The sequence below is a fragment of the Pongo abelii genome, chromosome 16 (genome assembly GCF_028885655.2).
Source record: "Pongo abelii isolate AG06213 chromosome 16, NHGRI_mPonAbe1-v2.0_pri, whole genome shotgun sequence".
Lineage (NCBI taxonomy): Eukaryota > Metazoa > Chordata > Mammalia > Primates > Hominidae > Pongo > Pongo abelii.
The window spans coordinates 54,963,135-55,014,409 of record NC_072001.2 but is presented as its reverse complement, the minus strand read 5'-3'; the positions used below and the strand labels follow the sequence as shown (position 1 = coordinate 55,014,409).

At 42.2% G+C, this 51,275-nt stretch overlaps 1 protein-coding gene across 9 annotated transcripts; it reads right to left on the bottom strand.

The window, feature by feature from the left end:
- Positions 1-1,977: 1,977 nt before the first annotated feature.
- On the bottom strand, positions 1,978-49,069 carry MAPK6 (mitogen-activated protein kinase 6). Of its 9 annotated transcripts, none has more exons than XM_024232169.3 (7): positions 48,926-49,048; positions 25,811-25,934; positions 20,946-22,131; positions 17,945-18,089; positions 9,347-9,511; positions 6,652-6,853; positions 1,978-4,319 (listed from the first exon to the last, which is right to left on the bottom strand). In XM_024232169.3, the coding sequence occupies exons 3-7, from the start codon at positions 21,498-21,500 to the stop codon at positions 3,221-3,223; spliced, it is 2,166 nt and encodes a 721-aa protein (XP_024087937.1). In that variant the 5' UTR covers positions 21,501-22,131; positions 25,811-25,934; positions 48,926-49,048; the 3' UTR covers positions 1,978-3,220.
- Between the last annotated feature and the right edge of the window lie 2,206 nt (positions 49,070-51,275).

Sequence of the window (51,275 nt, the reverse complement as noted above, 5' to 3'; positions counted from 1 at the left end):
AGTCATGATTTCCAGCCATGCAGTTGTTTGGAATTAGAAATCTTGGTTCCTACTGTAAACTGAACATTGCAAAGCTGGTAGGATTAATTCAGTGGAAGAAACTTGGTTTCTTGCTTGGAGGCATGTGGATGAATAGGAACTCTTGTGCATTGCTGGCAGGAATGTGAGTCAGTACAATCAGTTTTTGGACAGGGATATGGCATCTTCATAGACTTGAAGATATGTAGCAACTCTACTCCTAGGTATCTGCCCTAAAGACACTCTTACACATGTTCACAAGAATTCTCACTGCAAAGATGTTGGTAGAAGCAAAATTTTGGAAGATGTCATTTAAAAAATATGTTGTGGTGTAGCAATTAAAACTAAAGCTATCAGGCAAATGATAAAATAAAGCAGGGGTGGCCATACTCATGTCAGAAAAAAAATGTTTTACAGTCAGGCACAATGGCTCACACCTGTAATTCCAGCACATTGGGAGGCTGTGGAAGATTGCTTGAGCCCAGGGGTTCAAGACCAGCCTGGGTGACATGGGGGAGACCTTGTCTCTATAAACAAATTTTAAAAGTACTATAAAAAAATTTAAAAACTAGCTGGGCATGTTGGCTCATGCCTGTGGCTCCAACTACTCAGGAGGCTGAGGCAGGATTGCCTGAGCCTGGGAAGTCAAGGTTGCAGTGAGCTATGATCATGTCACTGCACTCCAACCTGGGCCACAGAGTAAGACCCTGTCTCAAAGGAAAAAAACAGTCAAAAACTGTCACAAGAGACAGAGTAGAGAACCCAGAAATAAATTCTCATCTATATGGTCAAATGATCTTTGACAAAGGTGCCAGCTACTCCTAGGTACTCAAGAGGTTGAGGTGGGAGGATCACTTGAGCCTAGGTTCAAGGTTGCGGTGAGCTGTGATCACACCACTGCACTTCAGCCTGGGTGGCAGAGAAAGACTTTGCCTCTTTGAGTATTTCATCTTCATTACCCTATAAAGATACTTTGATTGCAAGTGGGGACAAAGTAAATGGCACATAAAATTTTTATTGGAAATTGACTTTACAACTTAGTACTCAGCCTGGGTCACCCTAAAGCAAGCATATTTTATATAAGGGGTTTCAGTTTTACTTTCTTCTTTCTTTGATGACTATGTTTTGCACTTTTTAATGCCAACAAGTCAGATCATTGTGTAGATGGCCACTAAACTGCCAAGGTGACAGTAACGACTGTGGATTAAGTCCAGGAGCCAAGTTTCCCAGTAAGAAAAATCCTAGGCCTCCTTCAGGGAAGACAGCATTTTAGAGTCAAAGCTAATTCTTCTCAAAATGAACATACGTTTGCAAAAAAATGGTTATAGTGGAGGATCAGGGACCAATGTCTGCTGCCCGTAGCTTCCTTTACATCCTGTCTGATGCTCTCATGACACTCAAAGCCTCCGCACTTGTCACCCCACCCAGCTCCAACTAAAAGTGTCCCATTTTTTTTTTCCCCACAAATCAATTCTCATGACTGCACTTCAGAACTTGTCCTCTTAAGCTAATTTGTTTAAATTCATAACGTGACAGTATTCAACCAGAAAATAAATATATGTATATATATACACATGTATATATGGCTTTGTGAATCCAGATGAAGTCAGTTGTTGAGAAGGTAGGTGGGCAGATATTAATAGAATTGGTGTTGCACAAAATAAGGATAAAAGACAAAAAAGAGGCGAAGAGGAGGATGGTTTTATAGCTGGATAGGTAAAAGGGTAAGTTCTTAAGCAAAGATGTATTACAGAGCAAATACTTCTCAAGTTTTCTGACTGCACAGTTCAAAGTTTCAACTACACATTTTACCTTTCTAATATGTGATGGTTTAAGTCAAAAGACTTGAACCTTCTCAGCCTTTCAGACTAGCAATTTATAGCCATAATTCAAAGTGATTCTGGTAGTAATTTTCATTCTAGCAGAAAATTTTCATTAACCCAAGAGTGAAACAGGAGCTGTATTTGCTGGCCATGTTTTATTTGTCCTTTTTCTTCAAACAGGATAACCGAAGATACAGACAGTATTCAATAAAATAAAACAGATGAAACAAATTCTAAGAGACTGCGATGCCACATGCTACGTTTAACCTAATTTTATTCATGCTTGCCTTGGGATGGGGAATAGATCATTCAGTAAAAACATACAGTAAAAACAAAATGTCTTATCATGTACAACTTTTAAACTACAATAATGATGTACCTTAATTACTTCCATGCACACAAGTCTAACATTTGTTTTTTTAAAAAATAAACACAATTAAGACTTCTAGGAGCATTTTATAATAAAGTAATTCCTAATTAATTTTTCTTTGTAGATAGATCAAGCACCTCCAAAATACAAATTCCTATACACAGTGAGCACGTTACTTAAAATGAACACTTAAGTAAATTAAGTACGTGGACAGCCTTAGGATAAGCTGACATTATAGATTCAGCTAGGTAGGCAACAAACCATAGTGCCAAATGGAAAAAGTATATTTGCAAATAAATTTTAAAAACTAAGTTAATTTTTATAATTAAATACAGAAAATATACTGATTTGCTAAAATAAATGTGATGTATTAACACTTCACTATAAAGAATGCATACCAGAACATTTATAAACAGTGAATGAGTTTTATTAAGAATAGTTTACTACAATAAACGCTGGCTAAATAGAAGTGCATTTTGTGAAGCACTATGGGTGGTATATGTTTTGCCACATACTCTTGTTACCTTGAGGTAGATAACACATGTGTACCAAATTCGGCATTCATTTTCAGTTGCTGCTGGTATCATGTGTTTTAAGAAATGTGTACAGTATGAAAAACTTGAAAATACTCATGAATGAAAAATGTCTTAGGAAAAAAATAGCTATTTTCATGCAATTATGTACAGTCTCACTGTGTAAATTTCAAGGCAAGGTTTGTTTCCTGTAAAACAGATCAATGTTCTATGAGAGAATGTTCTTAGTGCATTTCTTTTCTCCTCCTGCATTGCATTATTTTGCTCTAGTCTTTTTGTGTGCAAATGACATGCCAGTTAAAATGAAAACTATCTCACATGTAGAAAGAAAGTCTGGATTTTAAAAAACAAGAACTCATAAAATCCTTACTAAATGACACCATCTGATTCAAGTAAAAAATGACTTAAACACTAGTAATAAAAAAAGACAAAACACATTTCATGAAGAATACAAAGATAAATGTCTGCTGAGTGTTTTAGTTCAGATGTTTCAGAATGCTGCTGTATGTTTGATGAGGAATTTGAGGGGAAGATTTCATAGCAGAAGGTGTTAATGTGGCCTGTATTGACTTAAGTGGTGACCCAACTGGACTGTGAAACTGCGGGATGCCTATGGACTCGAGCTGCTTGTTAAAGAGGAACTCCCCACTGTTGTTCAGAAATCCTTCCTCATGTCCTCTCTCCCCAAGCTTCCCATCCTCTACTGGCTCAGTTTCTAGCATTTCAGTATCTTCTTTCCTGCTAAAGAACTTGTCCAAGTAACTAGTGTAAGTGTTTTCCTTCTCAACTTGTTCATCCTTCCTTACCTCACAAAACTGATTTATGAAAAAACAGTCCTCCCCACCATTCACAAACTGGCTGTCCCAAGAAGACTGGTACAAGGCTTCTAATTGAGCCAGATTTGCCATTCCTTTTTCCTGTTTTTCTTGGCTTACTGACTTTGATATCAAACTTTTCAATTCTAGTTGGGACACTGAGCTATTCAAGTCATTTAATTTATCAACAACATCAGTAGGCTCATGCTGGGAACTAAGCTGAATAGTTCCTGCAATAAAGGAATCAAAATCAAATCCCTGATTCTTCTCCCTTTCTTTTCCAGCCAGTTGCTGTGATGCTTCCTCTAGCGCTATCTGAGCTTTAACCAATCCATTCCTTTCACATTTTGATTTGCCTTTCTTATCAGATTTTTCTTTGCTTTGTTCTTTCCAATTGGAAAGATCTATAATAAGCTTGGGTTCATAGTAATGGTTAACTTCACTCTCTCTCCAAACTAAGTTATCTAAATATGATGATGACCTCGTTTTGTAGTTACAAGTATGGCCACACTCCAGATCACAATATTTGTTTTCATGATGATCTGAGTACTGCCAACAAGGCTCAGTAGAGTAATTGGTATCAAAAGCAGGATCCTCCAGATACTTTTCCCGATCTCCATCCAAATATTTTCGGGGATCAACTTGTACTTCTTCTTCATCAGTGACATCGGACAGAGCTCTTGGATCAAGCTGAACTTCATCAATATCAAAGTTGTTATGTACAGGCCAATCATGCTCTGAAAACTGACAATCATGATACCTGAAAAAAATCAATACACTAGTGTTATTCTATGTATATGATTTCATTTTCAAATTCACCGAGTACCTTTTATGTGACAGCACTGTGCTAGGTCTATGAGGGGATAATTATAGAAGAGTAAATATGCCTGCCTTGCCCTACCAGAACTCAGTCTTGATAGGAAAGCTCTGTTAATATATTTGGTAATTGCCAATGAAGTATGTAACTTCATTTCCAATTTGTTTTTTGTCCACCAGTTCCATGCAAACAAAAGACTTCATAGCCACAAAATGCAGATCTCGAATCTCAATCAGGTACCTTACAAATTTTTACTCTACAGTAAGGGCAACTAGAAGAGAAGGAGGTTTGCTGGAAAACTCATCACCATGAATAGCAAAAATCTCCCTGTGTATACGTGTTGCTGAATGTGCTATCCTATTAACTGACATGCACAATCACTGAGGGAAAAGAAAAGAGATTAGATGACTTAGCTAGGTATAATAGAAAATGCAGGTCAGGTGCAGTGGCTCACGCCTGCAATGCTAGCACTTCAGAAGGTCAAGGTGGATGGATCACTTGAGGTCAGGAGTTTGAAACCAGCCTGGCCAACATGGTGAAACCCCCTCTACTAAAAATACAAAAATTAGCTGAACATGGTGGCGGGCGCCTATAGTCCCAGCTAGTAGGGAGGCTGAGGCAGGAGAACTGCTTGAACTCAGGAGGTTGCAGTGAGCAGAGAGATGGCGCCATTGCACTCCAGCCTGGCAACAGAGTGAGACTCTGTCTCAAAAAAGAAAAGAACCATATTTAGGGGGTAGAAATGGACACATGGAGAAAAAAAGTAGTTTGCAGATTTGTGTAAACATACCATACCAATACATCACTATTTGAGGAGGGAGAAAAAAAAATTTCTTCTTAAAATCTTAAGATTAAAAAGATTGTCATTAGTGGTTCCCAAACTTGGCCATACATCAAAATCACCTGATGACTCTATAAGCTACCATCCTACTCTGAAGCAGAATTATATCTAAACTTCCCCAGAAATGTATGTATTTATTTATTTATTTGAAACGGAGTCTCACTCTGTCGCCCAGGCTGGAATGCAGTGGTGCAATCTCGGCTTACTGCAACTGCTGCCTCCCAGGTTCAAGTGATTCTCCTGCCTCAGCCTCCTGAGTAGCTGGGACTACAAGCGCCTGCCATCAAGGCTGGCTTATGTTTGTATTTTTAGTAGAGATGGGGTTTCACCATGTTAGCCAGCTGGTCTCGAACTCCTGACCACAGGTAATTGGCCTGCCTCGGCCTCGCAAAGTGCTAGGATTACAGGCATGAGACACCTCGCCCAGCCAAACTTCCTAGAAATCCAATTATTTCACTTCATGAAACATCAAAATATGGATAACATTATACACTAATGTTTAGACTTTAAAAAGTCTCTTTTACTGAACCTATGTTAAGTGTCCCCAGATTAATTTTGTCATTAGGAAAACATTCAAATACTGGCTGAGTACGGTGATTCATGCCTATAATTTCAGCACTGTGGGAGGCCAAGGCAGGCAGATCACCTGAGGTCAGGAGTTCGAGACCAGCCTGGCCAACATAAAACCCCACCTCTATTAAAAATTAGCCGGGTGCCTGTAATCCCAGCTACTCGGGAGGCTGAGGCAGGACAGTGAGCTGAGATTGCATCACTGCACTCCAGCCTGGGTAACAGAGTGAGATTCCATCTCAAAAAAAAAAAAACACACAAACCTGCATCTAACATGAGTCAAATAATTTTTAATGAGTCAAATAATTTTTATCTTAAGATATAACTACCACTGAGACACTGGAGATACTTTATTGGATATGACTGAGTCTTGTCATCTAACATCTTAAATTTTTGACATTCATAAAATGATTCATTTCCAACCTTCAGTTAAAGGACTTTATAAATATGCCTTAATGACTTTGAAAATGTTTCAAAGTAGCATTTAACTTTTCCCATATATCATCTAACCAGTAATTACTTTATTAAATGTTTTAATTAATGGCTATTTATAGATATAAATATTAGGGATCATTACTAAATTTTTCTTTGAGATGGAGTCTTGCTCTATTGCCCAGACTGGAATGCAGTGGCATAATCTCGGCAGCCTCGGCCACCTGGGTTCAAGTGATTTTCCTGCCTCAGCCTCCCAAGTAGTTAGGACTACAGGCGCCTGCCACCACACCTGACTAATTTTTGTATCTTTCCATTACTAAATTTTTAAGACTTCTACATTGTCTTATACATAATTTTTAAAAAACTCACTACATATGGTCCACTGGAAAGTTCAGTAAATATTATTTTTCTAATTTAGGATCAATTTACCTTTCCCAGTTATAAATGTGACTGTGAGTTTCATCCATAAGCAAAATATCATCAACTTCATCTTCAATATGAAAAGGATGGCTTGAAATTGGCTCATCCATTGGAAAAGAATATATGCTCATGTAAGGATGGGAGAGTGCTTCTTCTGCTGTTAACCGATCCATGGGGCTAAATGTCAAAATTTGTTCCAGGAAATCCAGTGCTGCAGAAGAAAAGGTAAAAGTTTTTGAGAAAATAATTGCTTACCTTTAGAAAAACAGTAAATGTTGATCTCATTTATTTCAATGACTAGCTAAGTGATTACCTTAGCACTACATACTACACAACAGGAAATGAGCATCTTAATTGTACTAACAGGTCCCCATCTTATAAAGGGGAAAAATGGACTACACAATTAAAAAGTTAATTTGTCAGAAATAAAACTTACCTGATTTACAACTTAAAAACGATTTTCTAGCTGAGTGTGGTGGCTCACGCCTGTAATCCCGGCCTAATACATAGGTTTTAATCCTAGCTCTGCAAGTCACTGGCTTAACTCAATTACTAGCACTGTAGTGCTGGATAGGCTACTAAAACTTGATGAACATCAGTTTCTTCATGCATAAAGTAGACATAGATATTTCATAAGGTACAAAAATGAGATGTAATCATAGTGTCTGGTATGTAATAAAAGCCCTTTCCCATCCTTCACTGATGAGCTGTTGTACTAATTTCTTGATCTCTGATTCACATCACACTCCAGCATAGTTCACACACTGCCCTTGCGCATCTTAGGACTCTGGTTAACCACAAATCCAGTTCTTCCCATAAAATAGTCTAGTAGGCCTTCCTTAGCTCCTCACGCAGCCTGAAAGCTGTATTTACACCAGCCACACACTTCTATGCCTTATGATATCAACCTTCAACCCTGGATCACCACCACCATCTACTCTCTCTGCTCCCTGGCACACAAAACTGATGAAAACTAGCTGCAATATCCCATACGTGGCTCATTACAAATTCATACTAAACAATTTCATTGTGACCTTTGCTCTCTGGCCTTCTCTTTATGCTCTCGGTCTTCTTTATCACTCTCAATAGACAAACCCACTTCACATTTGTCTCAATCCCTACCTCTTCACTATGGTCACTCACACATCCTCTTATCCTTGCCTTCTAAGTGAGAAAGATGGCCTTTCTCTCTCAAGCCAACCTGTACTCTAGAAAGAACCCTATTCTTTTCTTTAGAAAGATAATTTTAAGACACAGCATCTTTGCTGTTGCCCAGGCTGGAGTGCAATAGCATGATCATAGCTCATTGTATCCTTGAACTCCTGGGCTCAAGGAATCTTCCTGCCTCAGCCTCCTGAACAGCTAGGACTACAGGAATGCTACAATGGTGCTGAACACCATGCTAAGATAGAGAAATATATGGTATACTACAGAAAGGATGAGAGGTAAATATCAAGGGAAATTAACCAGAGTAGGGCTCCTAGGAGTCTTATACGTTCACTCAGACGCACTTAACCCTGTTTGTTTTTTTCCTTCAAAGATCATAAAGAGACTGTGGGGTGAGAACATGTATTCTTTTTACCAAGTTGCCACTGCCTCAGAATGTGCTCTGTCCCAAAATAAAACTCCACTGTTAAGAAGAAAGTAGTATGGAGCATATAATTGATAAATCTTCAGTCTCAGAAACTCCATCCACTCTGCATTCACTTGCTTGCAAGCACAGTGCTGCCACATGTGACTACCAAGGATCTTTGCTCAATGGTTAATAAATCCCAGTCACTGGCCAAATATTCAGTTTAGTTCAAAGATTAAAACATGGTCCCCACCCTAATGAGGGTATGAAAAAGATTCAAATAGCATTATACAGCAAGGTTACAAATGCTTCAACAGCACCGTCCTCTTGATTAGTGACAACCACTCTGAAGTGGATCCAGGTTATCACTGTGCACAGTGTCTCCACCTGGCTGAGCAGAGCCACACCTTATAGAGGGTATGCAGACACCCACCCTGTTCCCCACTCCACCTCCCAATTCAGAATTACTAGTTTGCATTTTAAAAGTGCTCTTTGGCCAGGTGTGGTGGCTTACACCTGTAATACTACCACTGTGGGAGGCTGAGGCGGAAAGGCTGCATGAGCTCAGGAGTTCAAGACCAGCCCGGGGGACACAGTAAGACTGTGTCTCTATTTTTCAATAAAAAATAAAAATAAAGTGTTCCCACAGAGGACTCATTTAGTTATGAACAGGGATGTTGTGACAGTGGCTACAGGGTTACCAGCAAGGGAGCTAGCAATGGAATTTGTGAAGACAGACTCAAAGACTGATTAAGAATGTGGAACTACTGAAAAGCCTGCAAAACCTGCTGAAACTAAATACAGCAGCTTTCTTTTTATCCAGGCACTTAAAGGAGTTCCAAGTATATCTGAGAGAAAAAATGCCATCATGATTTTGCCCCCAGTGCCTATATTCAAAATACTTGCTACTTGCTCTGAAAAGTGATTCAGAAGAACCAAAAAACAGATCGTAGCCCAAGTACCAGGACAAAAAAAGGGGAAATGAGAGTTGAAGTTTTATGTACACCTTAAGTGTATAAAGACTATTTCAGAGAAAGCCCCATATCTAAGGATAAAAAGCTCCGGCTTCCCTACACAGATTCTGCCTCACACACAGGCATTAACGTGAGGGTTACTCTCAAGTCACAATACCTTCTCGACTAATTCCTGGAAGCAGCTGAGTTAAAGGTTTGTGTGGCTCAGTCATGTCATTTCTAATGTAAACTGGAATTACGCTGAGAAGCTCCTGACGATCTTCCTCATGTACAACAGGAATAGATTCTAAAATCAGCTGCATCTGTTCAAGTTCATGTGCACCTGAGGTTAAAAAAAAAAAAAAATTCCTCAATGTTTACTTATTTCACAATAAACATACTAAACTAATTTAAATATTATAATGACCAGTGAGGGGGAAAAGTTTGAATTGTATCATCAGCGGGTTTCATTGCTTTGACTATCACCAATCTACTTATCTGTTTCAATTTCTGCTTACTGATGTATTTAGTTTTAGCTGCTTTGTTTCCACAGGGAACTGACTCTTTAAGTTTGGTCTCATATTAAGGTTATCACAAACTAGTGAAAAAAAAAAAGCAACTGAGATTCAAGAGATCTGGATTCTGGTCTTAACTGTACCACTAATTAACTGGCTATAACTTCAGAGACAATAGCTAACATCTCTTAAGACTTTATTTCAACATCAATGAAATGAAGGGTTGGACTAGACTTGTAAAACGGGAAGTTTTATAGTTCTATGTTAGGGCTCAGTTAGCATTTCTAGGCTGTTAGGCAATTAAAGAAATAAAGGGGGAAACTTTAGGCTAAATAGGTGACTTTTAAAAATTCTATTTGCTGTACTCCAGCATGGATGACAGTGAGACCCTGTCTCAAAAACAAAAAATAAAAATTCCACTTGCCTTTCCTTTAATGTCTATAAATTCATTGAACATTCAAAATTCTTTTTAGTTCCTTGAGAATAGTTATGAAACAAAACAGACCAAGTGCCTGCCTTCATGGATCTTACAATTTTGTGGATAAGGACAGATAATTCTGTAAAGTAGGTCTTATGGTGACATATGCTATAAAGAAAAAGAGAGTAAGCTAAGGGTGATAGCACTGTCGGGAAAAATAGGGTTGTTAATACCTTTTTAAAGTCAAGAGTTCGAGACCAGCCTGGCCAACATGGTAAAACCTCATCTCTACTAAAAATACAAAAATTAGCCAGGCAAGCTTGGCACATGCCTGTAGTCCCAGCTACTCGGGAGGCTGAAGCACAAGAATTGCTTGAACCCTGGAGGAGAAGGTTGCAGTAAGCCAAGATCTTGTCACTGCACTCTAGCCTGGGCAACAATGAGACTTTTTTTTTTTTTTTTTTTTGAGACAAAGGAAGGCCTCACTAAAGTGGAAAATTAAGGAAGTGAGGAATACAACAAATATTCATATGGAAGAAAGAAAGGAGTTCTAGGAAGATAGAGAGAAGCCCAGAGGAGAGAGGCGGGTTGGTATGTCCAAGAAACAACAATTAGACAAGTGTAGCAAAAGCAGAGTACCTTGGGGCAGATAGTGAGAGATAAGTCAGAGTGGTACTAGAACAAAGGGTTTGCTTTACCCTGAGTTTGATGGAAAGCCATCACACAGTTTGAGCAGAGATGACATGATCTACCTTATCTTTCAACAGGACCACTCTGGCTGCGATGTGGTAACTAAAGACAGCAAATACTGAAGCAGGAAAGAGAAGGTCCTTCTAACAGGAGAGACATAATGGCTGACTGGACTTGGGGAGGGATAGTAAGAGCGACAGTAACAAGCTGTTAAGAGTCTGGATATAGTTTGAAGAAAGAGCCCACAGGGTCTGTGCTAACAGAAATGAAGGACAATGACAAGATTTTTGTCTAAGCAACTGAAAAATGGAGGTACTGGTTTGCTAACATGAGTGAAAACGAAGTATGAGGAAGAAATATCGGGGGCCCAGTTCTGGGTAGGTTAACTTTGTTATTAGACATCTGAGTGGAGATACTGAGTTAAGGAACCTGGAATTCAGACGAGAGGTCAGGGCTGATCATCAGATATAGATAATTGTTAAAGGAATGAAAAAGAATGAGACTGCCCAGGGACTAAGTGAAGCCAGCGAAGCAGGGAGTCCAAGGACTGAATGTGGGATACTCCCAACATGAGGAGAAAAGAGAACCGGCAAGGGTGACTGGAAAGAGTAGCGTGCCCAAAGACAGCTGAAAAAGCACCTGAAGAGGTGAAGATCAATTGCAACAAATGCTGGAGATGGCTCAAAATGACGACTTAGAATTCATAAGGGATTTAGCATTATGGAGATCACTGGTGACCTGTGGAGAGTGGTTTCTGGTGGAGGACCAAGCCTGACTGGACAGGGTGAAAGACAGAATGTAAGCAGAGGAATTAAGAGCAGCAAGGATGCATGCATCTTTTGAGAAGTTTTACATCCAAAGAGTACAGTAGTATGTGGCAGTAGCTGAGGGACTGTGGGGTCAGGACAGATTATTTTGTAAGACTGGAAAAATTCTATCAATGTTTGAATGAATACTGATAAAAGTGATCTAGCAGAAGAGGTAAAGTGAAGATGCAAGAGATAAAAGTGCTACAGCAGGAAAGAGGGAAAATACTGCCCAAGTACAAGTGTTAACCTGGGACAGGAACACCTACAGAGAGACAATCTGGACACACAAGAGAAATGCACCAAAAAATAAGACTATATAACACTTTCTACAGGCTAAAAATACACTGATTTCCAATGAATGCTTGGTCCTTACCTTTTGTTGCTCTGTTCATTTGCAGCTTATACCTAATAACCACTCAGATTTCCCTTCATGTTTTTACTGAATGGTTCACTGACAAAAATCAATAAAGCACCTGGCAACTAAAAACAAACTACAACCTAGATCTTTCCAATCATTTCACAAACTATTCCTATTAAATGTGAAACTATGCTACTTAAGAGTTTTAAAACAAATCCAATTATTTTTATTCCTATATTTAATGTCTGAATGTGCACTGAACATTTAAAAACAAACATTTAAAAATACACAAATATAGCTGACAGCAGTGGCTCACACCTGTAATCCCAGCACTTTGGAAGGCTAAGGCAGGTAATCACCTGAGGTCAGGAGTTCAACACCAACCTGACCAATACGGTGAAATCCTGTCTCTACTAAAATTTCAAAAATTAGCCGGGCATGGGGGCATGCACCTATAGTCCCAGCTACTCGGGAGGCTGAGGCAGGAGAATCGCTTGAACCCAGGAGGAGGAGGTTTCAGTTAGCTGAGCTCACGCAACTGCACTCCAGCCTAGGCGACAGAGCAAGACTCCTCAAAAAACAAAACCTTTGTATAATCCATGCAGCAGCAGTAGGTACTGAACTCATTTCTATGACTTGGAGCAAGACCAAATGATTTTTCATTATATAGACTTAAATTTGTTTTTGTTCTAAGACAAAGTCTTACTCTGCTGCTCAGGCTGGAGTAAGTGGCATGATCACAGCTCACTGTAGCCTTGACCTGCCAGGCTCAAGCAATTCTCCCACCTGAGCCCCTTGAATAGCTGGGACCACAGGTGTGTGCCACCACACCCAGCTACATTTTTGTTTTTTGTCAAGACAGGGTCTCACTATGTTGCCCAGGCTGGTCTCGAACTCCTGGGCTCAAGTGATCCTCTGGTCTCAGCCTCCAAAAGTGCTGGGATTACATGTATGAGCCACCACACCTGGCTTGTTTTTCTGACTCGTTACAGTGGTGGCTTTAAAATGTGTCCACTTGGCTGGACACGGTGGCTCCTGCCTGTAATCCCAGCACTGTGGGAGGCCAAGGCAAACAGATCACCTGAGGTCAGGAGTTTGAGACTGGCCTGGCCAAAAGGGTGAAACTACTAAAAATACAAAAGTTAGCTGGGTGTGGTGGCAGACGCCTGTAATCTCAGCTACTTGAGAGGCTGAGGCAGGAGAGTCGCTTGAACCCGGGAGGCGGAGGTTGCAGTGAGCCAAGATTGCACCATTGTACAATTGTTGCCTAGGAAACAAAAGCAAGACTCCATCTCGGGAAAAAAAAATAATTATATATATATGTGTATATATATATGTGTGTGTATATATATGTGTGTGTATATATATATAGTGTGTGTATATATATGTGTGTATATATAGTGTGTATATATATGTGTATATATATATATATATACACACATATATATATACACTTTACCCTTGTTCATTCAAGAAGGTAAAAAATGAAAAAAAAAAAAAGGTCTAAAAATTCTTTTGATACTCCTCCCTTTAAAGGGTGGAACTGAACTCCGCTCCCATTGACCATGAAGTGTACTTAGTGACTCACTTCTAACACATAAAGCTAAAGTTGACAGTATGTAACTTTTGAGACTTGGTCACAAAAAGATATTTTACATGTGTGGTCAACTGATTTTTTATGAAAGTGTCAAGATAATTCAATGGAGAAAGAATCTTTTCAACAAATGGTGCCAGGACAAGAGGATGTCCACATGCAAAAGAACGTGTAAAAGTTAATCCCTTCCCCTCCCACCCATCCCCAATACAGAGTCTCGCTCTCTTGGCCAGGATGGAGTGCAGTGGCAAGATCTCGGCTCACTGCAACCTCCATCTCCCAGGTTCAAGCGATTCTCCTGCCTCAGCCTCCCGAGTAGCTGGGATTGTAGGTGCACGCCACCACGCCCAGCTAATTTTTGTATTTTTAGTAGAGACAGGGTTTCACCATGTTGGCCAGGCTGTTCTCAAACTCCTGACCTCAGGTGATCCACTTGCCTCCGCATCCCAAAGTGTTGGGATTACAGGTGTGAGCCACTGTGCCCAGCTGTAAAAGTTAATCCTATAAAACTCTCAGAAGACAACACAGGAGAAAACATCCATGACCTTGGGTCAGGCAATTATTCCTCAGACATGACACCAAAAACAAAAGAGACAGAAGAAAAAGGTAACTGGACTTCAGAATTAAAATCTTCTTTCAGGCCTGGCGTAGTGGCTCACACCTGTAATCCCAGGACTTTGGGAGGCTGAGGCGAGTGGATCATGAGGTCAGGAGTTCGAGATCAGCCTGACCAACGTGGTGAACCCCGTCTCTACTAAAAATACAAAAATCAGCTGGGCATGGTGGTGTGTGCCTGTAATCCCAGCTACTCAGGAGGCTGAGGGAGGAGAATCACTTGAACCCAGGAGGGAGAAGTTGCAGTGAGCCGAGATCATGCCACTGTACTCCAGCCTAGGCGAGAGAGCAAGACTCTGTCTCAAAAAATCAATCAATCAATCAATCAATCTTGTTTCAAAAGACACTATAAAGAAAGGAAAAAAAACCTACAGAATAGGAGAAAATACATGTAAATCACAGAAGATTTGTATTCAGAATTATGTAAAGAATTCTTACAACTCAATAATAAAAAGACAACCCAATTTAAAAAATGGGCAATAGATCTGGACAGACATTCAATCATCCATTAGTTATTAGGGAAATGCAAATCAAAACCACAATGAGGCCGGGTGCAATGGCTCCCGCCTGTAATCCCTGCACTTTGGGAGGCCAAGGCGACAGATCACTTGAGGTTAGGAGTTCGAGACCAGCCTGGCCAACATGGTGAAACCCCGTCTCTACTAAAAACACAAAAATTAGCTGGGCGTGGTGGCGCATGCCTTTGTAATCCCAGCTACTCGGGAGGCTGAGGGCAGGAGAACTGCTTGAACCTGGGAGGCAGCGGTTGCAGTGAGCCAAGATCACACCACTGCATTCCAGCCTGGATGACAAAGCGAGACTCCGTCTCGAAGAAAAAAAAAACCACAATGAGATACTACTTCATACCCGATAGGATGGCTATACTCAAAAAGACAAAATTTAACTCTAATGCATTGGTGGTGGGAATGTAAAATGGTACAGCTGCACTGGGAAACTGTTCTTCAAAAAGTTAAACAGTTACCACACGACCCAGCAATTCCACTCCTAGGTATATACACCCAAGAGAACTGAAAACATATTTTCACACAAAAACTTGTACACAAATATTTACAGCAGCATAATTCATAACCAAGAAGTAGAAACCCAAATGTCCATCAACTGAGGAATGGATAAAAAGCATGTGGTATATCCATATAGCAGAATACTATTTGCCCATAAAAAGGAAAAAAGTACTAACATATGCCACAACATGGGTAAACCTCCCAAATATTGCTACATCAAAGAAGCCTGTCACAAAGTCCAAATGTTATCTGAAACAACCAGAGCAGGCAAATCCATAGAGACATAAAGTAGATTAGTGGATGCCAGGGGCTGGGGGAAAGAGGAAATGAGAAGTGACTGATAATTGTTTGCAGGATCTTTCAGGAGCCAAGACAGTCTTCCAAAATTAGATAGTGGTAATGGTTACACAACTCTGTAAATATACTAAAAAATATGGAACTATATAATTTAAATAAATTGTATGATATGTGAATTATATAACAATACAACTTTTAAAAAAAAGATACACTGGCTTTCTCCTTGCTGTCTTTTGGATCACTGGTTCTAGAGGAGGCCAGCCACCATATTATGAAGACACTCAAGCAGTCCTATGGAGAAGCCCACATGGTGAGGAACCGAAGCCTCTTGGTAACTGTCATGTAAGTAAGCTATCTAGAAGTGGATCCTCCTGCCTTGGTCAAGCCTTCAGCGTAACTGCTGCCCTTACCAACATCTTGACTGAGAAAACATGAGCTAGAACCACCCAGCTAAACCACTCCCATATTTTGACACACAGAAACTGTAAAACGTTAATAAATGTTTGTTGTTTAAGCTACTAAGTTTTGGAGTAATTTGTCACACTGCAACAAACAGAATTGTTTATATATGCTGGAAGGCACTTGATATCAGGAACATAACCTCCAATCACAGTATTGTTCCTAAGCAAAAATCAATCCATTTAATAATTTAGTTTCCAGGAATCCCTCTGAATTTCAATTTAGAAAACTATCATACATCTTAGAAATTTTTTTTTTTTTTTTTTTTTTTTGAGACAGAGTCTCTGTCGCCCAGGCTGGATTGCAATGGCGCGATCCCAGCTCACTGCAACCTCTGCCTCCCAGGTTCAAGCAATTATCGTGCCTCAGCCTCCCCAGTAGCTGGGATTACAGGTGTGCGCCACCATGCCCAGCTAATTTTTGTATTTTTAGTAGAGACGGAGTTTCACCATGTTGGCCAGGCTGGTCTCAAACTCCTGACCTCAAGTGATCTGCCCACCTTGGCCTCCCAAAGTACTGGGATTACAGGCGTGAGCCACTGGGCCCAGACAGAAATTTTAGATAAATATTAGAAAAAATTGTAAAGAGCTGGCTGGCTGTTATATAAACTAAGTACTGGCATTAACATACTTAAAAGACATTTATGCACGCTGTCCTTTCTTCACCAGTGCTCTCCTATGTACACTAATATTTCTTATGTAAATAGACTCTGGCCTATTTCTTTCCTTCTGCTCTTAGCACAGTCTGGGGGTCTGGGGGAACCACTCTAAAAATGGGTATACAGGGCTGGGTGCGGTGGCTCACACCTGTAATCCCAGTACTTTGGGAGGCCGAGGCGGGTGGATCACGAGGTCAGGAGATCGAGACCATCCTGGCTAACATGGTGAAACCCCATCTCTACTAAAAATACAAAAAATTAGCCGGGCGAGGGGGCGGGCGCCTGTTGTCCCAGCTACTCGGTAGGCTGAGGCAGGAGAATGGTGTGAACCTGGGAGGCGGAGCTTGCAGTGAGCAGAGATCGCACCACTGTACTCCAGCCTGGGTGACAGAGCGAGACTCCGTCTCAGAAAAAAAAAATGGGTATAGAGGGGAAAAAGGTTATGTCAAAAGACAGAAAAAGGCCTTAATCACTATCACACCACTTTCCCAACTAAAAAATCTTCAGTACTCCTACTATTCCTTACTTTTCCATATGGAAAGTCCTCTGCCTACTTTCTAAATACTTTCTAGTATTCTGACCCCATCTTAACTAGTCATAAATATGTTTATTATTTGACAACTTGCATGAATCTCAGATTCATGAATGCACCAGGCTTATACTTTTATTTATATGGGTACCCTTAAGTAACACATTTTCTCTCTTCCCCAATTAAAATTCTTCACTATTTCTAAATCGTGAAAAATCTGTTTGACTCCATAATGCCTTCCATTCCAGCAATCACTGATGCATAGCTTCTCTAAGTTTATAGCTCTAGTCTATACTAAATAATTTTATACAGACGTATGCTTTGCTTTATGACACAAGACATTTTTCATGGATTACTCACCTCATCTTGACAAAGTCCTCTCTCACACACTTCTTTAGACTTCTAAATAGCACCAAACTTAACAAAAAATTACTTGTTTGGTTGTTTATAGGGGGAGGGGACCAAGAAAAATTTGTTGGATTTTCAACAATGGCTTAAAATTTTCACCAGGAAGTGATGATACTGACAGAATTAGGCAACTCAAATATCAACACAAATTACCAACAAGTATTATGGGTCCACAAAATATGAAATTATATTTAAACAGGAGTTCTGATAATTTATGAAGTGACCAATTTAGTGAGTATGTGAATAAGTTTTCTCAATTTTTTTATTAAAAACGCCAATTTATCTGTTCATTTTAGTATTCCAGATCATAACAAATTATTTTAAATCTTACATGAATCTTGCTTCAGAGATAAAATGCAAAATTACTTCTCTTTGGGAAAATTTTTCCCCCACAAAATACTAACCTGCAAAAAGGGTTTTACCAGTCAGCATTTCAGCAAAGATGCAGCCTGCAGCCCACATGTCAATGGCTTTAGTATAATTATTAGGAGAAAGTAAAAGACGTGGAGATCTGTACCATTTAGTAACCAATCCTTCAGAAAGATGACCCTATAAAAGAAACAAAAAACATACTTTTTTTACTTTAGCTAAAGAACAGTACTTACAACTTGATTAAAGAAGCCTTAATCTGCCCAGCATGGTGGCTCATGCCTGTAATCCCAGCATTTTGGGAAACCAAGGCAGGCGGATCACCCAAGGTCGGGAGTTCGAGACCAGTCTGACCAACACGGAGAAACCCCATCTCTACTAAAAATACAAAATTAGCCAGGTGTGGTGGTGCATGCCTGTAATCCCAGCTACTTGGGAGGCTGAGCCAGGAGAATCGCTTGAACCCGGGAGGTAGAGGTTGTGGTGAGCCAAGATTGTGCCATTGCACTCCAGCCTGGACAACAAGAGCGAAACTCCGTCTCAAAAAAAAAAAAAAAAGAATCCTTAATCTTTAACCCCAGCACTTTGGGAGGCCGAGGTAGGTGGATCACTTGAGGTCAGGAATTTGAGACCAGCCTGGGCAACATGGTGAAACTCCATCTCTACTAAAAATACAAGAATTAGCCTGGCATGGTGGCACACGCCTGTCGTCCCAGCTACTTGGGAGGCTGAGGTGGGAGGATCACTTAAGCGCAGGAGACAGAGGTTGCAATGAGCCAAGAGCAAGACCCTGTCTAAAAAAAAAAAAATTATACAACTCTAGTTATAGTGTTAATTCTAGGCCACACATTCAAAGCATTTTTCAGAAGATGAGCTGGTTTACACTCAAAGTCTTGAGATAATCAAAGAGCAAGTATGCTTCAAGTCAGAACAGTAGGGAAGAGCTATAAACTGATGTCTACCTCCTTATTGACCTCTACTATAAATCCCATTCATAACCTATTCAACTACTTTACAATTACAAAGCACCTTATAAAACCTTATACATATATTGCCTTATTTCATCCTCAAAACTACCCTGAGAGATTGTGATGGTAGATATTAACTCCATTTTATAGGTGTGATGACTGAGAGATTAAGGGATCTGCTTCAAGTCACATAGCTAGCTGGATGTAGAAATGGAGTCAATTTTATATAGTGTTAAGTCTTAGTTCAGTGCTCTATCCACAATATTTCACTGTGGATGTCGTCAGTGTAATACTCATCTCTTTTCCTTTTTCTCTAGGAAAAAAAAGTGTCTGTGTTGCCCAGGTTGGTCTCAAACTCCTGGCCTCAAGTGATCCTCCTGCCCCGGCCTCCTAAAGTGCTGAGATTATAGGCAGAAGCCACCGCGCTTCCAGCCTAGAACTCATTTTCTACAAAATATCTTTTTTGTTTTGAAATGGAGTTTTGCTCTTGTTGCCCAGGCTGGAGTGCATTGGTGCGATCTCAGCTCTTTGCAACCTCCACCTCCCGGATTCTCCTGCTTCAGCCTCCCGAGTAGCTGGAATTACAGACATGCACCACCAGGCACAGCTAATTTTGTATTTTTAGGAGAGACAGGGTTTTACCATGTTGTCAGGCTGGTCTCAAACTCCTGACCTCAGGTGATCCGCCTGCCTCAGCCTCCCAAAATGCTGAGATTACAGGTGTGAGCCACTGCACCTGGCCCAAGTAAAAATACTTAATGTGGGCTGGGCGTGGTGGCGGGCACCTGTAATCCCAGCTACTTGGGAGGCTGAGGCAGGAGAATTGCTTGAACCCAGGAGGCGGAGGTTGCAATGAGCTGAGATCACACTGTTGCACTCCAGCCTTGGTGACAAAAGCACAACTCAATTTCAAAAAAATAAATAAATAAAAATAAAAATAATCTTAATGTGAAACAGCATGTATGAAGATTTGTCTTAGGCATGTACTGTGGAAAGCTAACAAAGCAGGGCTCCCAGGGGTTCTTTACAACCAAAGCGGCTCCACCTCTCTATTTTAAACATCAGGGTCCCACATAAGATTTCATTTCAAAACTAAAAGACCAAGGTTCAGCTTGAAAAATATTAAATTCTTGTATTAAGGCAATTTACTATCTAAGACGAAGTTGCTGTGAATCTTTTTGGCTATACTTATTACCAATTGTTTATGTGAATTTAGATTTCAAGCTAAATTTAGTTTAAACAAAGCAGAACTGAATAGTACAGGCTCAAAGAGACAAAAGAAGACATAAGCTTGGGTGTGCTGACATGCACCTTTAGCCTCAGCTATTCAGGAGGCTGAGGCCAGAGGATCACTTGAGCCCAGAAGTTTGACGCCAGCCTGAGCAACACAGCAAGATCTTGTCACTAAAAACTATAAAAAAAAAAAAAAAAAAAAAAAAGGCTGGGCATGGTGGCTCACACCTGTAATCCTAGCATTTTGGGAGGCTGACCCAGGCAGATCACTGGAGGCTAGGAGTTCAAGACCAGCCTGGCCAACATGGTGAAGCCCTGTCTACTAAAAATACAAAAAAATTAGCTGGGCGTGATGGCATGCACCTGTAATCCCAGCTACTTGGGAGGCTGAGGTACAAGAATCGCTTGAATCCAGGGGATGAAGGTTGCAGTGAGCCGAGATGGCGCCACTGCACTCCACCCTTTGCGACAGAGTGAGACTCTGTCTCAAAAACAAAAGACCTAAAGTTGAAATAGCATCGCCTCTTACCACAATTCTGTCCCAAAGAAAGAAGAGTATATTCCACTTTTAAATAGCTAAGGGAGAATTTCATTTATAATAAATTACCATATACTTTAGAACTTCATTATAATAACCACGTATTTTTAGAAATTTGTATTTAATTATCCCACTCCACCTTCATTTCAAACAGAGAGACTTGTTTCAGAAAAAAGGCATATGTAAAGTTTAATAAGATTAAAAATTCTGCCACAATATACAAAGAAAATATAAGTACCTATTCCTGATTAGGTGTATCAGTTTAAAGGTCTGTCTCAGCTGGTTTTCTCTACATACCTTATGGGAATAATGAGGATCCATGATCCGTGCAAGACCAAAGTCACCTATCTTCAGCACCAAGTCTTCAGTATTAATGAAAAGATTAGCTGGTTTGAGATCTCTGTGCAGTACATTTGCAGAGTGAATATACTTGAGCCCCCGTAGCAGCTGATACATGAAAAGCCTGGCATGCTCTTCCAGTAAAGGGCCCTGCTCCAGCACATTAGCCAAGTCTGTCTCCATGTACTCCTGAACAATGTAAACACTGTTCAGTTCCGTAAGAGAGCCCACATCGTCTGTTAATTGGCTTCCACTGGGACCAAGAATTTCAAACACTTTCACAATGTTATCATGGTCAAGTCTTCTAATAATTTTGATTTCACGTAGAGCATGTTTGACACTCTGGGGATCAGTAAGGACAATTTTCTTGATGGCTACTCTTTTGTCACAGTCATTGTCTACAGCAGAAAAAACCAGGCCATTGCCTCCACAACCCAATGGTTTTAAGTCCATATACCTAGAACCCAGATCAAAACCATGAATGTTCATGAGACTTTCAAATTTCTCTGCCATTTTGAAACCCTTACTATTGCCTTTTCCTTTCAAATTGAACTTGTGTAAACAAAGAAGAAAACTGGCATCAAAAGGAAAGATCTTTCAAAAAGGGAGAAGAAAAATAATTATGCTTCCACAGCAAGATGGTTTCTTGATGTTCATTGCATATGCCAAACAGGCCTGTCGAGTTCCCCTTAGATTTAAAGCTCAAAAAGCTCTACTCATATTGAGAATTAAAAAGATTGCAGTATTCATAGTTCAAGAAAGGGGCAGCAACTCTGCAGACATTTAACGAAAACAAGAAACTCAAACGGAATGAAATGACATACTGTGCACTCAGATTACCGTGCTAAACGATTTAACATTTAACAAAAATGTGAATAAATATGCACACAACAGGCTTCTATGAACATTCTCCTCACAGTGCAGATACATTCAGTGTTGGACTGGTCCTGAGCAGCATCATTCTAAGGTGCTGGTAAGCACTATTTCCGTTTTGCTTCTTTTCTTCCTTTGTTGCTATATATTTATTTCAACAGGAAGCCCTGGTGGCTGTTGGTTAACAGAAGATGTCTTTTGTTAGTGATCAGGTGGCTCCAGCTCACCACAATCACAATCAAAGCTACCGTCCATCTTACTCTGATACAACCTGGGGGGATGAGAAAAAGAAGAGAGTCACCATTGCAGGAAATACTCTTTTCTTCAAATTTGTCGTATGACACAAACTGGACATTTAGCAATAAACTACTACTGGTACATTAAACTTAATTATGGTCATTAAGTGACAAATTACCCTTAATCAAAAATAGCTTACAAAAATGTTATGAGCAATTCACACACATTGGCCCGGGCTCCAGATTTCACTACACTAGATTCTTGGTAACACTTAGGCTCATTAGGTTGTACCATTTCTGAAATGCCAACAAGTGTGGGAAGGTTCATAATATTTTTATAGAACTTGAGTTTTATGAGGGGTAAAACATTAGTAACATCTATCTAAAAGAATATATAAGAAGCCTGCAATGTGTTTGTTAAAGAGCATGTTTACTTATTAACTATGCCTATCAACATCCAATGAACAAAAATCTAACAGCACAAATATACAAATAATGTTCTTCAATTTATAAGAGTAAACTCGAACAATGAATAATACCTATGAAAAGGTATTTAATGTGACTGATAGGAAAAGATTATCTTAAGAAAACATTTCAGATTGAAAAAATATGCTTCTCTGTTAATGTCAAGTCTGAGGAGTATAGAAAAACAAACTTTCACACAATAGTGGTTGGAGTTTAAATTAGTAAAAACTTCAGAGCGATTTGGCATAAACATATAAATGAATAAATAAATAGCATACTCTATGACCCGGCCATTTTTCTTCACAGTAAACTCCGTAGAGAAAGAAATGCTCATTTTTTTTGGTAAAGAAAATTAGAAACAACCTAAACTTCATAAAATAGGAGAACAGATAAGTAGTTATATGCATGCAAAATAGTTTTTTTTGGTAAGTATGTATGCATATTGCAAAAGTTAAAAAAAAATGGAAAAAAAAATGAGACAAATACCAAATTCATAATGATTACCTGGAGGTTATTAAGGAAAGAGACCAGAATCATTTCTCTGCATTTTAATGTGTTATTTATTTTAAAATAACAAGCATGGCAGATTACTAGAATCTTATAGAGCTGGGTGGTATGTATATGAAGGTTCATTATATTGATCTCTGTACACTTAAAATATTTCATACTTAAAAAAATATCCTATAAAAGGGCAGGAAAAAATAGCCTCAACTCCAGTAGATGGTTCCCTAGCCAGCCTGAAAAAAAATAAATGCAACTTGGTTCTTTCAGTTTCTTAATGGCCTAATTGCAGAGCACCCAGAGTACCAGATATGAGGCATTATGGAAAATCAGGTGGTCAGAATTCCTAACAAATAAGACCAGAAAATATTTTAGGCAGAAAGAATAAAGCCACCAATTTATTCATTTAGTATATAAACATATATTTAGCAACTACTATATGCTAGGCAGGAGCAAACCTGATATGAGCAAAAGGATTCTGGCCCTCAGTAAACTCAACTGATTGTCCAATAGGAGAAAGACAGCTTTAATAAAAACTGATACTTACTATATCCCTCAGTTCTTTTAATAAATAAGAATGGGTCTTGTATCTGCTTAATATCATGAAGGACAGTAATAGTATAATAGCTTTCTTTTACTGTAACAGAAACGGCTTCTCTTGTCTACAAGTTTTTCTCTGCTTCTAAGAAATCAGCCCTCCTAGCCCGCCAAAAAAAAAAAAAAAAGGTCCTAAAAATTCTGTAGCTTACCAGTCTATTTGTAATAAAACACTTAAAAGTTGAAGTTTGTGAATAAACTTTTGAATTAAAAAAAAAATCTCAAGGCCGGACACAGTGGCTCACGCCTGTAATCCCAACACTTTGGGAGGCCGAGGCAGGCAGATCATGAGGTCAGAAGTTCAAGACCAGCCTGGCCAATATGGTGAAACCCCGTCTCTACTAAAAATACAAAAAGTAGCCAGGCGTGGTGGCGCATGCCTGTAGTCCCAGCTACTCGGGAGGGTAAGGCAGGATAATCACTTGAACCAGGGAGGTACAGGTTGCAGTGAGCCGAGATCGTGCCATTGCACTCCAGCCTGGGTGACAGAGCAAGACTCTGCCTCAAAAAAAAAAAAAAAAAATTCGAATAACTTAAGTCCAACATATCATTTGCCGTTATCTAGCTGAGCCATTAGTCTGTCTTTGGTCTTTAGACAGTGGGATTTTCAATGTTGTTATATGATCTAGCTCATGTGATAATGGAAATAAGTAATAAAAATAAATTTTTGCGGCCAGGCGTGGTGGCTCACGCCTGTAATCCCAGCACTTTGGGAGGCCAAGGCAGGTGGATCTCCTCAGGTCGTGAGTTCGAGACCAGCCTGACCAACATGGAGAAACCCCGTCTCTACTAAAAATACAAAAATTAGCCCAGCGTGGTGATAGGTGCCTGTAATCCCAGCTACTCGGGAGGCTGAGGCAGGAGAATCGCTTGGACCTGGGAGGTGGAGGTTGCAGTGAGGTGAGATCACGCCACTGCACTCCAACCTGGGCAACAGAGCAAGACTCCGTCTCAAAAATAAATAAATAAATAATAAAAATAATTTTTGTATTGGTAAAAAAGTTTCAGATTTTTAAAAAGGGATTTAATACTGCATGTCTCCCTCCCACCAAGTTTTTTTCTGTTTGTACACATCTTGATTCTTCCTGCTCGCTCCCCACTAAATACCCTACGAAAACCAGTTTGTTTTTTGAGACAGGGTATTGCTCTGTCACCCAGGCCAGAGTGTAGTGGCGTGATCACCACTCACTGCAACCTCTGCATTCTGGGCTCAAGCGATCCTCCCACCTCAGCCCCTCAGCCCCTCAGCCCCCCAAGGAGCTGGGACTATGGGCAGGAGTCACCACACCTGGCTAATTTTTGTATTTTTTGAAGAGATGGGGTTTCACTATGTTTCCCAGGCTGGTCAAGAAAACCAGTATTTCTCAAAGGCTCCACTATTTCCAAAATTTTACATCTCTAGTCTCTACCTGAAATAGAATGTTTGTTCACGCCTACCTTCTTGCCTTAACGTAGACAATTCCTTAAAGCTCAGTCATGTTTTACATTTCTGATAAATGTACACTGTAAAGTCAGTTCTATAGACAAATGAAATGAGAACAGTAAGATCTCCAAGTTCTCTCTCAAACTTCTAGTCCACTAGCAATCTAGTCAAGCACAAATAATGCTTTGTCAAAAATTACACCACTGTTATCTGACAGAATAGCACTATAGTAGGAGTTGTAGCCAGATTAGGAAAGCCATGAAAATGAGAGATCCTTACTCAAGACCCCCATCCACATCTGCCCCCCTTAAATTTTACTGAGACTAAGCCTCACAAACTAGAAACTTCAAGGATGCGAGTGCCTTTTCAGAATTCTCAGTGACTGGTCAGCACTTAACGAGGTAACAGTGGGTAAAAAGTGATACTAGGGAAGGTAGGAGCTTTGCCTACACTGAGAACTGCAGAGTCATTACTATGTCCTCAGATGATGAAGACTATACATTCTAACAAGAGAAGATAGTATTTATAAACCAAACTGTAATTCCACTAGACAATGAGGATTATACCAGTTAAACATCTGGGGGAGAAAAAGATTTACAATGGCAGTGCTTGTTCAGTGATTCTGCGTCACTGCTCTGTGAGTAGTAGTCTTCAGGATCCTTCACTATCCATTAGACCAAATGCTGCTAGAGCGCCTTTTCAGCCAGGATCTTGGAAAGCAGACCCACCTTAATTAGTGTTGCGAGTAATGCTGTACCTCTATATCATACAGTGGATCCAATAAGTGTTTCCAATTCAGTCACGTTCCATTATTTGGTAAGTATTTGATAAGTATTTGTGTCAGTCAATCTCCTGGCAATGGGGATAAAATGGTGAGTAAAGAGACTTGGGCTCTGCCCTCATGGAGTTTACCATGTGACTAGAGACAAACAATTTTTTAAAAAAGAAAAGTAAACACAGAAATGAAGAAAGGACAAGTGGTACCAAGGAATGCTACAAGATACTACTGAGTCTGCACACTGGGGGTCTGACCTAATTAAGAAAGTCAAGATGTGTGTGCCTGGTAGCCATAAAAAAGGTAGAGGCCTCTCATGCTCTCCTAGTGACCTTAGAAAGAAAACTGTTCCCTCCTTATCACCTTAACTCTTAGGGCAGGTATATTCCAAATTCTGATCTCTCCAACTACCTCCAACTTTCACATCAATCATGGAGCTCCTTGGCCTGACTAAAGCATACATAAAACTCAGTTGGACCAGCAGAAGGTCACTGCATCCTCTGTCCACATCAGTGTACTATTAATTGCCATTATCTCCACCATCTTTCATGCTTAATTTCATAAAGGCAAAGTTTAGGCCGGGCGCAGTGGCTCACGCCTGTAATCCCAGCACTTTGGGAGGCCGAGGCGGGTGGATCACCTGAGGTCCAGAGTTCGACACCAGCCTGATCAACATGGAGAAACCCCATCTCTACTAAAAATACAAAATTAGCTGGGCGTGGTGGCACATGCCTGTAATCCCAGCTACTCTGGAGGCTGAGGCAGGAGAATGGCTTGAACCCAGGAGGCAGAGGTTGCTGTGAGCCGAGATCGCGCCATTGTACTCCAGCCTGGGCAACAAGAGCGAAACTCCGTCTCAAAAAAAACAAAAAACAAAAAAACAAAGTTTAAAGCTTAGACCCAGGAAAAAACTGGGGCTCCATATTCTTTTTACACGTTCTACACACTTCAACAAGGAAGTAAAAAGGAAGGTAACATAAAGGGACCCTTTCCAGCATCTTTCCAATTTCTCTGCTTCCAAATAAATGTTACCCATTCCTACCAACCATTGCTGATTCTGGGTTGTTTGGGGAGTGATCATTGAGTTTAATTAGCTGGTTCGATATTGTTTTGTTTTTAAAAATGTGGTGAATAAAATGAAGTAAGGAGAATAATTTATAAGAATAAAGTTGGCTTTTTGCTTTTTCTTTGGTTTTCTTTCAGTGATCTACCATGTCATGGAATTAAAAGCTCTCTATAATGCAGGCTGGATACCAGCTTCCTAAGTTTATAAGGCAGTTCCCCGAAACTGCATTAGCCACAACTGTCTGCTCAAGCACTGCTCTCTTTGCTACATTACCTCCTGCTCCCCGTCACCTGGTCTACCCCCACACCAGGAGTAATGCTGGTACTGGGAGTCAAGCCTAAGTGTATAAAGTAATGAAATGCAAACAAAAGAAGTAACTTTATTTTGTCTTATCTCACCAGAATTTTCTTTTTTTCTTATCAGGGAGCAACTTGGCTTACCTATGTCAAAAAGGAAGTCTAGATGTGCAAAGAAAGTTTGAAGTAAGGGCCATAAACATAAAGGTTACTTTTTCTGGTTTTCTCCTCAACCTTCTGCTCTGCTGCTTCTCAGGATAAATGCTGACATGGGTCATCTGGCCTGTTCACATTTACTGACAGCACAGCACTTCCCCCATCCCCTCTCCACAAAGGCTCTTACTTATTTTGCTCTTCTCCATAGTCAAGTGAGTAATTTGAGTTAACAGGAACCTAGCCAGCCTCACATCTCCTCAGCCAAAACCCAGTTGCTTTTGGACAGAAGGGAAAGGTAAAGCTTTTCTTATATTCACCTAGGGCTCTCTCCTAACCCTGGCACAGATAAATGTAGCTGTAGCAAATTCACCCTTCCCTGAGATCATGTCTCAAGCTCTCATCAAAGCTACTAAGTTTTTCGGGCAGAGAAGGCCAAGTGCTACAGCTTAGCTGCTTGCTCACTGCATTCTTGACAAAGCCCTTGCTCCTAATGTATGGTGGGTGGCCGTAAGAGTTATCAGGGACCCTTTCACGATTTGGACATCAAGGAGGCTGGGAGTATAAACTATTAACAGCAAATAATCTTAGGAACCTGGGAAAAGACACAGGACCTTAAATCTAAAATGCCAAAGTCTGAAAGGCTTTGGGTAGTATCAGTAACTATGCTTATCTACAGAGACAAACTTTCAAAGTCAGAGAAGACAGTAACAAAGTATCCAATTTAAAGACAAAACAGGCTGGGCGTGGTGGCTCACACTTGTAATCCTAGCACTTTGGGAGTCCAAGGTGGGCAGAACACCTGAGGCCAGGAGTTGGAGACTAGCCTGGCCAACATGGTAAAACCCCTGTCTTTACTAACAATACAAAAACTAGCCAGGTGTGGTGGCTCACACTGTAATCCCAGCTACTCAGGAGGCTGAGGCTGGAGAATCGCTTGAACCTGGGAGGCGGAGTCTGTAGTGAGCTGAGATAGCACCACTGCACTCCAGCTTGGGCAACAAGTGAGACCCTGTCTCCAAAAAAAAAAAAAAAACAAAAAAAAAAAACGCTCACCTACTACTACCAATTCGTGTTCTTAAATTGTTTAAGCCCTTGCCTACATGCATTTTAACATTAGGGGCTTTCATTTGCCTTTGGCCATTTAAAAAGCCATTGTAAAGCATATGCCATTATGTTTATTTTGTTGCTTATCTCTAGTTGTTATTTTCCAGTATGGATGACTTACAGTAAATCTGTAACTAGATCACAACTAGTAAGTCTAGTTACAGCCAGGCACGGTGGCTCACGCACTTTGGGAGGCCAAGGCGGGTGGATCACCTGGGACCAGCCTGACAAACATGGTCAAACTCCATCTTTACTAAAAATACAAAAATTAGCTTGGCATGGTGGTGCACTGCTGGAATCAGCTACTCAGGAGCTAAGGCAGGAGAATCGCTTGAACCTGGGAGGTAGAGTTTGCAGTGAGCCAAGATTGTGCCACTGCACTTCAGCCTGAGGGACAGAGGGAGACTCCATCTCCTAGTTACAGATTTACTGTAACCCATTCATATTAGAAATTCAAAAATTCATAGACCAGATAAACTAGTAATAACATCCCTATAGACTCTCCCAATTCTAAGTCTATGATTTACAAGTCTTATATTTCTTTAGTTTTATTCCCAAGCCCTGTGGTGGTATGCTCAGAATGGGAGAGATGTTATTCAAACTGCTGTATACTAAACAAATATAATCCCTTCTACAAATTTATGGCTGGAAATTTTTAAATAATTATAATAACGCTTGATCCCATTTCTTATCTTTCTTCCGGCAGGAGGCTTTATTCTAAGATTCCTAACCTAACTAACATTAAAGAAATATTGGAGCAAATATAGGACAGGAGACATGTGCACAGCCTCTTTCTTCAAGCACCTTTGGACAACTGAGAATTCTAACCAGATGAAAATATAAATTTTCACAGCAGTCAGGATAATAGATGGCCCCCAAAAATCTAAGTCTTGCTCATGCCACAAGTTCAAGGTAGCTGTCAGCCAAGCTGTTAAAGTACCCACCATCTCTACCAATTACATGCAATGTAGCAAAGTAAGACTATCTCATTAGCAAAAAAGCTTCCATCCAAAAATGACACCATTCACTTCTCACATTTTACTGACTAAAGTAGGTCACGTGGTCATATGTATACCCAAGGGAGTGGGTAAATGCAATCCCAACATGGGCCCAGAAGCAGAATGAATGAAGATGTTTTTAAAACATCTTTTAAACAGACTAAACAGATTCAACTCTCCCATCCATCCGTTACATTTCATTCAACATTTTACTGAATGCTTACCATGTGCCAGGCATTGTTTTAGGCATTAAGGTATAGCAGAGGTTCAATTTTTTTTTTTTTTTTTTTAATCTTGAGCTCATAGGAACACATTATTACTCCTGGAGCACAGGGGCATGTAGTGGATTCCTCCCTATCTAACATTTCACTTTTCTTTCTTTCTAATAACATTTTCACTCCCTTTTCTTTTGCCATCCTTCCCCAATCTAATCTAATCTGATTCTTCAGAACCTCTACTCTTCATTTTCCAGGGCACCATTCCCCTCCTTTTTTCTGTGGCTTTGTCTATTATAAAAGGTTTGGGACTAAGTAGCTTTGGGGACATTTCCTAAGCATAGTACCTGGTAATTAGTAGGTACCCTAAAATATGTACTGAATGAATCAATGTAAATAGCATATTCTACGTGAGTAGAAAGCTTTGGAGAAGGGAAGTCCTATCCTCGAATTTTTCAGAATCTGATCACATTCTGGTCTACCACTAGAAAACATCAGTGAAGATTCCCAGATATGGTATTTTCCTTTCCAGGCATTCCACCAGGACCCTCACTCTATGCGAATGCATAGGTCTGCCAACAACAAGAAGAAGGCAGCTGGTTTCAACCCACTCAGAATGAAGAAATAAAACACTTCAGCTTTGTTACAGCTCTCATCTTATTTTGTTGAGGTGATGGGGAGGGACTGTGCCACTGAAATAGCATCCTATATAATCAGTCAAGCAGAACTCTAAAAAGTCCTATCAGCCCATGTAATACCAAAGAAGGTATAATGAAGATATGCAAGACCTTGATACTATTCTTCAGTCCATCCTAGCAGGGTTTAGCACCACAGCTTTTCAGACTGCAGATCAAACGTGACTGCTGTTGTTTTTGAGCTAACTCTGGTGAGGGTCTGAAGAAGGTCACATTATGCAAGGCCATATGAAACATCTCTGACTCTCAAACGGAGAGAACCATATGCTTACTTGGAGATTCTCTTTAAGAGACAGGGTCTCACTCTGTTGCCTCAAACAATTCTCCCACTAAGCCTCCTGAGCAGGTGGGACTATAGGCACACACCACGTTCAACATTTTTTTTTTTTTTTTTTTTGTAGAAATGGGGGTCTCACTATGTTACCCAGGCTGGTCTTGAATTCCCAGCCTCGAGTGATCTTCCCACCTAAGTCTTCCAAAGTGCTGGAATTACAGATCAGCCCTGCATCTGGCCAATTCACTAATTTTTAAAAACAATTTAGAATGGCATATAATTTTTTTGGAATATCCTTCCTCTTTATTTCTCATTTTCTCCGAACTGAAGAAGGCTTACAAGATTTGGCTGCCCTGCCTATGGAGTAGCCATTCTTTTATTCCTTTACTTTCTTAATAAACCTTCTTTTACAAAAAAAGGGGAGGGGAGGGGAGAGGAGGGGAGGGAAGGAAAGGAAAGAAAAAGGAAGGAAAGAAAGAAAAAGGAAGAAAAAAAGAAAGCTTGCGAGATTTAAAAAAATTTTAAGTTTGTTTGCTATCAGACCCATACGAGAATTTGGCCCTACTGAAAGAGTCCAGTCTGATTTCACTAGGCCCGTGCCATGCTTTGAATGTGTCCCCCAAAGTTCATGGGTTGGAAGCTTAATACTCAATGCAAGTGTTAGGAGGTAGGGCCTAATAAGTGGTGATTATTAATCACTAGTAAGAAGCAGATGGGTTAATGTCATTATTGTGGGAGTGGGCCTATTATAAAAGCAAGTTTGGCCCTCTCTTTCTCTTCCACCATGGGCTGATGCAGAAAGGAGACCCTCACCAGATGCCGGCACCATGGTATCAGACTGCTAAGCCTCCAGAACTTTAAGAAATAAATTTCTCTTCTTTATAAATTACCCAGTCTCAGGTGTTGTTTTAGCAACATGAAACCAAGAGGGACAGCTTACATTAAAAGAAATAAACCATAAGTTTAAAGATCTGGGGTCTACTCCAGGATCTGTGGCTACATCAGCTGTGTAGTCAAAGAATTTCACATTTTTATGTCTCAGTTCCTCATCAGGAAAACAAAGTGGCTAAACTACAGGATTTCTTCTTTTTTAAGAGACAAGGTCTTGCCCTGTCACCCAGGCAGAGCCAGGTAGTAGTTAGGAGTACAGGCGCACCCCACCCCACCTGGCTTAAACTACATGATTTCTATGGTCTCTTCCAGCTCTCAAATTTTGTAATTCTAACAAAAGACTCAGGATTTCCACTTCTGACTAGAATGCTCAAAGTTGCAAGATACCAAGCCTCACTCTATAAACTGCAACAAGCTGGATAAGCTACAAAAATCATAGTTTAAGGGAAAAAAAATCAGAGAGCTAAGCATGTAAAGAAATCTAAATAATAAATAAGCTAAATCAGAGAAAAAGTCAAACCCTTCAGAAGGAAAGAGACCATGGCTATTCTCATTCCTGGCGAAGTGGCAGAACCAGGAACCCACTGACAGGATTAAGGAGAAACCAGCCAAATAATGAACTTAATTTTAATGGTTGCATGTGGACTCAGATAAAATATTAGAGAATCTGGAGGAGGCCCAACTACAAGCCCCAACTGCCAACTCTTCCTTATGGGTTTTCTTTTTCTTTTTTTTTTTTTAAGATGGTGTCTCGCTCTGTCACCCAGGCTGGAGTGCAGTGGTGTGATCTCGGCTCTCTGCAACCTCCGCTTCCCGGGTTCAAGCGATTCTTCTGCCTCAGCCTCCCAAGTAGCTGGGACTACAGGCATGTACCACCAAGCCTGGCTAATTTTTGTATTTTTAGTTTCACCATATTGGCCAGGCTGGTCTCAAACTCCTGACCTCACGAGATCCACCCACCTCGGCCTCCCAAAGCGGTGGGATTACAGGCGTGAGCCACTGCCTGGCCCCCTATGGGTTTTCAATGTGTGCAAGTCTGAGGGCAAGGCAGAAAAGCAGAGAGAATCCCATGAAGAAAAGAGCCTCTACCATGTTCAAGGCAGCGGCCCCCTCTGTAGAAGGGGATCAAGACAGGAAGCATGGAATAAACACCTCTGAGGCATTCTGAGTCTTCAAAGAATGTAAGACAGATATTCCTCCTAAGGCTGAGTCAAAGAATTAGGGCAAAACCAAGAGATAAGGAAAATCTTGGATGAGACTAGAAAGCAAAGAGAATTTCCCAGCAGTCCAAAGAACCAGAATCTAGACTGAAAAGCAGAGCTCAAAGGTTCAGTAAAGCAGGAGTATATGAAAAGATAACAAGGCCAGGCACAGTGGCTCATGCCTGCAATTCCAGCACTTTGGGAGGCTGAGGCCAGCAAGCAGATCACTTGAGTCTGGGAGTTTGAGACCAGCCTGGGCAACATGGTGAAACCCCATCTGTACAAAATATACATAAAAATTAGCCAGGCATGGTGTTGCATACCTATAGTCCCAGCTACTCAGAGGACTGAGGCAGAAGGATTGCTTCAGCCTGGGAGGCACAGATTGCAGTGAGCTGAGATCAAGCCATTGCACTACAGCCTGCACAACAGAGTGGGATCCTGTCTCAAAAAAAAAAAAAAAAAAAGATAACGGACAAAAACTAAGACAGCAACCCACAGATCTACAAGTCTGATGAAACCCAAGCAGGATAAATACAAAAAAATCCATACCTGGGCCAGGCGCAGTGGATCACGCCTATAATCCCAGCACTTTGGGAGGCCAAGGCAGGCAGATCACGAGATCAGGAGTTCAAGACCAGCCTGACCAACATGGTGAAACCGCGTTTCTACTAAAAACACAAACATTAGCTGGGCGTGCTGGTGTGCACCTGTAGTCCCAGGTACTTGGGAGGCTGAGGCAGGAGAATCACTTGAACCCGGGAGGAGGAGGTTGTAGTGAGCTGAGATCACACCACTGCACTCCAGCCTCGGCAAGAGAGGAACATTCCGTCTCAATAAACAAACAAACAAACAAAAATACCTACGCACAGAGTGAAATTGTTGAAAACAAAAAGAAAAGTGAAGAAAAGTGAAGGAAGGAAGAGAAAAAACAACTCTTCGCCAGGGCACAGTGGCTCATGCCTATAATCCTAGCACTTTGTGGGGCCGAGGCAGGCAGACAGCCTGAGCTCAAGAGTTCGAGACCAGCCTGGGCAACATGGTGAAACCCCGCCTCTACAAAAAATACAAAAATGAGCCAGGCATGGTGGCATGCGCCTGTCCCAGCTACTTGGGGGGTTGAGGTGGGAGGACTGCTTGAACCCGGGAGGCAGAGGTTGCCGTGAGCCGAGATCAGCCATCGCGCTCCAGTATGGGTAACAGAGCGAGACTGTCTCAAAAAAAAACGAACGACAAAAAAGAATGGTTCTTAAAAGCAACCAGGAGTCCGGGCACAGTGGCTCACGCCTGTAATCCCAGCACTTTGGGAAGCTGAGGCGGGAGGATCACCTGAGGTCGGGAGTTTGAGACCAGCCTGGCAAACATGGTGAAATCCTGTCTCTACTAAAAATACAAAATTAGTTGGGTGTGGTGGTGCATGCCTGTAATCCCAGCTACTCAGGAGGCTGAGGCGGGAGAATCGCTTGAACCCGGGAGGCAGAGGTTGCAGTGAGCCGAGATCACACCACTGTACTCTAGCCTGGGCAACAAGAGCGAAACTCCATATCCAAAAAAAAAAGCAACCAGGAAAAAAAGAAACAAAAAACAAAAAGCAACCAGGGAAAAGAGAGAAAGTATATACTGGAGAAGAATAAGAATGATAGCTGATTTATCACTAGAAACAATGAAAATCAGAAGACAATAGAATATGTTTTAAGTACCAAAAGAAAAAAAAAAAAACTATCAACCCAAAAAGAAAATAAGGAAAAAATAAAATAAAAAACAAAGCCTATCAACCCAGATGTATTAGTCACACTTCTCCACAGGGACAGAAATAATAAGTTATATGTATACATGAAAGGGAGCTTATTAGGGAGAATTGGCTCACACAATAACAAGGCGAAGAAGTCCCACGTCAGGCCGTCTGCAAGCTGGGGAAGAAATAAGCCAGTAGTGGCTCAATCTGAGTCCAAAAGTCTCAAAAGCAGGGAGGCTAACAGTGCAGCCTTCAATCTATGGCTGAAGGCTGGAGAACCCCCGACAAACTACTGGTCTAAGTCAAGAATGCAAAGCCCAAAGAATCTGGAGTCTGATGTTCAAGGGCAGGAGGAACGGAAGAAAGCATCCAGCACAGGTGAAAAATGAAAACCAAAAGACTCAGCAAGCCAGCTTATCCCATCTTCTTCCACCTGCTTTGTTCTAGCCTCAGTGGCAGCCAATTGGATGGTGCCCACCCATACTGATGAGGGTGGGTCTTCCTCTCCCAGTCCACTGACTCAAAGGTCAGTCTCCTCTGGCAACACCCTGACAGACACACCCAAAAACAATACTTTACCAGCTATCTAGGCATCCTTCAATCCAATCAAGTTGATATCTAATACTAACCATCACACCAGAATTCTGTATCTAAGGGAAGTAACCTTCAAAAGACCTTTTCAAAGAAAAGACAAAAGTAGAAAGATGCCAGGTGCCGTGGCTTATGCCTGTAATCCCAGTTACTTCTCAGGAAGTGAGGTGGGATAATCACTTGAGTTCAAGACCAGCCTGACCAACATCGTAAGACCCTGTCTCCATTAAAAAAAAGAGGCCAGGCACGGTGGCTCACGCCTGTAACCCCAGCACTTTGGGAGGCTGAAGCGGGCAGATCACCTGAAGTCAGGAGTTTGAGACCAGCCTGACCAACACGGCGAAACCCCTATCTCTACTAAAAATACAGAATTAGCTGGGTGTGGTGGCGCATGCCTGTAATCCCAGCTGCTAGGGAGGCTGAGGCAGGAGAATCACTTGAACGTGGGAGGCGGAGGTTGCGGTGAGCCGAGATTGAGCCATTGCACTCCAGCCTGGGCAACAAGAGCGAAAGTCCGTGTCAAAAACAAAAAAAGAAAAAAAGTATTTAAAAAAACTGGATAGAATCTGTCACCAGCAGACTTTCACTTCAAGAAATGCTAAACGAAGTCTTTTAGGATGACAGAAAAATACACCAAATGTAACTAACCCCAGATCTACAGAGAGGAATAAAAAACTCAGAAAGGGTAAATAACTCGAAAATACAAAAAGCCTATTAAAAATATCTATCCACGGCCAGGCACAGTGGCTCACGCCTGTAATCCCAGCACTTTGGGAGGCCAAGGCCGGTGGATCAACCTGAGGTTGGGAGTTCAAGACCAGCCTGGCCAAAATGGAGAAACCCCATCTCTATTAAAAATACAAAATTAGCTGAGCATGGTGGCACATGACTGTAATCCCAGCTATTCGGGAGGCTGAGGCAGGAGCATCGCTTAAACCAGGGAGTCGGAGGTTGCAGTGAGCCGAGATTGCACCACTGCACTCCAGCGTGGCGACAGAGCAAGACTCGGTCTCAAAAAAAAAAAAAATTAAAAATTAAAAATTATTGGGCTGGGCACGGTGGCTCACGCCTGTAATCCCAGCACTTTGGGAGGCCGAGGCAGGCGGATCATGAGGTCAGGAGATCGAGACCATCCTGGCTAACATGGTGAAACCCCATCTCTACTAAAAATACAAAAAAAAAATTAGCCAGACGTGGTGGCGGGCGCTGCAGGAGAATGGCATGAATCCAGGAGGCGGAGCTTGCAGTGAGCCCAGATCGTGCCACTGCACTCCAGCCTGGGTGACAGAGTGAGACTCTGTCTCAAAAAAAAAATTACTTGTTCATATTATAAAGAAAGTCACAGCACTGAACATGAAAATAAAATGTTGAAATTTTTATTTATTTATCTTGAGACAGGATCTCACTTGCCCAGGCTGAAGTGCAGTGGCATGAACATGACTCATTGCAACCTCCACCTCCATTGCTCAAGGTGGGTGGAACATCTCAGCCTTCTGAGTAGCTATGACCACCGTGCAAGGTGCCACACCCGGCTCAATTTTTTATTATCTTGGTAGAAACAAGGTTTCCCAATGTTGCCTATGCTAGTCTTGAACTCCCGAGCTCGAGCGATCCTCCCACCTTGGCCTCCCAAAGTGCTGGGATTACAGGCGTGAGCCACCACGCCTGGTCAACATTTTTTAATATTTGAATTTTAAAAGAATATAAGCAAGGTTTTATTGAGACTGTATTATGTGTGAAGCATTGTGTTGGACATATACCTTTACACTAAATCCTCCCAATAGGCAAAATATAATCTTTATTTTAGAGAACTTAAAAAACACATTCAAGATCACACATGAATGAGAGAGCCAGGATTTGAACCAGGTTTGTAAACCAAATTCCATTATCTCTCACTGTAACTTTTTTTTTTATTGACAAGTATAGTACATATCTCCCTTCACCCCCCAACCTTTTGAGTAGAGTATATTTCCTATAGACAAAGACCTTCTTCTGGCCGGGGGCAGTGGCTCATATCTGTAGTCCCAGCACATTGGGAGGACAAGGTGGGCGGATCACTTCACGTCAGGAGTTTGGGACCAGCCTGGCCAACAGGGGGAAACCCTGTCTCTCTACTAAAAATACAAAAATTAAGGCCAGGCGTGGTGGCTCACACCTGTAATCCCAGCACTTTGGGAGGCCAAGGTGGGTGGATCCTTTGAGGTCAAGAGTTTAAGACCAGACTGACCAACATGGTGAAACCCTGTTTCTACTAAAAATACAAAAAAATGAGCCAGGCATGGTGGCACATGCCTGTAATCCCAGCCACTCAGGAGGCTGAGGCACGAGAATTGCTTGAACCCAGGAGGCAGAGACTGCAGTCAGCCAAGATCACGCCACTGCATTCCAGCCTCGGTAACAGACTGAGAGCCTGCCTCAAAAAAAAAAAAAAAAAAAAAATTAGCTGGGCATGGTGGCACACGCCTGTAGTCCCAGCTACTCGGGAGGCTGAGGCAGGAGAATCCCTTGAACCTGGGAAGCACAGGTTGCAGTGAGCCAAGATTGCACCACTGTACTCCTTCATCCTGGGCAACAGAGTGAGACTCTGTCTCAAAAAAAAAAAAAAAAAAAAGCCTTCTTCTGCATAACTAAAATACAACCATCAAAATCAGGAAATTAATGCTGGTATAGTACTACCATCTAATAATCAGACCCCATTTAAGTCTCTGCAATTATCTCAATCATGTACTTGGGAGGTAAAGGACCCAGTCCAGAATCACGTTACACTGGGTACAATGCAATTATTATGCAGTTTTTCCCTTCTGAGATTTAAAGGAATCAAACATTGTATACAGTCCACAAAAATTTACTGAGCACTTAGCATGTGCCAGGCACTGTTTGACGATACAGTAGAGAATAAGACAGACAAGGTTCTTCTGCTTCCAAAGAGCTTGCATTCTAGTAAGGAAAGACCAACAAACAAGTTAGCTAATTAACAAATTCAGATTTGGCCTAGTAGCTGGGAAATGGCCCTCTGAGGAGCTGAAACCTGAATAAGAAGCTATCAGCATTGCTAAGAGATGGGAGAAGGGCATTCCTAACAGAGGAAACAACAAATTGAACAACCTAAGGCAGGACAAAACTTGGCATTTTGGAGCAAAAGAAATGCCAGTGTAGCCACGGCATCTACAACAAAGGGCACAGGAAAGGAGGTAGCAATAAGGAAGGAAGGAACACATGAGGCAGGATTCTGAATCTCATAACTAAGACCAAAGAAAAACTATGAAACCATTTTAAGCAGGCAATCTACATTATTTCATTTACATTTCTGAAAGAAGATTCTTGTTACTGGGAGAAGAATGTCTGAAGAAGGTAGCTGAGTAAAAGCAAAGACCAGTTAAGAGCTATTTCAGTAAGCCAGGTGACATAATGGTGGCTGAGACTAAGGTGGTAGAAATAAAGATGTAAAACAGATCATTGAATAAACAGATTTAAGTGATATTTTGGAGACCGAAAGAACTTGATGATGGATTAGCTATGGGGATAAGGGAAAAACAGGATTCAAGGATAAATCCTAGGTGCCAGTTACGGAAGAGGGAAAGACTGGAAGAATATTATGGAAGAGAGTTCTATTTTGGACATGTTAGGTATATTTAGACAACTGCCTACTAGGTTACTAAGTGGTAATGTCTAGCAAGGCAGCTGGATAATATGTCTGGAGCTCAGGCAAGAAGTCTAAACCAGAAACATAAATATGAGAATTATTCACATACAGATGGCATTTAAAACAATGAGTTGAATGAGACCATCCAGGGGAAGAATTTAGAAAAAAAGAGTGAAAAAAAAAACCCAGGAGTTTTATCCTGTCTTAGGTATGCCAATACTTAGAGGCAGGTAAAGGAGAGAAGCCTGTTTAATAATTAAAAAAAACAAAGCTGGGTGCAGTGGCTTATGCCTGTAATCCCAGCAGTTTGGGAGGCCAAGGTCAGTGGATCACCTGGGGTCAGGAGTTCCGAGACCAGCCTGACCAACATGGTGAAACCCCGTCTCTACTAATAATACAAAAATTAGCCAGGCGTGGTGGTGTGCGCCTGTAATCCCAGCCACTGGGGAGGCTGAGGCAGGAGAATCACTTGAACCCAGTAGATGGAGGTTGCTGTGAGCCGAGATTGCGCCACTGCACTCCAGCCTGGACGACAGCGAGACTCCATCTCAGAAAAAAAAAAGTATACAGTATAACAAGGTGTAAAGTAGAAGGAAAACAAGAACATATGTCTCATAAAATGAGAAGTAGATGAATAGGCTGAAAACAGTGGTCAACTACATTGAATGCTCCTACAAGAGCCTGTAAGACCAATTTAGTAAACAGAAACCACTGGCAACCTTGACTAGAGTAGTTTTAGTGGTAAGAATGGAGGCCAATCTGTAGTAGGCTGAGAAGCAAAGGGAAGTGGAGAGAGCACAAAAAGACAACTTTTGAAAACTGGCTTGGAAGAGAATCAGAGAAATGAGGCTGTAGCTAGAGAATAATGTGGAATGGGGAGAGGGCTTATAAACAAGGAAGCCACACTTAGTGCTGTCCAATAGTGTTGTCTGCAATGATAGGGATGTTCTGTATCTGCACTGTCCAATAGAGTAGCCATTAGCACCATATATGGCTACTGAACAACTGAAATATGACTAGCATCACTGAGGAACTAAATTTTTTAAATTTTTCTTTTAACAGCCACACATTTCATTGCAGAAAGCACTATTGATTAGTAGCTGCCATACTGGACAGTACAGCTCTAAAGCACATCTGCATATTAATAAAAATAATCCAGAAAGGGAAAAATTCATGATATAAGCAAGAACAAGGTAAGTCCTTAAGAAGTCAATAAGCTGGCAGGGTGCGATGGCTCACTCCTGTAATCCCAGCACTTTGGGAGGCCAAGGCAGATGAATCACTTGAGGTCAGTAGTTCAAGACCAGCCTGGCCAACATAGAGACGAATCCTTGTCTCTATTAAAAATACAAAAATTGCCGGGCGCGGTGGCTCACACCTGTAATCCCAGCACTTTGGGAGGCCGAGGCGGGCGGATCACAAGGTCAGCAGATCGAGACCATCCTGGCTAACACGGTGAAACCCTGTCTCTACTAAAAATACAAAAAATTAGCTGGGCATGGTGGCGGGCACCTGTAGTTCCAGCTACTCGGGAAGCTGAGGCAGGAGAATGACGTGAACCCGGGAGGCAGAGCTTGTAGTGAGCCGAGATCGCGCCACTGCACTCCAGCCTGGGCGACAGAGCGAGACTCCGTCTCAAAAAAAAAAAAAAAAAAAAAAAAAATTACAAAAATTAGCCGGGCATGGTGGTGGGCACCTGTAGTCCCAACTACTCAAGAGGCTGAGGCAGAAGAATCACTTGAACCTGGGACGCGCAGGCTGCAGCGAGCCAAGATCGTGCCACTGCACTCTAACCTGGCCAACAGAGTGAGACTCCATCTCAAAAAACAGTAAATAAATAAATAAATAAAGAGAAATCAACAGGCTGAGCAGAGTGGCTCATGCCTGTAATCTCAGCACTTTCTGAGGCCGAGTCAGGATGATTGCTTGAGCCCAGCCTGGGCAACACAGGGAGACCCCACCTACACACACACACAAAAAAAATTTAAGATTAAAAAAAAAGTCAAGAAATCCAGACCACAAGTGGCGAAATCTACATGGGATACAACACGAATGAAGCAAGGCATGAAATTACAGTAACTGGTAGAGATGAAGACTCAGAATACGTATTAAGCCTGATAGGAATCTTAAGCATAAAACTCAATTACAGAGGGCTATAAAATCCAAGCACGAGGGGGAGGGTAGGTAAGTCACATCTACTAAGGACCTATTATGTGACAGGCATTTTCTTTTTTTTTTTTTTTTTTTTTTTTTGAGAGGGAGTCTCGCTCTGTCGCCCAGCCTGGAGTACAGTGGCACGATCTCGGCTCACTGCAAGCTCCGCCTGCTGGGTTCAAGCAATTCTCCTGCCTCAGCCTCCCGAGTAGCTGGGATTACAGGCATCCGCTACCATGGCCAGTTTTTTCGTATTTTTAGTAGAGATGGGGTTTCACCACGCTGGCCAGGCTGGTCTTGAACTCCTGACCTTGTGATCCGCCCGCCTCGGCCTCCCAAAGTCCTGGGAATACAGGCATCAGCCACCGCACCCGGCCGCGACAGGCATTTTCTTTTTTCTTTTCTCAAGACGGAGTCTTGCTCTGTCGCCCAGGCTGGAGTGCAATGGTGCGATCTTGGCTCACTGCAACCTCTGCCTCCTGGGTTCAAGCGATTCTCCTGCCTCGGCCTTCAGAGTAGCTGGGAGTACAGGTATGCATCACCATACTCAGCTAATTTTTTGTATTTTAGTAAAGACGGGTTTTCACCATGTTGGCCAGGCTAGTCTAGAACTCCTGACTTTGTGATCTGCCTGTCTCAGCCTCCCAAAGTGCTGGGATTATAGGCGTGAGCCACCGTGCCCAGCCATGACAGGCATTTTCTAAATGACAAATTATTTCTCTCATCTCTAACTAGTCTTGTAAATGTCATTTTACAAACAAGAGCACTGACGCTCTTTACACACACAGTAAATGCCGAGATTTGGTCACAGGCCTGTGACTATAGGGTTAGAATCTTCCCACTGCATAAGGTGGGAGGTTAAGGCCGGGTACGGTGGCTCATGCCTGTAATCCCAGCACTTTGGGAGGCCGAGACAGGTGGATCACTTGAGGTCAGGAGTTCGAGACCAGCCTGGCCAACAAGGTTGAAACCCCATCTCTACTAAAAATATAAAATTAGCTGGGCGTAGTGGCGCATGCCTGTAATCCCAGCTACTTGGGAGGCTGAGGCAGGAGAATCACTTGAACCCGGGGGGAGGAGGTTGCAGTGAGCGAAGATCACGCCATTGCACTCCAACCTGAGCAATAAGAGCAAAACTCCGTCTTAAAACAACAACAACAACAAAACAAAAAAAGGAGGTTAAGAACCACTCTGTTTCTGTACCTGGAATTAACATAAACAGCAGATCAAGCTGGAAGTAATCAACAAGCGCCAACAAGCCTAGAGGGACTAGGCCAGAGGCAAAAACTATCCTGTCAATGCTTTCCACAGGATAACTAAGGAAAACTTAATAGCCACTTTTTAAAAATTCAAGAGAAAATACCTATTAAGATGGAAAGAAACGGACTTTCTTACAACTTAGATTATCTACTTTATTGAACACAGATGTATCAATCAGAAAATCAGCACTGTTTTATAATACATACTAAAGTAATATCTGGGCATATTAGAAAAACTAAGTTAGTCAACATACCCTCTCTCCAATTTGTACATTGAGAGGACAATTATTAAACTGAGTCTAACCAGTTATTAAATTACAGCTTAGATTTTAGAGTGGGCAAAGATCATCTAGATCTGTGCTGTCCATGTAACCACCAGCTACGTCCAACTATTTTTTTTTTTTTCTGAGACGTAGTCTCACTCTGTCACCCAGACTGGAGGGCAGCGGAGCTCACTGCAAGCTCCGCCTCCTGGGTTCACGCCATTCTCCTGCCTCAGCCTCCCAAGCAGCTGGGACTACAGGTGCCCGCCACCACGCCCCGCTAATTTTTTGTATTTTTAGTAGAGACAGCGTTTCACCATGTTAGCTAGAATGGTCTCGATCTCCTGACCTCATGATCCGCCCGCCTCAGCCTCCCAAAGTGCTGGGATCACATGCATGAGCCACCGCGCCCGGCCCCAGCTATTTAAAGGAATTAAAATTAAATAAAAAATTCAATTCCTCAAGTGCACTACTTGCTCGTCAAGTATTCAACAGTCACACATGGCCAATGGCTACCTCACTGGATAGCACAGAACACTTCTATCATCATAGAAAGTTCAACTGGGCAGTGATTAGCTCCTAAATTTTCCATTTGACTTTTTTCAGAAGGGCCAGTGGAAAGAGCAACTCAGAAGACTAACGAGCTGAGCAACCATGTATGCATCATTTTAATTTTTATTTATTTACGTATTTTTTGAGACAGGGTCTCTTGCTGTTGCCCAGGCTGGAACACTGTGGTGCGATCACGGCTCACTGCAGCCTCAACCTCCTGGGCTCAAGCAATCCTCTCATCTCAGCCTCTTAAGTAGCTGGGACTACAGGTGTGCACCACTGCAACCAGCTAATTTTATTTTATTTTGTAGAGACAGGGTCTCACTATGTTGCCCAGGTGTATGCATCGTTTAGCAGTGCTTCTCAAACTGAATGCGCACTGAATGATTTGAAAATCTTGTTAAAATGTAGGTTCTTCCCAGCATGTTAGGAGGCCAGGAGTTTGAGACGAGCATGGGCAACACAGCGAGACTCCAATTCTTAAAAAAAAAAAAAAAAATAGCAGTGTATGATGGCACATGCCTGTAGTCCAGCTACTGAGGTGAGAAGATTACTTGAGTCCAGGAGTTCCAGGTGGCAGAGAGTTATGATCACACCACTACACTCCAATCCAAACTGGGAAATAGGGCAAGATTGTGCCTCTTACTTACAAAAAAGAATGCCAGGCGCGGTGGCTCATGCCTGTAATCCCAGCACTTTGGGAGGCCGAGGCGGGCGGATCACAAGGTCGGGAGATCGAGACCATCCTGGCTAACACGGTGAAACCCCGTCTCTACTAAAAACACAAAAAATTAGCCAGGCGTGGTGGCAGCGGCTGTAGTCCCAGCTACTCCGGAGGCTGAGGCAGAAGAATCGCGTGAACCCAGGAGGCAGAGCTTGCAGTGAGCCGAGATCGTGCCACTGCACTCTAGCCTAGGTGACAGAGCGAGACTCCGTCTCCAAAAAAAAAAAAGAAAAAAGAAAAAGAAAAAGTAGATTCTAAGATTCTAATTCAGTAGGACTGAGATGAAGTCAAGATTCCAACTTCTATCAAGTTCCCAGGTGATGCTAATACTGTTGGTCCAGAAATCACACTTTCAGTACCAAGATCTTAGATCTCTCCATGCCTTGGTTTCCTTAGCTGTCAAATGATGTACATGAATGAAGCAAGATAATGCCCGTGACCCCTCCAAAACACTAATATTTTAAAGTTTTATGATTGTACAGAATTAAATGCATACAGATTTGAACTTTCTGCAGAGGCAGACTTTTCTGAGGTAAATGCTAGGATTCTAAAAAACAAGTTTTATGATACCATTTTTTTTCTGTGAAAAAAATACCAAATTTAACGAAAATCAATGGGAAATTTTATTTGCTATATAAACATTCAATATCTGAACAATTTTTTAGAAATGGACTTAGAAGACCGACATGTATAAAAGACAAAACTTTTAGAACTCTATCGGCTGGGTGCGGTGGCTCATGCCTGTAATCCCAGCACTTTGGGAGGCCCAGGCAGGCGGATCACAAGGTCAAGAGATGAGACCATCCTGGCCAACATAATGAAACACTGTCTCTACTAAAAAAAAAAATACAAAAATTAGCTGGTCACGGTGGTGTGCACCTGTAGTCCCAGCTACTCAGGAGGCTGAAGCTGAAGAATCACTTGAACCTGGGAGGCGGAGGTTGCAGTGAGCCGAGATGGCGCGACTGCGCTCCAGCCTGGCAACAGAGGGAGACACCGTCTCAAAAAAAAAAAACAAAAAAAAACAAAAAAAAGCACAACTCTATTAGAGAGCCACACAATATTTTCCAAATACGCAGTTCATGGAGGTGAAAAAAACAATCAATGCTGGACTCGGCCCACATCACTGTCACCTTAAAAGCATCAGCTTCACATGAAAGCAATCCCTGGAAAATGCCATTAACTACAGTAACATTGGAGTTGTTTTTGTGAAGTCTCAGTCAAGGCTCTCAGCAATAAAAATGAGCAAAATTCCCACACCACAGGCAGGTTGTAGTGTAATGTAAAGCCCACAAAACAGGCTGAAGGAACTAATGAAGGCAGCCAACAATGCCACACAGAATTTACTTCTGAGGCATCTTCTTTCCATTTTAACAGGGGACCTAGAGTAACACAAGGTTCAAATGTAACAAGGAACTGGATAGCAGTGGTGAGAGCCTCAGCATTTCATAAAGCAGTACCTTGGAGACAGGAAGCAGGCTAAGATATCCAGTTATTTTGTTTGTTTTTCAGTTTTTTTTTGTTTTGTTTTGTTTTTGAGACGGAGTCTCGCTCTGTCGCCCAGGCTGGAGTGCACTGGCACAATCTCAGCTCACTGCAACCTCTGCCTCCCGGGTTCAAGCGATTCTCCTGCCTCAGCCTCCTGAGTAGCTGGGATTACAGGCACGTGTGACCACACCCAGCTAATTTTTGTATTTTATTAGAGACGGGGTTTCACCATGTTGGCCAGGATGGTCTGGATTTCCTGACCTCGTGATCCGCCTCCTCAGCCTCCCAAAGTGCTGGGATTACAAGCATTAGCCACTGCCCCCGCCTCAGTTTGTTTTTAAACTCTGAATTATGCACTACAGCTAATTACCTATATTTGAAAACAATGCCAAAAATACGTTAAACCTTTAAGTAATGTTATGCTCTGAAAATTTTCAATATTTTTATATTTGTATTTTTATGTTTCCTTTAGTAGGAAATTTTTTTTAAGTTTGAATTAAACTTTGTAAAAAAAAAACCTCTAGGTATAAATCATGCAATACTCTTCCAAAATAGTTCCAAAAATTTAATTCGCATTAACAATACATTTTATGGGCCGGGAGCAGGGGCTCAACACCTGTAATCCCAACACTTTGGAAGGCTGAGGCAGGCAGATTGCTTGAGCCCAGGAGTTCAAGAACAGCCTGGGCAACACTGTGAAAATTCATCTCTACAAAAAATATGAAAAACTAGCCAGGCATGGTCGCACACAGCTGTAGTCCCAGCTACTCGGGAGGCTGAGACAGGAAGATCACCTGAGCTGGGGAAGTAGAGGTTGCAGTGAACAGTGATCGCACCACTGCACTCCAGCCAGGGTGACAGAGCAAGACCCTGTCTCACAAAAACAACAACAAACACTTTACTGTCCACAAACTCCTCAAATCCCTTTGGAAAAATAAACAGTATACACAGAAAAACTAGAGGATGGGGTGGGAAATTTTTTTCTTTTATTTTAAAAATTGAGACAGGGTCTCGTTATGTTGCCCAGACTGGTCTTGAACTCCTGGCCTCAAGCGATCCTTCCACCTCAGGCTCCCAAAGTGCCGGGATTACAGGTGTGAGCCAACGCACCCAGCCCCACTCTTAAACTGCCATTCTCAATCTTTTTCTCCCTCTCCATCTTATTTTAAGCCACCTTGCTAAACGTTGGCTGTTTTAAAATCAGTCAAAAGATTTATCTTATTACCAAGTTTCAACTTAGAACTGTACATTCAGCTTATCTTAAAAAAAAAAAAAATGAAAAATAGTGCCTAATACCTATTTCAAATTGTCTTTATTAAAACGGAAAATTCACATAAACCACAAAGCACAATATATAATCATGTTTTAATAATTCTATGAGTGAAACTTTCATATTCAGAGCCATATCTGATTAAATATTAAAGATAACTTTCACATAACTAATAAAAACATAAGGTCAATTTCTACCGACAACATAAAAGTACTATCTGTCCTTTATAAATAACCTGTAACAAATCTCTCTCAGCAGTAGCCAAAAACCTGCTAGTATCAAACATTAAATTTCAGCACCTGACCAGCAATTGGTTTTACCTTTCCTCTCAGCAAATGTTACACAATTCCACCTGTAGGGTATATGATATCCTTTTAAAATGCAATTTAAGAAGCCATTACTTTTTTAGAGAAACTGCTGTTCCTCTTCAGAAAAAATGAGAGAATTTCAATGTGGACAGGAACATTTTAGCCTATCATTTAGAAAAAAATACAGTATATTTAAAAAAAAAAAAAAAAAGCCACGTAGCAGTCCGTGGGCAGCATGAGTCATCATCCAACTCAAAACTTGCAGCAGCACTTGTAAGCTTCCTCCTACCCGACCCCATCCCCTTCAGCAAAGTACCCTGAGTCAGCAAACCTTACTATTTTGTCAGTTATGATTCTCACGATGCTTTAAATGAATTTATGTAAAGCACTGCAACACTTTTAGTGCTAACATTTGTCTTTAGAATGTGTGCATTTTTTATTACAAAATTAACTGACTTCAAATCACTCTTCTCTGGATTTTTTAATAACAAAGTAGCCAACGACTACTTCTAATCCTCTTTTGCAAATAACTGAATTCCAGAATATCCTCATATACGAAGTTTTTTCTAAAATATTCTCCATTTTCCAGTGTTTTCTTCTCAACAGTAATACCTACGTGATCAAATATGTTCTGCTCAAATCTGGCATATTTTCTAGATTAACTGCAATTACTGAATTCAGGACATCAATAAATAATTTTACAAGCTTAACAAGGCAGTTCTTAATAAATGATGTAACATATGTGAAAAGACTTTACAATCCCTGGCACATAGCAAACACTTCATAAACATGTTTGAACAACTACTATCTAAAGACAAAGTTCCTTTCACCCAATTCAAAATTATTTTTTAAACATTAAAATCTGATATTTCTATGAAGAAATTCCTGATTTCAGGGCCAGGCCCTGTTTGGACCCTACATTCTTCTGGTCAGATCATTCTTTCCATCTCAGTTTTCCAGCGTTAAAGAGAGAGGACATGTCCAATTGGAACTGTAAGAGACAGGCTAGAAGAATCAGCCATCAGAAAATTACTCTGAAGCTGCTTGCTCTTCATTGTATGGCGTGTTAATTTTTCCCCTTGACAAATCATCTGTATCCGTTAAAAAAAAAAAAAAAGTCATTACTGAGACTGCATCTTTAGCAATGAACACGAATTCTGCCGTTAATACAAGCAGGCTTCTAATTCCAACTCACCAGTCCCTTTCACTGGACCTTTTCCAATGAACAAGCAGAAGAAAAAATAAAACAGGAAAGGAATCGAGAAGCTCCCGCTGCACAGAGATCCCCCTAACACCTAAACCGGTTGGGTCCTACACCCGCCAAGAAACAAAAGGATGCCAAAACACCTTTACTTTTCGACACAACTCACGAGGCGGACTAAAATGCACAGCAAAGTGACAAGGCCCTTTTTGGTGAACCGACAAAACAAGCTTTCATTTGGGCACTTTTACAGACCACCACTTAAGGTCCCGAAAGCAGCTAAGGAAAGACCGTAGGGCCGAGGGAGGAAATTAGGAATTTCGTCTCCGAGTTTTCAGTACCTCATTCATGGCTAGACTCAAAACTTGGGCGGACTTCAGGGCTCTGAGACTAGCCGGGTGAGCGCTGCGCGCTACGCCACTGGAGACTTTGCCCGGCCGGAGTCAGCTGAGGCCGAGTCACCCGGTGGGATGGGGGAGGAGACGCGGGAGCATTTCGAAAGGCAGCGTGCCAGGAAGGCGAGACTCCACACCACCTCATGTTCCCCGGGCCGCCGCCCCTCGCTCGCCTGCCCTCCGGTCCGGCTGGGTTTCGAACCCGCGGAGCCAGGCGCAGGCGGCGGGGCGGCAGCCGGCGTGCGGGGCCAGGGAGCGGGCGCGGCCCGGCAGGGCGACCGGCGAGGGGCGTGCCGGGTGGGAGGGGCGCGCTGGCCGCCTCGCCGGCCCCACGCGGGGACCCCGGCCCGCCGCCCCACGGCCCGCGCGGGGACGCGCCGGCCAGGCCCGAGCCGGCGGGCAGGCGGGCGAGCAGGGGGCGGGCGGCAGACCGAACAAAAGCGCCTTTGTTGAGCGGCAGCCGCCGGAGGGTCACACACAATGGAGGAGGGAGCCGGCTCCGCCGTCGCCGCCGCCGCCGGGCCCGCCGCGGCGCCCTCCCGAGTCGCCCCGCCGGCGCACCCCGCACACGTACACACACACACTCACGGGACTTCTCCGACTCATCGAGAGAGTGCGGGGCCCGCGGACAGCCCCCAGTGTCGGCTCAGGTCTCCGGCTGTGCTGGCGGCAGCGGCGTCTCCGAGGCTCTCGCTTTGCCGCAGTCGCCGCCATGTAACCCCGACCCGCGAGAGAGGGCGAGGAAGAGGGGGCGGGACCTCGCGGTGCCACGCCCCCTCACGTCACAGGCTCACTCCACGGGTTCTCCCGCCCCCGCCCTGCCCAGCGCGCCCGCACGCGCCGGAATTTCCAGCGCCCGTGACTGGGCTGCGCGCGCCGCGGAGGCGGTGGGAAAGGCACGCGGCTCGTCAGGCGTCTCCTGGGGGCTTTGCCTGCGAGCGGGCAGGGAGGAAGACAGCTGGGGCCGTCTGCTCCACTACCTGCCCTGGCATTAAGGGAACAAAGTGACCAAACCCAGTGCCAGCGTTTACTAAGCACCTACTACGTGCAAGGCACTGGGCAATCCGAGAGGAAGAGGCCTCAGTCTCCAGGAAGGCTGGACCTTAAGATGGATTGGCTGGAAGGCGACAGCCCGAGCACAAGACAGACACGTTAGAGGCCAAGTACTAAGGTCATTCATTCTGCCAGAGTATGGAGGAAGGCTTTTAGAAGTGGTCGCCACGGTGGCCTTTCAGCTGGATCCGGGAGCAGCGGGTATAACCAGGAGGTGGGGAGGGTGTTTCTGCCGAGGGAACAGAGTGAGCAAAGACTGGGAGGCCAGAGTACCTGGCTTGTTGCAGGAACTGGGATAGGACAATTTGAATTTGGGAAGGGATGCACTGTGAAACGTAGAAAGGTGGATGGGTACCTTCTTGGGCCCAGTTCTTGGCTAAAAGCAAACTTACATTACTTATCATGGCTTATTGAGTCCGAGGAGCCTTTTCAGTGTTTATGTGAAATTTAAGTATTTATGAAATTAGAGATGCAGGTCAGCATATTTTTTCAATGACTTCATCACCATCTCGATGAGAACCAGACATACAATAATAGCCCCTCTAGCCATTATTATGGGCATCTTCAAGAATGAGGCAAAGACCACTTCAAAAAGATCACAAAGGGCCGGGCGTGGTGGGTTCACGCCTGTAATCCTAGCACTTTGGGAGGCCGAGACGGGCAGATCACCTGAGGCCAGGAGTTCGAGACCAGCATGGCCAACATGGTGAAAGCCCCGTCTCCACTAAAAATACAAAAAGTAGCCGGGTGTGATGGCTCACACCTGTAATCCCAGCTACTCGGGAGGCTGAGGCAGGAGAATAGCTTGAACCCCGCGGGGGGTTGCAGTGAGCCGAGATGGAGCCAGGACACTCCAGCCTGGGCGAAAGAGCGAAACTCCGTCTCAGAAAAAAAAAAAAAAAAGATCACAGAGTAATGAAGTTAAGTGGTTGGGGTGAGCTTGAATGCTTTATTTTTTTAATATTTAAAACAACGTCAGCTGAGTACCAGGTGTGAAGTAGAGGTAATGACTGAATAAAACCAAGAGAAAGGGGAGATTTGTTCCAACCGCAGAATTTCCAATTTCTGCAACAAGAGCTCTTACCTTCAGCCCCACTGCGCCTGCTCTAGGCTCTCCTCTGATCCTCAGGACATTTTTCCTCTCACTCTTTGAGAACTCGTTTACCTTCCTCTTCCATCAATGTTTGATCACCCAGAGAAGGTGGGAGAATAAATACCAAGCACTGTGCCTTCCCTCAAGGAGCGTTTAATCCAGTGTCACTGCTGACTTCCTGTGGATAATGCAAAGTTGGCTTACAATAGTAAGGGAGACCACTAAATTGACAGAATCTTTGTAGCATTTCAAAAGGGTGTCAGGCCTCTGAGCCCAAGCTAAGCCATCATATCCCCAGTGACCTGCACATACACATCCAGATGACCTGAAGCAACTGAAGATCCACAAAAAAAGTGAAAATAGCCTTAACTGATAACATTCCACCATTGTGATTTATTTCTGCCCCAACCTAACTGATCAATGTACTTTGTAATCTCCTCCACCCTTAGGAAGGTTCTTTATAATCTCCCCCATCCTTAAGAAGATTCCTTGTAATTCTCCCCACCCTTGAGAATGTACTTTGTGAGATATGCCCCCTGTCCCCAAAACATTGCTCTTAACTCCACCGCCTATCCCAAAACCTATAAGAACTAATGATAATCCCACCACCTTTTGCTGACTCCTTTTTCGGACTCAGCCCGCCTGCACCCAGGTGAAATAAACAGCCTTGTTTTTCACACAAAGCCTGTTTGGTGGTCTCTTCACACGGACATGTGAGACAAAGGGGAGGTCAAGGATGGAATAATTACAAGATTTAGGGGATCTGGTTTTTGTTTGTTTGTTTTTTGGTTT

Coding starts and splice junctions, on each gene's coding strand:
- MAPK6 (XM_024232170.3), bottom strand. CDS start 21,500: ATGGCAGAGAAATTTGAAAGTCTCATGAACATTCATGGTTTTGATCTG. Junction 6,854..9,346: donor TCCAGGAATTAGTCGAGAAG/GTATTGTGACTT, acceptor TTTCTTCTGCAG/CACTGGATTTCCTGGAACAA. Junction 4,320..6,651: donor CACATTTATAACTGGGAAAG/GTAAATTGATCC, acceptor GATTTTTTTCAG/GTATCATGATTGTCAGTTTT.